The sequence below is a fragment of the Peromyscus maniculatus genome, chromosome 10, assembly GCF_049852395.1.
Source record: "Peromyscus maniculatus bairdii isolate BWxNUB_F1_BW_parent chromosome 10, HU_Pman_BW_mat_3.1, whole genome shotgun sequence".
In the NCBI taxonomy this organism is placed as follows: domain Eukaryota; kingdom Metazoa; phylum Chordata; class Mammalia; order Rodentia; family Cricetidae; genus Peromyscus; species Peromyscus maniculatus.
In genome coordinates this window covers 72,419,872-72,491,631 of record NC_134861.1, presented here as the reverse complement: position 1 = coordinate 72,491,631, position 71,760 = coordinate 72,419,872, and the positions used below count along the sequence as shown (strand labels likewise).

Sequence of the window (71,760 nt, the reverse complement as noted above, 5' to 3'; positions counted from 1 at the left end):
AGTTTGTTTTAATGATTTTTACCTTTTGAAATTATAATTACATCTTCTCCCCCTTCCCTTTCCTCCATCCAAACCCCCATGTATCCCACCTTGCTCTTTTCAAATATTAATTTTTTAACCTATTTTTATTCTTTAATTGTTGACATATATACACATATATACACACACATATGTAGCTTGATTTTTTCGCCTTGCCCACAGTCAGGACAAATCTCTGTCACCCGCCAGTCCCACAGCCGCTCAGACCCAACCAAGTAAACACAGAGACTTAATTTGCTTTCAAACTGCATGGCCGTGGCAGGCTTCCTGCTAACTGTTCTTATCTTGCTAACTGTGCTTTTATCTTAAATTGATCCGTTTCCATACATCTATACCTTGCCATGTGGCTGGTGGCTTACTGGCGTCTTCACATGCTGCTGGTCATGACGGTGGCTGCAGCCTCTCTGGTCATGGCGGCGGCTGCAGCCTCTCTGGTCATTGCGGCGGCTGCAGCATCTCCTTCTGCCTTTCTGTCCTTTTATCCTGCCTAGCCACGGCCGATCAGGTTTTATTTATTAACCAATCAGAGCAACTTGACATACAGACCATCCCCCAGCACAGCCAAGTGCAGACCATCTCAAACACCTGCACTCAGGCCCATGGTCCTAATCATCCTCTATACTGACCTGCTGGGTAACGCCACAAAGAACCTGAGAATGGGCTCCCACAGGACCTACAGAACACCCCACAGCACACATACACATTAGTAACATATACTATTATATTACTAAACAAATACAACCTGCTCAGTCTATATAATGTTACTTGTAGGCATGTTTCCAGGACTGACCATTTGGTATTGGATAGTCAATTGGTGTGCTCTTCCCTGGGGAAGACTATTTCTCCTGTTCTTGGCATTTCTTAGTTACCAATAGTTCTTTTGTTAATCCCAAAGATGTGAGGAGAAAGACCACTGTCCCACATCATCATGGTAGAACCATTAAAGCAAGCTTTTTCACTCATGTACAGGCTGTCTCCCCCTAAGGCGGGGTTTGAGAGGTCAGCACTGGATGTGAGGAAAACAAGGGTTTTATAGCTCAGGGGCAGGGCATTTCCAAATGGGAGGTTTGTTGGGCAAAATAGGCAGTAATAGAAGAAGAACATACGCATAATAAGTTAGTCATAATCACCTCCTGAAACAAAGACATGATTGCAAGATAGTCATAATAAGGTAGTCATAACAATCCTTTGAAACAAAGGTAGGGTTGCACAATGGTTATAAACAACCTTTTGAAACAAAAGATGTGGTTGCCATGTCCTGGAACAGGCAGTAAGTACAGAACCATTTCTAGTTAAGGTTACAGAGTAGGGGGGGGGGCATAGCCCAATCCTTGAGAAACAGCGATTTAATCATAAACAGAAATGAACCTAGTTTGTCTTAACTATAGAGTGGCTTTTAAAACTAATATGGAGGCATGCTGGCTCATCACTTTGTCTAGGGTTGAGGACCAATAAGGCTCCCCTCTCCCCCATTTCCATGTTAACATGTCTGTTGCTGCCCTTGTTCAGATCATGTTTGGATAATCACGTTGGTAAGGTTTCATGGGTATAGCTTCTGGAATTTCTAGGTGATATGATCTCACAGCAGACACCCTGTTCCTCTTATACTCTTTCTGGCCTCTCTTCTGAAATGATCCCCAAGCCTTAGGTTAATTCTTAAAGCCTTATGCTTAGAATTTAAGTGTGAGGATCAAGATAGTATATTGCTATGAAACCAACAGGCTTTCTTGTTCAGAAGGAGGTTGGCTTCATGTACCATTGCACAAGAGCACCCCACAATCAAAGGGACGCACACCTCTCTGGCTTGCTTCTGCAGAGTGGAAAGCCAATGGGCTTTGACTGACAGAAAAGCAGGAACAGAGTCAGCATGACCTCAGAGGAGGGGAATGTGTTTTGGAGAGTGTGCTTTTTGCTTCAGAGACCTGCCTAAGTGTAAAATGTTAGTCTGGGTAGACACTTTACCCAACATAATCTGCATGCCAGTGATTTCTCTGCACTCCAGCATAGGTAGAATGTGGCAATTAGAGCTCCTTAGAGAAAAGCAAGCTACTTTGTAAGTACTAGAGAGGGTTGTGGAGCCTTCCAGCTTCTCCAGGAGAGACAGGCACATAAATGGTCTGGAATTCTTCCCTGAAGCACCTTGCAACATTAAGAACATAATGTAGAGAACATAGCCCTATGACCGATGACAGGAAACATAGCCTTGACCAACACCATGCAACTTTCAAGCTACATAAAGAGAGAGATTATGACTATAAATCCGTAAAAGCAAAGGAGGCTAATGTCTGATAATCAATTTGATAGTATTTTTTTTTTTTTTTTTTTTTTTTTTTTTGGTGCTAGCAATTAGATCTGGTCTGGAAAATTCACTGCTAACATCTACTGAGACGAAACCAGAGACTTCCAGCTTGTTTCCACTGTACTAGAAGGAATGACTTCCACCTCACTTCCTTTGTTCCTGTGACAAGTTGCCCAGACCTCAGCACCCCACATAGACCAAAGTGCCCCCCTGCTGACTCAGAGGTTCCCCTGAAGGTCCTGGGGCTCTCCAGGGTATCAGCAGCACTGACACCCAGACTGCTCCTAAGGGGGGGTCAGCGGGAGCCATGTCCCTTCACTTCCGCTTCCTCAGGATATAAGCCAAGGAGAGCATGGACACATGGTTTCTAGAAGAAGGAGAAAATGCCACGGCCACGACAGCCCAACCCAGGATAGCTTCGGTTCCTGAAGCGCCTGTCACTTGGATCTGCCCTCGGTTTCCACCTCACACAGGGTCACCTTGACGCTTTTTGCTTTATTTTTGTTGGCTAAAAAAATGGCATGAATTCTCATATCTCACAAGATGTAACAGGAACTGGCTGTTTGATGTTGGATGATAATTTGAAAATGCCAAGCCCAAGTGCTGGGACAGGAAAACCAAAGATTTGTGGCTTCCCTAAGAAGGCAGTTGGATATGTCCGTCTTTTCTCCTTTTACTCTAAATAGCCAAAAAAAAATTCACTCTAAATATTCAATAGATTTTTCAACATCTGAGCAATTGTTTCTCTCTTTTGAGATGCTTATGCCCACACTTGGGTGTGTAGGACTGTCCCTCCCTCCCTCCCTCACTCCCTCCCTCCCTCCCTCCCTCCGTCCTTCCATCCCTCCCTTCCTTCCTTTCTTCCTGTTTTTCTAAGACAGGTTTCTATATGTAGTCCTGGCTGCCTTGGAACTATGTAGACCAGGCTGGCCTTGAACTCAGAGATCCACCTGCCTTTGCCTCCCAAGTGCTGGAATTAAAGGTGTGCATCCCCATGCCTGACCAACTGTCCCTTTCTTAAGCATCTTTCTCTCATTTCCTCCCTTAATGCCAGACTGAACTCTGTGTTAGAACCTTAACTCCAACTTTGGTTCAAAAGAAGAAAAAATAAAATGTCATCCTGGGCAGGAGGGGGGCGGAGACACCAAGTCAATAAACCGGCCCTCCAGCCTCTTTTAACAAGGGAGATTTTTGTTGACCTGCAGGTGACAGGGAACATATCCTTGAACAATGAACTCTATGCAACTTCAAGTTACATAACGAGATATTATGACAATGAGCGATTATGACTATAAAGATGTAAGAGGAAACGAGGCTAATGTCTGATAATCAACTTGATAGTATTTATTTTTGTGATGCTGGGGTTTAAACCCAGGACTTCATGAATGCTAAACAAGTGCTCTGCCGCTGGTCTGTGGCCCCAGACCCGATAGCTAATTTTATTAAAATGAATATTCAATCCCAATTTGATGGAATTAAGAGCCCATATTAATTGCTTTTCCCTGTGATAAAATAACAGACAAAATCAGCCTAAGGAATCAAGGGTTTATTTAGCTCAGGGTTCACCCAGACACAGTCTTTATGTCAGTGAAGGTGTGGGGGCATGAGAACAGGTCACTTTGCAGCCAGGCAGGAAGCAAAGATACCTGAACGTTGGTACTCCTCTCTTTTTTTAATTCAGTTCAGGACCCCGACCCACAGGATGGTTCTGCGCACACTCAGGGTGGTTCTTTCTTCTTCTGTTCAACCTCTGGTAATATGCTCAGAAGTCACCAAGGCAGTTCTAAATCTGTCAAGTTGACCAGGAGGATTAACCATCACACAGCCTTAATAGAAACCTTTGCTTAAACTTTAAGGAAGGCTTCAAGAGGTTAAAGAATAACAAAAGCTATTGGGGTCCAGCCCCAGTACCCTTCTCCCAGAGTCCCCGGAAGAATCTATAGCCCGCTAGGAATCTGTCTTAGGAATATCAAATGAATCTATTCACATCGTGCTCTTTCGGTCCATCCACTTTATTGTTCTAAGTAAGCTTCCTTATCTCTCTGCTGCTCTCTCCTTGTTCTAATGCTTCTCTAAATCTACAGCTTCTTTTCAGCTCTCATTCCGAGCTCCTCTCCTGCCTGACTCTCCATGTATTTCTAACAGGAGACTCCTCGCAATATCGAGAAAAGTTTTAAAATCCTCAAGGTCATATCACATTCCTAGAATAGATGATACGGAGCAGAGTCATTACCATGGTAATGCAAGGTTCCAAGGTCTCAGGACCAGAGGGAGGGGGCACAGTGCCCAGTGCCACAAACTCTGAAACATAGCTTTTTATTAAGAGACTTGGCAAGTGAAGAATTGGCAGGCTGTCCTTAGGGTGTTTTGTGTTAGTAGCCTTGGTGAGACACCTGCGACTCTGACCTTGTGCATAACTGTAAAGTTTTAAGCTTAGGATCGATATACAAAGGTCTTTAGTCTAGTTTGAACTTGCTCTGAGGTATAAATGAGCTAAGCGTGTGCAGTTTGTGTTAGACTGAGGAGAGATTATTATTTTCTGTGTTAGTCTGAGCAAAAGGAACAAAGCAGGCTTTAAATGTCTACAGATCATGGGACAATGGATTTGGCTATGAAGCATACCCTAGTATATTTTCTATAATCAAAATTATACAGCTAGGTGAAAAGTCATCTTTCTGACCACTCACAGATATATGTGCCCATAAGATTGAGATGTAATCATGAGATTACATATACACATCTTATGAAAATGCATGGTAATGGGGAGATTGTTAGGATTCTGCTGCAACTCCAGCTGCATGACTGCACATGCGTAGTTTAGGAGCTAAGCAAGGGGTCTTGTGTCTTATGTTTTTTTTTAAACATTTAATTCTTTTTTTTAAAGATTTATTTATTATGTATACAGTGTTCTGCCTACATGTGTCCTTGCAGGCCAGAAGATGGCACGAGATTTCATTATGGGTGGTTGGGAGCCACCATGTGGTTGCTGGGAATTGAACTCAGGACCTCTGGAAGAGCAGTCAGTGCTCTTAACCGCTGAGCCATCTCTCCAGCCCTTGTGTCTTATGGTATCTGTGTGCTGCGTGATTGAGCCAGTGTGCACAGCACAGTCACACAATCAGCGCATGTGTGGTGTAGCTCTGTAAGCCCACCTGCGCATGTACATGGGAATCCTTAAAAAGCTGGACACAGACTCCTCCTCTCTCTTCTCTGTTCTCTCTCTCTTGCTGTGGGATGGTCTGTATGTCAAATTGCTCTGATTGGTCAATAAATAAAACACTGATTGGCCAGTGGTCAGCAAGAAGTATAGGCTGGACTAACAAAGAGGAGAACTGAGAGAACAGGAAGGCAGAGGGAGACACTGCCAGCTGCTGCCATGACAAGCAGCATGTGAAGACGACACCGGTAAGCCACGAGCCACGTGGCAAGGTATAGATTTATGGAAATGGGTTAATTTAAGCTATAAGAACAGTTAGCAAGAAGCCTGCCACGGCCATACAGTTTGTAAACAATATAAGTCTCTGTGTTTACTTGGTTGGGTCTGAGCGGCTATGGGACTGGCGGGTGACAGAGATTTGTCCTGACTGTGGGCAAGGCAGGAAAACTCTAGCTTCTCTCTCTCTCTCTCTCTCTCTCTCTCTCTCTCTCTCTCTCTCTCTCTCTCTCTCTCCCCTCCCCCCCCCCTCTCTCTTTCTCTGCTCTCTGCATGTGCTTCTTCCTCAGGCCTAGTTCCTTTGTCCCTACCCCATCCCCCTCCTAATAAAGCCCTGATACTGGGTTTTGTTGTGGCTTGTGCCTCATGATCTTTCTGCACAGTAACCAGTGCCACTTATCATTTTTAAACAACAGAGATATCATAGCTATTATTGCACAAGAAGTTTACAACAAGAAACAACCAATTTAAAAAAAAGAAACAACCAATTCATTCAAAAGGCAATAACTCCAACACACCTTGACTGGTGGCTTAATCCTCTACCAGAACCCTTGGTTCTGTTATGTTGACCTTTTGAACACTAGTTGTCACCTGCTGTATACTCCCATGGCCTTTTGCTATCAGCAGTTCTCAATAAGAGAAGGTGTCAGGTAGCATGAAAGGAAAAAGCAGCTGGAAATCCTAGATTTTTCACATGAGATTGGGCCTGGCTCCTCCATTCACATTTTCAAAATCATAAGAGGCACACTTTGGGCCCAGCTTCAACCCTGCCCATTCATATGTTGAATTCCTCACACTCAGAACCTCAGGATATGACCTTGTTTGGAAACAGGATCATTGCATATGTAATTGATTAAGACATGGTCACAGTGCAGTAGGCTAGGCTCCGAACCCACTGTGGTTGCTGTGCTTACAAAAAGTAGGAAACACACACACACACACACACACACACACACACACACACACACACACACACACACGGCCCGGGATGGGACATGTGAAGAGGAAGGCCAAGGTCAGGTGATGCATCTACAATTTTGGAGCTACTATACCCACAAGCAAACCAGCCCAAGCCAGGGTGGAGGCATGGAACAAAATCAGCCTGGCAGCCTTCAGAAATAGCCAACCCTGCTGACACAGGCAGGATGCTCTGGTATGGACTGAATGGCGACCACTGCTGCTTAACAAAGTTCCCGCATCTTGACTTTGTGGATTACAATTCTCCAGCACGCCTTCACTTTCAATTTTAGTGATTCTCACTATGTGTTATGGGAGTTCCCTGATGCCTCTTCCTTTGGGAAATTCTGTGCATGCTTTGAAGGATGAAAATGTATACAATGGCAGCAAAATAATTCTTTGGAAGAAATCCCCGCCACCGTGGAACCATATAGCGTGATAACTCTGCCTACTCCCACACAAGTTAACACCAAGCTGCTAGGAAATTTAGATACGTAGCTTTTGCTTGACAAATAAGGCATATTTGATAGTGAAGATGTATAAATTCCCAAGGTCTGCTCAGGTTCACAGTAATATTTGTCGAGCTTTGTCTTTGGTCACTTTAAGCTTTAGCTATTTGAATAAACTAAGCCGTACAAGGAACAGCAATAATCTTTAATGGAGTGTAATCCCCCAAGAAAGTCTTTTTTCCCAAAGTCAGGCATTTAGACAAAAGCCCCCATTCCCTCAGGGGCTTGAAGACAGTTCCTGCTTTCTAAAATGGGAGACATTCTTATCTCTGGCAAGAGGAACTTGTGGCCCTTCCATTCACACGCGTCTGGTGCGTATTAACTTGTCAAGGTCAATGTTAGCTTCCCCAACCCCAGCTCACATGCCCCCTCTCTCCCATTTAATCCTTCGGGCAATTATAGAGTATAAAAGGTGTAGCCTTTGTCCAACCGAGTGGCAGCCATCACGATTCATTCAGATCTTGACTGTCTCCTCCCTCCCTTCGCTGATGTCACACCTCCTCTTCGGGACCGGAACCCCACTGGAGCCGGACTCCAGCACTGCTCTGTTGTCAACGACAGCTGGTGTCTTATACTTCATTACAGCAGCCTCAGGAGGCTGACACAACACCTTACACCTAGCCACTCTGCTCTAAAGAGTCAGATGTAAGCAGGAGAAGACAGGGTTGAAAGCTGTGGACACAGGTTCTTCCATACATGCCTTTTAACTTATTAGGCTGACATCATTTCCTACAATACAAACGTTTCCCTAGAAAGTCCTGTTCCTTCCCATCTATGGCATATGGTGTTTTCCAGAAAGGGCCCCAACGGTTTGCATTCTTTTTAGAACTGCCCTTCTAGAACCATCTTTCTATTGGGAGGTAATGTGGGCGTGGCTGGTAAACAACAGGGCACTGCAGAAGTGATGATGGATGGTTTCTAAGGCCAGGCCGTAAATGTTGGTGCAGCTGCTGCCTGGATGGGATTGGGAGCATTTAAGCACTGGAGCATGTAACTGCCTGAGGTCACCATGGTGTAAAGAAGCTCAAACTAAGTCCTAGAGAAAACTCATGGAAAAGACCTGGGACCAGGCACAGAGGGAGGTGCCCAGCGAGACGGCACTCTTCTGGGCTCTTCTACAGTTCTGTCTTTAGCCAGTGTCTCATTAAAACCACTTAGATCCTGTAGCTAGAGTTTTCCTGCCTTGCCCACAGTCAGGACAAATCTTTGTCACCCGCCAGTCCCACAGCTGCTCAGACCCAACCAAGTAAACACAGAGACTTACATTGCTTACAAACTGTATGGCAGTGGCAGGCTTCTTGCTAACTGTTCTGATAGTTTAAATTAATCCATTTCCATAAATCTATACCTTGCCATGTGGCTTGTGGCTAACTGGCATCTTCACATGCTGCTTGTCCTGGCAGGCAGCTGGCAGTGACTCTTTCTGCCTTCCTGTTTTTTCTTTTCTCCTCTCTGTTAGTCCTGCCTATACTTCCTGCCTAGCCACTGGCCAATCAGTGTTTTATTTATTGACCAATCAGAGCAACATGTTTGCCATATAGAACATCCCACAGCAAGATCCAAAATCTCCCTACTGAGTTCTCTCTGAGTTCTTGAACCCCAGAGACCAGGAGAGGTAACAAACAAAACAACCTTTGTTCATTAAAATCTCTACATTTAGGGTAACTTCTTTTTGCAGGAACCAGTAACAAGCAAGGCATGCCTTCATGTGTTGCACTGATAATTAAATTTCTTGACTTTTTAAAATCAGCTGTTTCAGAATTTAATTTTTCCTGGGAAAGGGTGAGAAGCCCAACAAAAAAGGTGATTTGATAACCTAGAAACATCTACTTTGTAGATTCTCCCCAGAGCTTGGTGAGTAATTTCGAGATGGCTAACACTGTCAGCCCATTGACATGCAGCCACATCGTTCATTCCAAAAGCAACCATCAACGGGGTACCTTAGGAGCGAAAACCCCTACTGCACTCATGTTTATGTAAATCAGTGAATTTCCACAGATTGGAGAGCCCCTTTCTCCTGGCTGTTTCCAAAGGTGTTCTAATTATGCAAAATTATGTCATCAGCTGTCATGGGCACGAACAAGTTCATTATCAGCCGCGGCGCCAGAGTCTTGCGTATTGAGTCTCCCAACTTTCAAAGGCCTCCAGTGTCAATGGGAATCTGGCACTAATTCTAATGATTTGTGATGGGGTGGGAGGGCCATGATGGTAAAGGTGTCTGCAATCTGAATAATTCCCCCGGCCCTTGGCATACAGCTCTGATTTAACTCCACTCAATAAGTGAGGACCAGAGACCCTCCCCCCCACACCCAGTCGTTTCCTTCCGTTTAGAGGAGGCCTGAATCCCTTTGACACACTCCCTGGCTGCCTGCGGCTTGTTTTCTATGGCATCTTTGATTAGGCCCTCCTTCTATCAGGGCATTTGAATAAATAATCCCCTTGCTTCGCTTTTGTTAACAGAGTTCTTGCCTGCTGTTTCTGGTCTCCAAGACAGCTCCCAGCTTTGGCAGCCAGGAATTAGGATGCCTGTGAAATCCACCCTTGTGTGGCAGATGCCTTGTGAGAGAGAGCCCTTAGAAAACACGTCTTTTTCTTGTTCAGTCACTAAATAGCAGTTACTGGGAAACAGTCGTTCAGATGGGCTATTAGCTAAGAATCTCTGCAGACAACGGCTGAGGGGCGGCGAGGAGGCTGGGAAGAAAGGGCGTCCTAAGCTCCTATTTGTGACTCCTTAGTTGTAGCTGTTAGGAGTGACTTCTGCATGCAGGCAGCTGTGTCTGCCATTTACACTTAATCAGATAATCACAGGGCCGGGAGAGCCCTTAATCTACTCTTCTACATTAGCCAGGGCCTTTGAAGCTTTCTGAAGAGCTTCTAGAATCCTCCATGGCTTCTCTCACACCTCCGCTTGGAAAAGTCAAAAATGCACTTGGATGGGAGATGTCAAGTCCTTCCAATAGAGACAGAAAGGCTTTTTTTTTTTTTTTTTTTTTTTTTGAGTCGATCCTCCACTCCCTTCCTGAACAACATGGTGACATATCAACCATAGTCCTTGTGATGGCTATTCTTGGTTGTCAACGTGACTACATCTTAAATTAAAAACGGAGGGCACACCTGTGAGGGTTTGCTTAATTTGAAGTAGGAAGATGCATTTCTAATCTGGATTTTTTTGAGTTGGGAAAACCCACCTCTGATCTGGGCCTCACCTACTGGAAGCCTATATAAGGACATGGAAAAGGGAAGCTTATGCTCTTTGCCTGCTTGATCTCACACTGCTAGCAAAGTCCATTCCTTCACTGGACTTTAGAGCCTACTTCTCAGAATTCCAGTGTCTATGGAAGAGCAACTGAGACATCCAGCCTCATGGACTGAGCAACTACTGGATTCTTGGGCTTTCCATTTATAGCCAGCCATTGTTGGATTAGCTGGACCACAGCATATAAGTCATTCTAATAAATCCCCTGCCTATACATATACAAAGAGATTCATTCTATAAGTTCTGTTACTCTAGAGAACCCTGCTAATACAGATTTTTTGGTACCATAAGTGGTTCTAGAGCAGCAGAAGTATAAGGATGACTCTTTTAGGTATCTGGAATAGGCTTTTCAGTTTGCCAATATCCACAGTTACTAAAGCTTCCCCCAGTTACTGAAGGCTCTCCTAAGAGCTTGGAGAGCACTAATAGCCCATGGTATGAACTATTTTACAAATTTGAGATCAATGAATTTGATTATCCTGATTCACCAAATGTGGGTTTGTTAACTCTGTATATGAAACTTTTGACAGTTTGGGGGGAAATAAAGAAAATGATGCTGGTTCATTGCTCTTAGCATCTCTGGATAAACTTACAAAGCATAAAGATGAACTTAGCGATAAATTTGATCAGCTCCAGATGTGCATAAACAGTCTAAAGATTTCTAAGTGTGAGAGAATCTTCACCAGGGAATTAGGTATTGCTGTGACAGGCCTGACCATGCTGTCTGTTGGCAGAAGGTGGACTTTGGGACTTTGGATAAGGCAAAACAGGCTCTTGAAGGGAGGTAGAAAATGTAGTCCCTGAGGACGTGTGCTACACTACTAAAGAGCTTAGTGAGTTTGCTAATTCATTCAAACAGAAGTCTGAGGGATAAGTTTGGGAATGGATTTTAAGGGCGTGGGGTAATGGTGGAAAGAACATAAAACTGGACCAGGCTGAGTTTATTGATATGGGCCCTATAAGTCAAGATTCTAGGTTTAATATGGAAGTTGACACAGTTTAAAAAGGTGTCAAAAGTTTGTTTGAATGGCTGGTTGAAGCATTTATCAAAAGTTAGCCTACTGAGAAGGAGTTGGAGATGCCTGGTGTGCCTTGGCTTAGTGTTGGTGAAGGGATTTTAAGGCTCAGGGAAATTGCAATGCTGGAGTGGGTACACGGTGTAAAACCTAATCCCCCCGCAATGGGAAGACCCAGAAGACACACCCCTCACTAATCCTATAAGATGTCAAATGGTGAGAGGGGCCCCAGCACATGCGAAGAGCTTTGTCGCTGCCTTTTTTCTTGTGCCAGATCTTAGGGTTGGAGATGCTGCTGCTCAGTTGAACTAAATGCAATGGATTTAATTGCACCCCAAGATAGCAGGGGCCGGGTGGCATCACTGACTAGCCAAAGGCAAGGTGATTATAGTTATCATAATGGGCAGCATAGACAAAGCAGTGTCCATAATGGCCTAGCCTGTAATGGTCAGCATAGGCCAAGTGAATTTTATGGTGGCATGACTCATATGGACCTTTGATACTGGCTAATCAATCGTGGTGTTTCCAGGCATGGAATAGATAATAAACCTACTGATTCTTTGTTTGATCTGTATAAGTGGAAAAGTTATCTAACAAATGAAGGGAAGGCTACATTGGATTGAGACAAAGGGGACTCTTGGCCTGTGACTCAATTTTCAGACCTGAGCCAATTTGTAGACCCAGAACCCCTTGAAATGAAAGATGATCAGGTTCCCCTGAGGAAGGACCCTGATAAGATACCTAAAGGTTTTACAGTTAGCCTCTCTCCATTTCTTCCTTAGAGGGACCTGAGGCCTTTTATAAGGGTAACTGTACGTTGGGGGAAAGGAAACAATCAGACTTTCTAGGGTCTATTGGATACTGGTTCTGAATTGATGATAATTCTGGGAGATTCTAAGAAACTTTATGGCTTCCAGTTAAAGGAGGGGCTTGTGGAAGTCAGGTGATTAATGGAGTTTTGGCTGATGTCTGACTCACAGCAGGTCCATTGGGCCCCCGAACTCATCCTGTGGCTATTTCCCCAGTCTCAGATTGTAGAAGTGGGAGAGAAATACTGAGAAGTTCTCAGAATTCTCACACTCGTCCCCTGACCTGTGGAATGAGGATTATTATGGTTGGAAAGGCTGAACGGAACCCTTTAGAGTTGCCTCTGTCAAGGAAAATTGTGAATCAAAACCAGTATTGTATCCGTGGAGGAACTGCAGAAATTAGTGCCACCATCAAGGACTTGAAAGACCTAAGAGTGGTGATTCCCACCACGTCTCCCTTTAACTCTCCCATCTGGCTGGTGCAGAAGACAGATGGATCGTGGAGAATGACAGTTGGCTATCGAAAATTCAATCAGGTAGTGACGTCAATTGCAGCTGCTGTACCAGATGTGGTGTCCTTGCCTGAGCAAATTAACACATCTCCTGGTACATGGTATGAAGCTCTTGATTTAGCAAATGTTTTCTCAGTACCTGCCCATAAGGACCACCAGAAGCGATTTACTTTCAGTGGGCAAGGCCAGCAGTACACTTTCACAATTTTTCCTCAAGGATATATTAACTCTCCTGCCCTGTGTCATAACTTAGTTAGACGGGATCTTGATCATCTGTCTCTTCCACAAAATATCACACTGGTACACTATATTGATGGCATTATGATAACTGGACCAAGTGAGCAGGAGGCAGCAACCACTTTGAACTCTTAGGTAACATATGTATGTATGCATCAGAGGATGGGAAATGAATCCAACCAAAATTCAAGAGCCTTCTGCCTTAGTGAAACCTTTAGGAGTGATGTGGGGCACACAAAGATATTCCTTCTGAGGTGAGGGATATGCTATTACACCTGGCCCCTCCCACCACCAAGAAAGAAGCACAATGGTCATTGGGCCTATTTGGGATCTGGAGACAGCACATTCCTCACTTGAGTGTGGTACCCACACACCAAGTGACTCGGAAAGCTGCTGGCTATGTGTGGGGCCTGGAACAGGAGGAGGCTCTTCCAGAGGTCCAGGATGCAGTGCAGGCTGCTCTACCACTTGGGCCATGTGATCCAGCAGACATGATGGCACTTGAGGTGTCAGTGGCAGAGAGGGATGCTGTCTGGAGCCTTCGGTGTTTGCAGGCCCCTATAGTTGAATCACAGACGTGACCCTTGGGATTTGGGAGCCAAGCTCTACTGTCATCTCCAGACAACTATTCTCCCTTTGAAAGACAGCTCTTAGCCTGCTTTTGAGCCTTAGTGGAAAAATGAGCATTTGACAATGGGCTACCAAATTACCATGCGACCTGAGCTGCCCATCATGAGCTGGACGCTGTCTGACCCACCAAGTCAGCAATCTATTATCAAATGGAAGCAGTATATACATGATCAGGCCCAAGCAGGTCCCGAAGACACAAGTTACATAAATAAGTTGCCCAAATGTCTATGGTTTCTATTCCTGTTACAATGCTGTCTGCTGCCAAAAATGTCCCTAGAGCTTCATGGGGTGTTCCCAAGACCAGATGGCTGAGGAAGAGAAGACTAGGGCCTGGTTTACTGATGGTCCTGCACATTATGCAGGCACCACCCAGCAGTGGACAGCTGCGGCATTATAACCCCTTTCTGGGACAACCCTGAAAGACACTGGTGAAGAGAAATCTTCACAGTGGGCAGAACTTCGGGCAGTACACATGGCCAGATATTTTGTTTGTAAGGAAAAATGGCCAGATGTGTAATTGTTCACAGAATCACGGATTGGCTGGATGGTCAGGGACTTGGAAAGAGGATGGCTGGAAAATTGGAGAGAAGGACATCTGGGGAAGATGTGGATGGATCTCTCCAAATGGGTGAAGGATGTGAAGATGCTTGTGCCCCATGTAAATGCTCATTGAACGGTGTCCAGCTGAGGAGGAGTTGAATAATCAAGTAGACAGGAGGCCCCTTCTGTGGACAGTCAGCCTCTTCTCTCAGCCATTCCTGTCATTTCCCAATGATCCCATAAACAAAGTGGCCATCGTGGTAGAGATGGGTATTATGTATGTGCTCAACAACTTGGACTTCAACTCATCAAAGTTAACCTGGCTACACCTGCTGCTGAGTGCCAGATTGGCCAGCAGTAGAAGTCAACACTGAGCCCAGATATGGCACCACTCCCCAGGGTGACCAGCCAGCAACCTGGTGGCAGATTGACTACATTGGACCACTTCCTCCATGGAAAGGACGATGCTTTATCCTTACTGGAGTAGGCACCTATTCTGATTATGGATTTACCTTTCCTGCATGTAATGCTTCTGCCAAAATGACCATCTGTGGAATTACACAATGCTTTATCCACTGACATGGTAGTCCACCTAACATTGCTTCTGACCAAGGAACTCGCTTCACAGCCTGACAAGTGTGGCAGTGGGCCCAAGATCATGGAATCCACTGGTCTGTCATGTTCCCCACCATCCTGAGGTAGCTGGCCCAATAGAGAGGTGGAATGGCCTCTTGAAGACACAGTTACAGTGCCAATTAGGTGGCAGCAGCCTGGAGGGTTGGGGCAGGCTTCTCCAGAGGTGGTCTATGCTTTGAATCAGCATCCAACATATGGTATGGCTTCTCCCATAGCCAGGATGCACAGGTCCAGGAATCAAGGAGTGGAAAGTGGAATAGTTCCACTCTCTATAACCCCTAGTGACCCGTCAGTAAAAATTTCGTTTCCTGTTCCCATGACCTTAAGTTTTGCTGACCTAGAAATTGTGGTTCCAGAGCAGGGAGTGCCCCTTCCAGAAGCCACAACAAATATTCTATTGAACTGGAAGCTCAGACTTCCAGCTAGATACTTTGGAATTCTGATGCCCGGAGGGGTAATAAATAGGTCCAGATTACCATGGGGAATTGGATTGCTTCTCCACAATGGAGGCAAGGAAGATTATGTTTGGAGTGAAGGCAATCCTTTAGGGAGTGTCTTAATGCTACCATGTCCTGTGATTAAAGTCAATGGGAAACTACAACAACCTAATCGAGGCAGGATGACAAAGGGCACAGACCTATCAGGAATGAAGGTGTGGGCCACTTCTCCAGGAAAAGAGCCAAGACCTGCTGAGGTTCTTACCAAGAGTGGAGAACATAACAGAATGGGTAGCAGAGGAAGGTAGTTATAAATACCAGCTGAGGCCGTGTGACCAGTTACAGAAACAAGGATTATAGTCGACATGAGTTTTTCTGTCATATTTTGTTAAGAATGCAGTTTGTACAGATATTTGTGTTTTCTTTCCTCCATTTCTTTATCATGTGATGTAAAATCAATGACTATCAATGTATATCAAGAATATCGGTGGTTATTGAGCCGGGCGGTGGTGGCGCACGCCTTTAATCCCAGCACTCGGGAGGCAGAGGCAGGCGGATCTTTGTGAGTTCGAGGCCAGCCTGGGCTACCAAGTGAGTCCCAGGAAAGGCGCAAAGCTACACAGAGAAACCCTGTCTCGAAAAAAACCAAAAAAAAAAAAAAAAAAAAAAAGAATATCGGTGGTTATTATACTTAAGTTTGAGATACTAAAGAATGTCCCTAAAGGGCTATTGTCACTTATTCTAAATTTATAATGCATTTGTGGTTGTACAAGGGATAACTATATCATGTTAGGTGTAATTATGACCTGGTCAAATGTGGGAGACTGGCTCCCACATTTTATGACCGGGTACTCTTGAGGAATGAGGGTAAGATATTAGATAGAAGGATAGAGGGGAGAGAAACAGATAGAAACACAGGATAGCCTTGGGAGGGCCTGGATCATTATCCACAGGCCCCTTCTGTCTCTTCTAAAGGGCCTTTTATAGGAATGCCAAGGGGTGGAGCAAAAGACCTCCTCCTAGCACAGCCAAGTGCAGACCCTTTCCAATCACCTGGTGACCATGCCCATGGTCAAGCCATCCTCTAATGCAGCCCTACTGGGTAAAGCAAGCTCAGATCTTACCAGGAAACCTTTGTGGGCCTCCAGAGTCAAATATATAGGTTTGCAATTGTAGGTGGGACAGTTGTATTTAGTTGTTATTATGACTGGGTTATTATTTCATTTGGAAACTAATTATGACATAAGGAGATCTGATTGTGTGTCTAGCTGACAAGGGGTGGACTTATGATAGCCACTCTTGTTTGTCAACTTGACTACATCTGGAATTAAAAAGGGAGGGTACACCGGGCGGTGGTGGCGCACGCCTTTAATCCCAGCACTTGGGAGGCAGAGCCAGGCGGATCTCTGTGAGTTCGAGGCCAGCCTGGGCTACCAAGTTAGTCCCAGGAAAGGCGCAAAGCTACACAGAGAAACCCTGTCTCGAAAAACCAAAAAAAAAAAAAAAAAAAAGGGAGGGCACACCTGCTGTGGGATGGTCTTTCTGGACTCTGCGAACATGTGTTGCTACCATTGGTTAATAAAGAAGCTGCTATGGCCTATGGCAAGGCAGAATAGAGCCAGGTGGGGAATCCAAGCAGAGAGATAAGGAGAAGAAGGTGGAGTCAGAGGAGACGCTGAACATTGCCGGGGGAGCAGGATGTAATGGAACACAGGTCATGCCATGAAGCCACATGGCAAAAGAGATTAATAGAAATGGGTTAATTTAAGATGAAAGAGCTAGCCAGCAAGAAGCCTGAGCCATAGGCCAAACAGTTTGTAATTAATATAAGCCTCTGTGTGTTTATCTAGGACTGAAAGGCTGTGGGACCGGATGGGACAGAAACTTCTGCCTACACATACCTGTGAGAGAATTTTGCTTAAATTAGAAAGAACCAGTTCTAGTCCACATATTTGGGGAAGGAAGACATGCCTTTAATCCAGATCTTTTGAGGTGGGAAGATACACCTTTAATCTGGCCCTACCTTCTGTTGGAAGCTTAGATAGGACATGGAAGAAGGAAGCTCTTGCTCTTTGCCTGCTTGCTCTCACCTTGCTAGCAAGTCCATTCCTCCACCGGCATAGAGATTACTTCTTTGGGATCCCAGTGTCTACTGAAGACCAGCTGAGACATCCAGCCTCATGGACTGAGCAACTACTGCATTCTTGGACCTTTGGTTCATAACCAGCCATTGTTGGATTAGCTAGACGACAGCCTGTAAGTCATTCTAATAAACTCTCTCTCTCTCTCTCTCTCTCTCTCTCTATATATATATATATATATATATATATATATATATATATATATATATATAATAAGTTCTGTTACTTTAGGGAATCAACCCTGACTAATACAGTCCCCAAACACTAAGACCATCACTCTAGTCATTTCATAGGTGATCAATTAATGTTCAAAGAATTGTGTTATTAGGAGAGGGTTCTCTGGACATAGGACTTAGAGTGTTAGACTCAGGGCAGTCATAGGAAAAAGCCAAAATGTGGTCACCCTAGGCTTAACTGAAGGCCAGACTATTTCCAAACCCCTTTCTCAAACTTCAACACCACCCTAAATGGCTCTTGGCTCAAGGGATAGATAGGGCATCTACTGGAGCACACTGAAGAGCACAGAGTCCATTCTCTCTGAGTCAGAGGTGTGTCGGCTTTGTGAGATCAACCCAGAGCAGCAGGCCTTCTTGCTGGTTCCTCAGAACCCACTAGAAAGGCTAGTCTAGAAGCTGACTCTTAAAAGATGTGGAAGTTGGGTGTACTAATGTGGTAGTTTGAAAGAAAATGGCCCCCAAAGGGAGTGGCACTATTAGGAAGTGAGGCATTGTTGGAAGAAGTGTGTCACGGTGGGAGTGGGCTTTGAGGTCTCCTTTGCTCAAGCTATGCTCAGTATGGTACACAATTCACTTCCTGTTGCCTGCGGGTCAAGATGTAGAGGTCTCAGCTCCTTGTCCAGCACCATGTCTGCCTGCATGCCGCCATGTCCCGCCATGATGATAATGGACTAAATCTCTGAAAGTGTAAGGTAGCCCCAATTAAATGTTTTCCTTTATACGAGTTGCCGTGGTCATGGTGTGTCTTCACAGCAGTAGAAACCCTAACTAAGACAACTGGCATCCATGCATGACCATTTATGTAACATACCACATCAGAAGCCGTCCTAAAAGAGACTATAAATCCTTACTCATAGTGATGCCAGTGCCAGAGACTCAGAGATGAGTGTGACGTCGTCAGGTCTCTGCCTGAATACACAGAACAGAACTGCATTGGATTAGTAAACAAAATCTCACCATAGTGCATTCTGACCACACATCCTGCCCAAGCCAGAGATTAGGACCTTTAGACACTTTCCAAGGATAATCGATCTTCCCTTCTTCCCTTCTTCTCTCCATTTTCCTTTCCTTTATTCCTTCCTCCCTTCCTTACCACAAGGGTCTGCTCTTCCAGCATGCCTCTGTGGACACAGTGGAAAGCCAGGCACTAACCAATTTAATGGTAGAAGGATGCAGTTGAGACAGAGTCCTGTTTGAGGGACACCCCCCTCCTGTCTCTCTCTTCCTCCCATGGTGTCCCCTATCAAAGGATGCCAGGAGGTATGGGGAGCCCCAGAGGAAGGCCAGGTTGTTGGGAGAACCAGGGGTTTGGGCATAGTTGCTCTCAGGAATCCGGAAGGAGATTACAGCCAGGTGACAAAGCCACACCTCTCCACCCATCTTCTCTCCTTCTGCCCTGAGTTGGGGAAGCATCCTCTGAGCCCCGCGCTAGCTCAGTCCTTCCCCTGTTGGAGAGTCAATGCCACTTCCACACTTGCTTGTGCCCGACAAGGTCACCTTGGAGGATGGGAGTTCAAAACAAAGGTCCCAGCGCACAAAGGGCAGAGAAGGGTCTCTGGAAGCCATACCAGAGTCTGCCTTAGTGCCTCTCGGGTAGAGACAGAGGGTGGAGTAGAAGCTCCATGGCTTTGAATCAGGACCCTCCCCCTTTCAGCTAATCTACAATTTTAGCTCAAATAATTTCCCACCTTGTCTCTATCGTGTCAAACAGTTTGATCTTCAAACTTCGTGTTTAGTTAGCCCGGTTCTCTTTCTTTTCCTTTCTGCCACCAAATAAAGACCATTCACAGACATCAAATGTCTCACACAGGCAGAACCCGGGGCCCTGCCTCTCCAGCCTGGATGCTCTAAGATGCCCAAGCGGCTTCCTGGGCTGTGCTGGCCAGCGGAGCCAGAGTGCCCCGGTTGGGTGCCCAGTTTGTCCTCTCAGCTCCCAGCCCACGGCTCTCAGAGAACACAGGGCTCACCCTTGACATTTTAGAAGTGGGTGGGGGACGCTCTCCCGCCCCTCCCTAGCATTCGGAGATTATAGTCAAGTTGGGTGGCCCCGGCCTGCTGTCGACTCCCGCCATTCACGGAGGGAGGGAGAGGTCTCCAGGTGAGGCGCCACCCCGCCCCTCTTGAGAATGTCACCATGCTGCTTCCTGAGCAGCCTCTGCCAGCAGCTGGCAAAGCTTGGCACTAGGGACAGGAGCTGGGCTTTGGATGTGCAGAATTGAGGCCTCCCTGTACTTTTCTTCATCAATGGGGTGATGCCCCCTCAGTTAGTAACCCAAGAATCCGGCCTCCAACCAACCACATGAATCGTACGGTAAAGAAAACTGAGAATTGTGACTTCCTTATTCATTCGACGCTGGGGCAGGAATTGGGAGAACTTTGGTTCTTCCGTAGGACAATGAACACACTATCACAGGCCACCTTAGGTGGAACAGCCTCACCCAGGCACCTACTGTAATGTGTGGCTGTGGGCTGCCATGTCTAACTCTCCAGCGTCGACTGACTTAGGGCTCCATAGGACAATAAGTGTGTCACAAGTAGGGATAAGTCGATGGAACCCAAGCCTTGGATAAAGCACACACCACTCACTGAAAGGATGATTTGTTGTTCTTGTATCTGCCACAAGGCACCAAGAATCAGTGTGGGCCTCTGCTAGAATTTCCCTTTCTCGAACCAGGGAGCTGGGAAACTCTTCTTCCAGGAGCCAAGGAAAATGTCTCCCCGCTTAGCCAGTCTCCACTCTCTTTGTCCAGGTACCGTGTTGATTGACAGTTCCTCTTCTGCTCCTCACACTGTTCCAGTGCCAGCCAGGTTAGACCCCCGCAAAGCCTTGACATCCGATCGACACACAGTGGCCGAGCTGCCAGCCTCTCCACGCTCAAGTTTATAGCTTGGGGGCAGAACATTGAGAGGGTGTGTTTCCATCCCCCGGACAGAGATGGTTCCTAGTGGAGGTCAATAATGGGCTTCTGGGGAGAAACATTCATCTCTGAACTGTCTGAAGTATTCCCCAAGAACACTTACCTTCTCTCTCCCTCTGCTTGGTTCTATGAGCTTTCTATTCATCAACCAGCTTCCTGGCAATCAGTGCCTTTGAGCTTCTGGCAAGATGAGAGGGGCTGTTCCCTTGTTTTGTAGGTGACTCTGCCACCATGTCTGCTGTGGCACCTGGGCAGGTGACATTTAACCACCTTTACATGAGTTCCATTGAAAGAACTATGGACAGGTTGTAAATATTTATTGTTGCTACTACGTCTTACGTTATGCTCTAGTATGATGTAAGTACTGATAAGTACTTTCCACGTATAGCCATTAGTATTTGTAATATGTCGATGTGACGAATAGCATCACTTGCGTTTCGCATAGGCGGAAATGGGCCAAGGGAAGTTTTGTAAGTTTGCCGGGATCACACAGGTGGTAGGCAGGAATGGTGGGACTTGAACCCATGTGATCTGAAAGCCCAGATTTCTCCTTTCCCAGAAACCACCTTTCCAGTAACTCAGCAAACATGGATCCAGCACCGACCATTTCCCAGGCATTCCCTCTTCTCTGGAGCCCGGGCTCTAAGCTCACCCTTCTCCCCTTTCTGTTCTCCGTGGCCGGGAAGAAAGGGGTTCCCAACAAGAAAGAGACCCACAGCCGCAAATGGAAGGGAAAGAACAGCCCATTCGCCTGTGTTCACTTGCACTTCGTTAGCTCCCGGGAGAACAGAGCCATGTACCCTGTGTGGGGGCTGGAGCTCACAGGCAGAGGCAAAGTGCTGACTATGAAATTCCCTGAAAGAGCCGATGAGGAGGAACAGGAGAAGGCACCTCACAGCACCAGAGTCTGCTTCCCCATCTTCTTATAAGCAGTTGAGTATCAGAACCGTTCTAAGACACCAGTAGCATCACCATCTGGCCCAGAACACTGGCCCATTGTGTGCTGGTCTCTGGGGAGCAATGTTGATACAAAGACTGTGGAGGCCCAAATTACTCAGGGACGGAGAATCTGAGCTTGCTTTACCCAGCAGGGCTGCCTAAGAGGATGATTTGACCACGGGCATGGTTACCAGGTGTTTGGAAGGGGCTACACTTGGCTGTGCCTGTGTGCTTTGATCTAGCAAGGGGGAGGTCTTTTGCCCCACCCCTTGGCATATTATAAAAAGCCCTTTTGAATAAACGGAAAAGGACCGTTGGATATTGACCCAGGTCCTCCTGAAGCTATCCCATGCTACTGTCTTCCTCCTCGTCATCGTCATCGTCTAGGTCTCTCTTTCTATCTGATATTTTCTTATCCCTCTCTCCTCCTCATAGGAACCCTGGTAAAGGTGGAAGCTGGCCTCCCACAGAAGACTTGGATCTAAATGTGCTTGTGAAGGACCACTGTAGCCAGCAGCTTCCCTTGTCTGGGAGCTATTGAAATAGTCTTAAGTTACTGGGAGGCAACACAAGGTTTTCTGATTAGATTAACCAATCAACCAATCCATCCATCCATCCCAGAGAGAACTGATAAAAAACTGTTCTGGTCTGGTGCCTAAGCAGGAACACAGCTTAGATTGTCACTTAAACCATCTCCTGGTTTGATAGAACTGTTGGTAGCCATGATGCCCACTAGCCAAGTCCAGATTGTGCTAAGCATTCAGCAGAGCATAGCTAGATAATATGGATCCTTTGCCTGAACCTGGGAGATGAGTCATGGTCTGCCTGCTTGCCTTCCTCTCTGCAGATGATGGAGTTAGTTACTTTGGTAGCCATGTGACCCAGATATCACAAGTGGAAGTCTGCACATGGTCTCTGGCAATCTTTCCTCTAAACCAACAAAGAAGACTCAGAAAACACCCCTGGCTTTTCCTCTCAGACACGATGCACAGAACTACTGTGGTTACCTTGCCACTGTGATAGGAGATAATGCCATTGCACAAGATGAAAGAAAAATCTAGGGTTTCTGGGCAGATCACTGCATCATTGAACACTGAAACCACATGCCTTCAGAATTCTTAAGTGATATAAAAACTGCTGTGAGAGCCAAAGTTACATTTTAAGTTTTAATGACTATGCCTAAGAGATCCATGAAACAAAAATGCCTCTGATCTGCAAGCCCCTTGCCCGAGGACAGATAATTCCTGAAATGCTGGAGGCTATTGTTTATGGGAGATAACAAGCCACATGCTTTTTATTCCCCTAAACAAGTTTGTTTGACCCATCTGCACTGATGTGTTTGATCACATACCAGCAGGAGGTTCACAGGATGGAGGTGCGTCAGGATGTGTGCTTGCCTCTGATTGGACCTGATGATGGGAAATGCAATGAATTAACGGTTTTCCTTCTTAATCTGCTACAAACTGGGATTGTTGGCCATTTCCCAGGAACCTGGGTATGGACCTAGCCAGAGCCCATCCACCTGGCCAGTATTTAAAGCTTTCTTCAAATTTGGCTTTAAACTGTGGTAGTGGTCTTATTCTCGATTGGTGGGATTAACACTGCTTCTTGCTTTCAGCCATGTCTGGGTTCACTTCCATGATGTACAGTGAGATCAAGAGAAATAGCTAGATACCAGTGTGCTACACAAGAACAAAACAAGCATGCCTGGACCAAGATAAGTCTTTGCCGTTGCCATCCCCTTATCTATCAGCTTGTGTGGCTTCCGAAAGAATTTAGAAATGGAACAAATAACACATATCCGTTGAGGACCTACTATGTGCTGGGTACAATGCTAAGTTCTAGGGTTGCACAAAGCACACCAGGTCATTGAGATCATGGAACTCACCTTTTGGAAGCCAGATGAGAAGCAGCCAAATGAGAATAGGTGAAAAGATTCTCTGGCAACTTTTCTAAATATCCGTTTCGATCATTCCTAAATGTAAACCTAGACTCTGAAATCAGATCTGGACTCCAATTTCATTCCTGCCACTTGCTGTGGCTCCCAAGAATGCTATTTAATCTTTCTGGCTATCAGTTTCCTCATCTACGGGGTAGATAATGAAAGAACTTAATTCATAGTGTTGTGGTGAGGATTTGACAGATGAGGAAACTCTGAAGGCTGGCACCCAGTCAGTCTCTCTAGATCCAGGTTGTCATCACCCCACAGGAAGGCTTGTTTGGCTTGTTTGCCCCTTGTCCTGCTGTGGATCAGACATGGAGCTTTGATACATGCTGGGCAAGAGCTCCGCTCCTGAACTACTCCCACCCCCGCCCTAGACTATGACCATGACCATCACTATCACCCTGGCTGTCAGGAGATCAACAAGACATAGATCGTGTATTGAAGAAACCTGGAAGGCAAGAGTCCAGATGTGGTCATAGAAGAGTTAGAAGAGAAGAAACCAAGAGACAGGAAGCAAAAGAATTCCCTTGGGAACCGGGATGTCTCTCTCTCTTCTTTCTCCTACACATGTATGATAGCCATTATCTCCCTTTGTCTAAGTAGTCTCTGCTGTTCTTTCAATGTGATTCCAGTTCCCAGGAGAATCAAGTGGGCTTTTCTTTCACTAGGCAGGTGAGACACACAGGGTGAGGACCTGGGGAGGCTCTAGTTTGTGCTACATACACAGATACTCCCATAAATGATCTCAGTAGCCCAGAGTCCCTTCCTTCCTCCCCTCCAAGTCACAATCTCATGTGTTCACTGCTGCAACTGCCAACGGCCTATCCAGCTAATACAACAAAAATAAACCTGGACCAGTGGGGTCCTCACCCACATCCACACTCCAGCATCTCCGCCACCAGTCACAGGAGCCTTTGAACACTCACGCCTGGTGCTACACATAGTCTCGCGTACACATTACCTTTTAACGCGAGTTTCAGCGGGGAATCTTTCAACCCTCAGATAGGAATTTCATTAACAAAGGGCAAATGCAGAAAAAAAAAAAAGAAACGAGTATTTGAAAGGAACCTAAAATTGTCTCATACCGGCCCTCTGATTTAGTTTTTCCTTGTTTGTACATTCTGTGTCCGAAAGAAAACAGCTTTTCATTAATTGGGCATCAGTCCAGGCGCTTGGGTTTGGCGCATCGCCCGCAGAGCTGTGAATGCAGCCTGGCAGACCAAAGCTTTGAGAGGCGGCAACATCTAACCCAAGCCGGCTCCAAATAAGGAAGCTGGGGAAAGAGCCAGGGGCTTGCTGCTCTCTCCCGTCTCTCAGAGGCACCGTCCAAGTGATCTTGGTGGCCAAGGGGACAGCGCTGAATGAAAAGTTCTAACGAGACTCTCAGAAGTCACCGCCTGAGTGAGCATCAAACCTGAATAACCGGGAGAGACGTAGGGCGGGCTGACTTTCAGTGGTTCCCGCCTGCCCACGCTGCAGGTTTTTCAGGTCCTTGCTGGAGCGTGCACTCCCAGGCGTAAATAAACGTGCACTCGGCGGCAGCCGGCAGCCGCGTCAGTCAGCAGGCTATTTAAGCCGGCAGGCACCAGCGCCCGCTGCTTCCAGCGCAGAGCTCGCCCAGGCTTCCACGTAAGTAGCTTTCTGACGTGAATGCGGAGAATGAACTGGTACAGAGAGGAGCCCCAGATGCTAGAGTGCTGCTGGGGCTGAGAAGCCAGGTCTTTGCAAAAAGTGTCTGTCTACCAGATTTGTGGTGAATTTGGAGCAGCGAAGCAGAGCGGCGTTTGTTGTTTTACTGTTTCTTGTTTCTATTGCCATCATCTGTGCTACTGTTATTTATCGTTTCATCATTCGAATACCAATTAACCGCTGCTCTACATCTCTAGCTTTTTATCTAAAAATCAAACATAATAGTGTTTAAAATATTTATTGTGTGTTTGGTGTAGGTGGAGTGATTGATATCTGGCTGGGTTTTGAAATTGAAGTGCTACATGCATATTACTATTTCTTGTTCTCCGTATATCTACAACCGTGAAAATATCTACCATATTTGTAATGAAAAGAAACGCTGAACTCTAAGTTTTCCAGAAAGTAGACTTTCGTGATTTTTTTTTTTTTTTTGAGCTCAAATGGTGTCCAGGTATTCAAGGTCAAATGTTGGGTGGAGGAAGAGTCACTGGATAAAAGGAATAGTAAATATTTTAGGTGAGAAGGCCTTGGAGAGAGAACCAACCATTTCCTGCAGCTTGTCTCAGGCAGGCTTTATCTATCCAGGGCAGATACCTAAGAAAACCCAGGCTGGGGAGGTGGGAGGGAAGAGAGAAGCCGAGCTCACCGAGGACTAGACACATGCTGAAGAAAATTGCCAACAGGGCAGTAAGGAGAAGAATTGACATTATTCAATAGTTCATCTGCGGAGGACTAGAGTCCAGAGAGGAAGGTGTATGGGATAGCTCATGCCTGTACTCAGCTCTTGGTAGGTTGAGGCAGGAGAATTGTCCTGAGTTTGAGGCTAGCAGAGTTTCAGAGCAAGACTACTTCAAATCAACAACAACAAAACTAAATATTTGGTGAAGAAGCTTTGGAATGTGATGGAATCCCAAGACCTTTCCCAGGTATTTACCAACAAGGAGCCCCGCCCCAACAATTTTTTTTTTTTGAGACCATGTTTCATACTATGTAGCTTTGATTTGCCTGGAACTCTCCATGTAGATCAGGCTGGCCTCGAACTCACAGAGGTCTACTTGAGTGCTAGACTTATGTTCAATTCCAACACACATTTTTTTAAGATCTTATTTCTTTTATTTTTTTGAAAACACGTTTTTACTTGAAATAGAATCGTATCACATTTCGCCTCCCTTTCCTCCTCTAGTCCCGCCTAGCTACCCTGCCTTGAGCCTGTCCCATATCCCCCCTTACTCTCAAGTGGATAGCCTCTTTTTCTTTGATTATTATTGTCGTGTGTGTGTGTGTGTGTGTGTGTGTGTGTGTGTGTGTGTGTGTGCGCGCAAACACACACAAAAATGTGTAAATGCAAGCCGAGTCCATTTTTGTGGAAGGTATGTATGTGGTTTCAAGGCTGACCGCTCTGCATGGGACAGCCAACAAGGGGGTCATCCTCCAATACATATCTTGAAGCCCATTTTCTAGACCCCTGGGATGTCCGTGGATGCTAAATCAAGGTTGCGCTTTTATTTTTGTTTATTTGTCTGTTTTGTTTGCATAGAATTCTTTCTTCTTCCATTTTTTTTGCTTATTTATTTTTGTCTTTATATCCTAATCAAAGTTTCCCCTCCTCCCTCCTTTCTTCCCAGTTCCTCCTTCCTCCTCCCCACCCATCCACTCCTCCTTCACTGTTGAGCCTTGTTTTTTTTTTTTCTTTAGGAGCTTAAAGCTATGAATCACGAAGCTAACAGATTTGTGGGGCAGGGGTGATGGGCTTAAACCTTTAACACAGCAGGCTCTCCATAACCACCAAACTGAAGCTGAGTTACGTGTCTGTAAAGGTCTTCTGGTCAAGCTAGTGATGATTAAGGGGTTTCTCTGAGCAAAGATCACTTGGGGCCTGGGAGCAAGAGAAGAGATATTAAAAGGGAGTGATAACAGGAATGGAGGAGAGAGGCAACATACGTTGTCTGTGACGCATGGGAAAATGCACGGCAGTGGTGGCCTGGAGAAGGGGACCAAGAAGAAGAGGCTTGGGGGATGGGTGGGTGCACATGAGATCTGGGGGAGTGATGGGTTTATTCACTTCCCTTTCCTTTGGTGTTTTTGAAACCCAGACTGGCTTCAAACTCACAGTAATCCTCCTGCATCATCCTCTAGAGGTTCCCCCGGGAAACATTAGGATGGGTCTATCTATCGATACAAAGTCCGGGCAGCCCCAGGCAAAAGCATGAATGGGTGACATTTGTCTTCCTGACTTCTGCCATTCCTACCACCCCTCACCTCCTCCTCACACCTGTGTGGATGCAGGTGCTCGTGTGGGAGTGGGGGTGGCACCACAGGGCCCCGCTGAACCTGCCCTGGCTAAAAAAGCGTTTGATAGCATCCATCTGTGCTATTCCCAAGGCCTCGTTCTCTCAGGGATTTGTTTACCCATCTTTGGCAAACCAATTAAGGTTATGATGTTAATAGACAGTAATTACTTAATGAACTCAGGGTTATTAAATAGGTTCTAACAAGATAACCTATCTGGGAGTTCTTTCAAATGCTTTCTTTCCTTCTTTCTTTCTTTCCTTCCTTCCTTCCTTCTTTCTTTCTTTCTTTCTTTCTTTCTTTCTTTCTTTCTTTCTTTCTTTCTTTCTTTCTTTCTTTCTTTCTTTCTTTCTTCCTTCCTTCCTCTCTCTCTCTCTCTCTCTCTCTCTCTCTCTCTCTCTTTCTCTCTTTCTCTCTTTCTGCTGCTTTTGTTGTTTGTTTGTTTGCTTGCTTGTTTGTCTGAGGCAGGGTCTTGTGTAGCCCAGCCGGCCTCAAGTTGGATATGTAGCTGTCTGTCGCTGCCCTTGAACCTCCTACCCCTAACTCCCGAGTCCTGAGATTATAGGCTTGTGCTATCATGCCAGCTTTGAAATGTTATATAAATATAATTATCATTTGGATTTCAAAGTAAGCAATTAGGAAAAGCACTTTCAGGTAAAAATAAATAATTCCCTATTCGTCAGAATTAATTCCAAACCACTGAGAGAAAGAATAACCAGACTGTAGGTTTTCAGTCTCGGGCTATAGGCACCACCGTCTAAGACTGGGTCATGCTAAATTGTCTTTTCTGAATTAGACAGGTCTTTGTTAAATACATTTGTTTTAGTGTGTGTTTGTGTGTGTGTGTGTGTGTGTGTGTGTGTGTGTGAGAGAGAGAGAGAGAGAGACAGAGAGAGACAGAGAGAGACACAGAGAGAGACAGAGAGAGAGCAGTAGTGGGAGCAGCAGACTGTTGAAGGAGGACCAGGGAAGCTGAACTCTATCTTGAACCCCAGAAACCAGCCTGCCAGAAAGGACTAGGCTGTAAGCATCAGGGCAGTAGGCCAACACTGGGTACCACGGCTATTCTGAAGCCAAAACTACTTCCTACCATGAAAAAAGTTTTTAGACAAACAATGGGTTCACAGAGCTGGTAAAACATAAGTGTAGAAGTGACAGGATTTCTTCCTTAGATGACGCTTTCTTTGAACACATTTCCTGCACTGTTATTTCTGGGTAGAACGACTTATTTCAAAGGCCGCATGGATTTTTATTTTTAATGGCTATGCTGTGTAACCTGGATTAAGTTTTGAACACTGACGAATTCCTCGGACTTCCAAAATGCTGAGTGAATGGGAAAGGAGGCAGTGGAAATGTGGCCTGTGGTCTGGAGGGATGCACAGAGCCAACCCATCCAGTTAAAAACCAGCATGGGAGGAATACTTTCCTGCCTGCTTGCCCAGGGCATGCTGGTGGGTAGAGCCCAGATGGGGACACAGATTATCTCCACTGTGCAGATCACAGATGTGTGTCCTGGTGCCGGTGGCACGTTCTCCCGGCTCACAGCCTCTGCACGTCAGCTGGTCCCAATGGAGATCTGCCGTCCTAATGCTGCTGACCCCAGGCATGTGTGAAATTTGGAGTGAGTGACATACACCAAGCAGGTGCAGGTTTTGCCCATCCCTATCAGCTGCCAGGAAAGTCCCTGCATCTCTCCTCAGCGAGATGTTGAATAGTCTCCCACAGGCACCAGCACAGACTAGTCCTGGCATAAGACAGCCCAGCCTGCAGAGCAGAGAGCTCTTTCTCAGCTGCAATGCAATTTCAAGGCAAAAGTGAGACTCGAAGATTAGAAGTCTTAGTTGGTTTTTAAAAATGCATATCTTTTTAACACATATTATGGTGTGTGTGTGTGTGTGTGTGTGAGAGAGAGAGAGAGAGAGAGAGAGAGAGAGAGAGAGAGAGAGAGAGAGAGAGAGAGAGAGAGAGAGAGAGAGAGAGAGAAGACACCTTATAAGAAGTTCTGGGGACCCAGCTCAGGTGGTCAGACTTGGCAGCTAGTGCCTTTGATGGCTGATCCATCTCAAAGGCCTCCTTCCCTGTCAAAAATACCGGTCTGGAGCAATAAATTATCTGATCATCTTTGAATACAACTCAAAAAAGTTCAAGAGAGCAGACTAATTTCCCTGGGATTTTAGCATTCAGCCTAGCAGGCTCAGGGACCCCCCTGGCCTCCCGACCCCGCAGAGGCCCTATACCCCGAGACGAGACGCGCAAGTTCTCTCAAGAAGCCTTGTGCTTACGCTGAGAGAACGAGGATCACTATTCACATCACTCAAACAAAAAGAAGTGCAGAATAAATGTAGGGGGCTGAAGGGGCCATTCCTCACTGTTTGGCCGGAAACTCCACCTTAGCCCCACCTCTCCCTCCCCAAGCCCCACCCCCCTCAGAAAGACCTCCCCCGAAGCGCAGGGCCACGTCTACAGGGTATTTAAGGCCCTGCCTCTAGACCTGCCAGCATCTAGGGGGTATATGATTTCTTCTGCCCCCCTTTGCCCGCCTCACCTCTGAGGGCTGGAAGGTCACCTGAGAGTGCTTTTTCCAAATAAACCAGTTCTTTCTAATTCGGCTTGATCTGGCTTACTGTGTCGGCAGAGAAACCTACCATAGGGATACAGAAAACCTATTACTCACAAGGTCAGGTGACTCTGTTTCAGACGATTTCTAGTCCATTGCCATGTAGGCAACTGGAGCGCTATCCAACACAGGGAAGTTAGGTTGACCCATCTCCACGTTTCTTATAATTTGCTCTTGTGGTTTTCATAAAATGTGACAAGACATGAAAACCCAGCCAGTTTGTTTGCAAGTAAACAGTTCTATCCTCATAGGATGGAAACAAACAAACAAAAACTCCAAGGTAGACACTGAGGCGGTTCTAATCTTAGAGACCACTAATCAGGAAACTAATGACAGTCATTCTGGCCACTGGATCTAGACAGATCTAGATGGGTCTCGATGGAAATTTCCTGGAATTCTTAAGGTCATCGCAGATCTGCTTACACAGCGTAGCCTTTGTTGATGTAATTCCATTTCCTGCCCGTGTGGCTTCTCCCTGAGGAAATTTATATAAGCAGGGCCTCCTTAGAGCTTGTGTTCCCTCTCTGTCCAACTTCCTAGTCTACTGGTGGCCGGGGGTGAAATGTCGTGTCATAAATAAGTGATGCTGGAAGCATCTATCGCCACATTAAGCGTCCTCTCGCTCTTCATCCTTTGGGGTTACCTGGGAACTCTGGGAGCCGGGAAGTAGGACTGAAGGGGTGAGCGACCCCCTTTCATTTGCTCCCTCAATCTGGTCCAGAGTTCAGACTCCGAAGAGCTTCTAGATGACTAGACCGCCTCAGGGGCAGATCTGTAAGAAGCTGCAGGAGGCCCTGATGCTATTTAAGTTGACTTGGAGAAGACTCAGATTCATTTAACTATGCTGCTGAAAGGCGTTGCGCCAGTGGCCAGTTACTCACTTTGACTTTCAAGAAAAAAAAAATCCAAGGTCAGGAATGGGTGTGGGCCACAGCACAATGGACATTGCTTGCCCTTAAGTGTCCCCCCTGGATGCAAAGGTACAGGGAGATACACAGGCAAGTTCTGGACAATAGACTGACCACCAGTCTGTCAATTATGTGTTTGTCCATTTATTTGTTTAACTTGGTCTCACATTAAGACATTTGTTAACTAGGGACTGGAGAGATGGCTCAGAGGTTAAGAGCACTGGCTGCTCTTCCAAAGGACCCGGGTTCAATTCCCAGCACCCACATGGAAGCTCACAGCTCTCTGTAATTCCAGTTTCCTGGGATCCAACTCTTTCTTGGGGCCTCTTTGTGGACCAGGTCCACACACAGTGCATGGAGAGATAATGAGGCAAAACACACAAATTAAAATAATAGTAATAAAAAAGACATTCACTGCTCGGGCACACAAAATCCTTCCTTAGGCTTTATATCTTGTTTCTCAAGATATCTCGTTTCCTGTTTTTCTTGTTCTTAACTCAAGACTGTGTTTTTGAAATCCTTATTGATGATAATTATCTTTTGTTCCTTCCTCTCTCTCCCTCCCCATTTCTCTTTCTTTTTCTTTTTTCGTGAGACAAGGTCTCATTATGTAGCAGAGACTGACCTTGGTTTCAAGATCCCCCTGTCTCAGCCTGCCAAATGGACATGCACCACCATGTTTGCTGATTCTATTTTTAATGTAGATTTGTAACTGCTCATTCCTAGTTGTGTTTACAGCTTTTATGGCCATCTCTCCTGCCTCCAGTTCTCACAAATGATTCTGTAATGATCCTCCAATGTATGTTCAACCACTTTTCAGTTTCTGGCCGTTGGGAGCCTGGGGTGGGGTGGGGTTGGATTCCCGCTTTTCCTTAAAGCAGTGTGGAATCTGGAACTCACCATAAGAAATGGAATCATGATATAATAAGTTTTGGTCTAGTATTTCAAACATTTGGGGGCCTCTTCTTGGTTTCCTAGTATTTTATTTTATTTTATTTTTTGGGGGGTTTTTCGAGACAGGGTTTCTCTGTATCTTTGGTGCCTGTCCTGGATCTCGCTCTGTAGACCAGGCTGGCTTTGAACTCACAGAAATCCACGTGACTCTACCTCTCAAGTGCTGGGATTACAGGTGTGCACCACCGCTGCCCGGCAACTAGTATTTTAATAAGAAGCTGGGTCACAGTCATCTGAATGGATTCTAGAAGCATTTCGTATTTCCATATGTGGCAGCAGTTTTCTGGACAAAGCAAATGAAGTATTCTAAGAAATCATGTTGTTCTTTAGTTTTGAGTAAAAAAAAATAATTCAATCATTTTGCCATTTAATGATTTAAAATCTGATGCCATTCAGTTGCCCAACATTGCATCTTGAGCCATTGGGAAAGCTGGATCAGTACCTTGAATTTATACAGTGTATTTAGTCTGTGGTTCATGGGCATCTCATTGACTCCTACAAAAATGACGTGGGAGCACTGGGGTAGGACTGCAGTGATGGAAGATGCAGACCTGGAGGTCCACACCAAGTGTGGGCTGTCCAAAGTCACAGGGAGACTGAGTCAGGTCCACCCCAAGTGTGGGCTGTCCAAAGTCACAGGGAGACTGAGTCACACTTTGAAAGTTCAGATTTCCCGAAGCTCCATCTTCTGTAACACGTCTGAAGGTTAAAGAAATACTACTCTAGGTCCAGCAGAACTTTCTAGTGTATCTGTCCTCCTCGGTCTTCTTGTGGTGTTAATGACCAGGCTGAAGCTGTTTGTCCCACTAGCTAAGCACCTGCTCATAAAAGAAAGTGTAACTGAGTATCCTGGCAACAGGCAGCTGGGGAGCTGGACTTTGGCACGATTTGGCGCTGTACAGGTGCAGTGGTGTGCCGCTTTATTGTTACCCAATCGTGGTCATAAAATGGTAGTTGGCTCATAAAAAGTAATAATTTATTAAAGTGTGTTTGGGCAAAGTGATAACCCCATTTTGTCAGAGTCTTCCCTGGACTTCTCAGAATGCACAGATCATCTGGGGCAGCATCCTTGCTTGCTCTAGGCAGAGTACAAGGACCTAAGAAAGTACGGACGGAGCCCTCAGCACCTGATCGACATCCGTGTGCAATATTACAGGTCCCTAACTGCTGTACAGTTACATTTCTTACCATGTAATTGGGTAATTGGAGTAAAAATACTCCAGAACCCAGTGTAGATTCTCAAAATAAATCAATAAATCATGGTGCCACATCTCCAGAATTACAAATTCACAACCATTTCCAGGGTCAAGCAATGAGGCTGAGAACATTTTCAGAAAGAAACTCTAATTTTTAATATTTGAAAGAGACCAAATGGCTACAGAACACAAGTTTATTGATTTTATTCTCCACAGTCCATGTATAACTTACCATTATATATATATATATATATATATATATATATATATATATATATTAAATTACCAAGCTGACTTCTGTCCTCCACTTTTACATTTGATCATTCTTACACTTCCGTGTGATAAACATATCACCATTCTTGCAAGCTATAGATCTAATAAAGCTAATTAATACTTTTTCTTTTGGTTTTTCGAGACAGGGTTTCTCTGTCACAGTGTAGCTTTGTGACTTTCCTGGAACTCACTTGGTAGCCCAGGCTCGCCTCGAACTCACAGAGATCTACCTGGCTCTGCCTCCCGAGTGCTGGGATTAAAGGCGTGCGCCACCACTGCCCAGCTAATTAATATTTTTCTAAACAAATTTAATTCAAGAATTAAATGAGCAACTACATTTAATAACATACTCTAAAACATATAAAGAAATTCATTAGTTGCAATTTTGGCATATTTGGGACAATTTTTTTTTCATAACAAGCTACAAAAAATTGATCTGTTTCTTATTTGTTTCCAAGCTCAGTCATACAGATATTTTTAGCTTTAATGATTCTCTTTAGGGAATATGAGAATTTTTGTCTCATGAAAATCTCTAAATGAACTTTAAATGTTTTTTCAAAGATGAATTTGATCATTCTGTGCATTTCACAGATAACATCAGTCTTTTATTCTCTGGTCTGAAGGTCCCTAAGCACATGGATGCCCATAGAATTCTCTGGAAAGAAATGTTTTGAGCCCTTTGTTTATGCTTGGTGTCAGGACTCACTTTCTTTGAGCAGTAGTGGATATTTGCAATTGCTAAGCTTTAGCACACATGCTCTTAGTCCCACAGCGAGCAGAGACCCTGAGCTGGCCTTACTCCTCCTCCCAGACAAATGTCTATAAACTGCAAAAGAAACCAGCGTTCAGGAGATGTGAAGCCATAGAACGTCATCTCACCTTTAACTGCAGATTCTGTGTTACTCTTCCTTAAGAGTCAAAGCAAGCCTCATCCTCCTTAATGTGGCCTGTGTCTTGCTTCTCCAAAAAGCTGCAGAGATGATGAAGTCCCATAGGAGCTCCTGTCTCATACCTAAGTGACACATCTGACAGATAATAAGGGGACCAGATGCTCCAGTTTGCTTGGGATGTGTCTGCTGTAGCCTATTATAGAGGCGTACGTATTAAGAGCATCCCTTTTATACATAAGTGTTCTAGCTTAGATGACAAATTATATGGCTGCCTTAATTTAACAGGCTGAATATGAAAAAGCACCTAATATTACAATGTTTCACAGGCCACTCAGCAGTCCTTTGGAGTAGGAATTTGGTACATCATATTCATCAAATCAAGGCCTCTGTAGGACTCAGACTAGGTAGGTCTCTTTCTCCCATTAGTGGCAACAGTAAACTCTTAAGGAAGGCCATGCTCATTTAATATCTGCACTACTCAGATAACCAGGACTCTAGAACAGAGACCATCTCCAGATCCTCTGCTCCAAACCTTGCTTTTGTGGATGAAGACATAATGAAGACACAATTATGATCCCATGGAAATGTGTGTCATCTTACACTGTTCTGAATTGTTTCATGAGCATCATCACCACTGGTCATTGCTCCTTGCCTATCTACACCAGCTGGGTTTTAGACATACTTTGCTGTGAAGAGAACCAAGTTTCAACTAAGTTAAAGGACATAGCCAAGGTCCTGTGAGAACTGGGTGGAGAGTTTAAAATGGAATTGACCCTCTGACCCCCTGCCAGTGTCCTGCCCATCACTCCACACTAGTTAATCTTTTCATCCAGGAAGGAGGATTTAAAATGTATCTTGAACAATTTACTCGACCCAGATGTATGAGCATCCTCTCTGTAATGAATGCTACATACTCAAAGCCCCTAGTTTCTGCTTTTCTCCAGCCGCCAAGAACCCTGACAGCAACTAAACTGTCCTTATCTGATAGTGCCACTTGGTGGCTTGCTAAGAGAATGTGACACAAAGTCGCAACCTGTGCCCTTCTCTTGGATGTCTTGGTTGGATGAAAAGGAAAGGAAAATGCAGAGATACCAGGCCTTCTCATTATCACTGCTGTTAACAGCATAATTAATGGTGTCTCAGACAACCTGTGTCCACTCCCTTCCTCCCCTGTCCCTCTTTTCATAGCCCAGTACAGCTTTAATGGTTATGAATTCACAAAACACCTGATAATGCTTTAGGGACTTTTCTAGGTATGAGTATAATAAGAATTGTGCTATAAACCCCCAAATCTTCAGAAGTTTCTTGCAAGTCCCATCAATAGTTCCACCAAAATCTCATTTCCCGATCCAGTTTTTAATTAAAATGGCCTTTTAGAAAAGCATTTTCGTTCCAAATAAGCAAATGGCTTCATTGGACTGTTTCAACAGGATAATTTCCTTGGGTAGTTGCAATCACGCAGCGTTTTAGCTATGCCCCCTGTTGTGAGTTGGCCTGGGAGTCTACAGTTTATAATCTTCCTGGAGAAAACTTTTGAGTTCGTGAACATCATTATAAAAGGCAGATTGCTTACTCATGCGGATCTCCCTCTCCCTCTTGACCATTTATTTCCAAAAAGATTGGCTGAACTCGTCGCTGGTTTCACAGCATGCTCAGAGAAGCCTGAAGCTTTATTATGATCTTTTCCTGTTCCTGGTGCTTCACATACAAGGTTGAAACAGCTAGGCATGCTTTCAGTGAAAAGAACTGGGTGTCTGTGAGAAGAATTGTATGTTAAGGGTCAACTAATGGTTGACTCACGGCTGGAAGTCATTCCCAGACACCCGCCCCTCTGGTAGTTTTTGTTTATTTTTTTAAATAACATCTTACTGTTTTCTGAAGATGATATAGAAAAAAAACTAAACCTTTGCAACATAAGTTTCAGGAACTTCCTTGATTGGTTCAATACAAATGCACAATCTAGGGACGGAATTGTAGCCACAGATAAGCCCTGTTGCTCTCACCAAAGGTAAGCATTCCACTCCATTCTGTTGAACGCTGCAACTCGTTCCCATTTGTATGACATATGCGTCACCAATGTCATCTCTCAGCCATATCTGCACCAATGAAAGAAGAGCATGTGAGGTAGGGGAGCCAACCTAGCTGGTGGTGTGAGCTGATTTCCCAGAGTCATCCAGTGGGCTGGGTCATGCCACGGGCACACAGGGCATCACCTCACTTGTCATCTTGCGGCATCACTTAGTCGTATTTCCTCTTTTACACAACTGCCCGGCAAGGGTCGTCTGTTCACTCGGCTACTCAGTACAGAACAAACATGGGGTGGTAGTTAGGAGTGTGGATGGAGAAGCCAGGCTTTCCGGGTCTGAAGCTCCACTGTGCCCTTAAAAACCTTGAGATTTGAAGCATCTGCCTCCATTTCCCATCTTGCCATAGAATTGTTGGAGTTAAGATGCATGTCACCACATGGGCCTTTGGTGTAAAACATGGGTTCTGGGGATAGGACTGAAGTCCTCAGGCTTGTGCAGATAGCCCTTTTGTCCATCTCCCTGGCCTCCTCCTCCATCCTATGAATGTGGTCTCATAAATAAAAGGGAAGGAAGAGAGAGCAAGGAAACAGTGGTGAGCAATAAGCAGAAATTCAGTTTTCACACTATCCACAATGAAGCACAATGCGATGTGTAGTGTCCAGAGGCTCACTGAAGATGAGAGCGTCGCCCTACCCATCAGCTCCCACCACCATCTACTCACAATGAAGCTACAGCCACATCACTTGACTTTTAAAGAAAGGTTCTAAGTTCCACCATTGGGCTTAACCATTCCATAAAGACTACAAAGGAGAGGCTGGAACCCAGAAAAAGTGAGACATAAATGGCCCTCTCTAGTTGTCCGACCAGGAGGGACTTTGCTGAACCCTTAGCTCCCATCCATTTAAAGAGCAGTAGCATACCACACAAGAAACACTTTATAGTTGTGAGTAAGTGCCTCTGAACACAGCATGGGAGGTTACCTCAACACTGAGATGGGTAAGGTGTGCACCACTTTACTGTGGTGTGTCTCCTCTTTATAGGAGTGAGCAAAGTGAGCTTTCCAGTGCTTGGCGTTGGAGATTTCAGAGTATTTGATTTTTTTTCTTTTTTTTTACCATATGAACTCACATTTCATTTTGAAATTGGTGTGTGTGTGTGTGTGTGTGTGTGTGTGTGTGTGTGTGTGTGTGTGCATACACACACGTGGAGGTCAGAGGACACTCTTGGGTTTCATTCTTCAGGTATCTCCCATCTTCTGTTACGACAGTGTTCGTCACGGGCCTGGAACGTCACCAGGTAGATTGGGCTAGCTGGCCAGTAAGCTTACAGGGGTCTGCGTGTCTCCACCTCCCTCCTATCTTGCCATTGCTAGGATCACAAGTGTATGTCACAACATCTGGCTTTTTACGTGGGTTCTGGGGATTTGAACTCAGGTCCTCAGACTTGGCAGCAGGCGCTTTTCCAACAGAATCATCTCCCCATGTTGTTCTTAATTCTACTATTTGTCTTAGAGCAGCAGGATTTCTAAGGCAAAAAGAAAGCAAACGTAAAGGAAGAAATATTGGGAAACAGCAAACTGAATAGGACCTTTAGGAAGGCTCAGAAAATGCAGAACTAAAAGGAAAGGGCAGCACTTCATATTTTTAAGACCTGGATTACCCACTGACCCATTCTCAATTCTGTGGCAGGGCCAAAGGATCAGAACTCCAGCCCGATGCCACCTCTGCCTGGCAAACCTTGTAGGAATGAGGCTCTTGCCTGGCCACTGGCAGCCAGTTGGGATAGCATAGGCCCAAGTGAAGTAGGCATTTTGATCTTTTAGTCTTGAGTCATACGAAGCATGTTCTGGAACAGTGTGCGTGCATGGCTGTCATTGTGAATTAGTGGTTCTGCCTGTGTTGTTAGCGGTCACAGTGGTCAAAGGTGAAGGTCTCTGGTCTTACAGAATATACTTCAACTTCATCTGTCAAATGGCATCAGAACAAAGCTTTAAAGGAGTATATTCAATTACCTCTGTTGAGTAATGCCAAGTAAAACACAAGGTTGTTTTTTTTTTTGTTTTGTTTTTGTTTTTGTTGTTGTTGTTGTTGTTGTTTTTTGAGACAAGGTTTCTCTGTGTAGCTTTGGTACCTATCCTGAATCTCGCTCTGTAGACCGGGCTGACCTGGAACAGAGATCTGCCGGGCTCTGCCTCCCAAGTGCTGGGATTAAAGGCGTGCCCCACCACCGCCCAGCTGACACAAGGGTTTTTAAAAGAGAGGCATGTCATACCAGAAGCCAAGGGAACGAGGCTGGAGCAACCACAGCAGGTCAGCAATGGCTCAGGTCACTTTGGCAAGGATCTTCAGTCTTCATCACACTAATTCTTCACCAAGGGTGAAGATGGATGCTAAGTCAAAGACTCAGATGGGTGGGTCAGTGAAAGCCTGGGATTTGTGACATCAGCACAGCATACGAAGAATATATTTGGAGGCATAAGTAAACCTCGATGCTCATGAAATCACAAGCCACCTTTTCTCCTTCCTGTAGCTAAGATAAAAGACAGAGTTTTCAGCCCTCCCCTGACCCTGTAGACAAGTTAGTTAATGTTTCTTGATTGCAAAATAAGAAACCAATTCCACTATGGTTTCAAAGAAAGGGTTTTGAGAGAGACTAAAACGACAAAGGAAAAACAGATCTTGGCACACCATGATCAATATACAGTGTTCACAGTCTAATAATCTCTCTCCACTTTGTGGTCTGTCCATCATCCTTCCTCTTTCCATCCATCACTTAGTGTCCATCTGGAGACTGAGTGTTTCTTGGGGCGGGTGGGGTGGTTAATTGACTAACCCATGTTAATTGCAAAATTTTAAGAGCTCTGGAGAAGCAAAATAACCATGCTTTTCGCATGCCATAGACAGAAGTTCCTCATAATTAGCTTTCCTTCCATCTTCCATCATTGTTCCAGTGACCAACGGGAGCAACTAAGCTAGCTTAGAGGCCAAGCGCAAACTCTCCAAAAGAAAATACTTCAAATCCCATCGCGGGCTGGAACAGGAAATACTTTTCCACAGTAAATAGTGATCAGATGCGGCCTTTAACCCTGAGAGGACGCACAAGCTGTGGATGGAAATGGCAGCCGCGGGTGACCAGAGCCCACAGCTCTGGCAAAGGTCAAGGTTGATAATACAAGTGGTGATGAGGCAGAGAACCGGGATGTTGTTGCTGTTCGAAAGGGAGCCTTACTGGAGACCCCTGGGAGAAAATGTTGATGTTAACCTGCAAAGAGAAACAGCCACACTTCCTGTAAGCCACCAGGTCCAGACCTCATACTCACTCTAGAGAACTCCCCTAGCCGGGCTTCAGAAGGCATGGGCAAGAATGATCAACCCCCCGGCACCGCCGAAGAAATAAAATTATTTTTAGAAATTAAAACTTATCTTTCAAACATTTCTCTAAAACTATCTCAGCTTACCATCTACTCAAATATTGAGATGACGCACAGCCAAGAAGAGGGAGGTCAGCCGTAAGAATTTCTGAATGCTTATAGTTAATTTCAGTAGTTAAATTGGGAGATATGAGAGTAGTTGAAATACTCCCCATGTCTCTCCCACACTAGGTTCCTAAAGAGAGGTTCTCATTCAGGAGGCGTGGAGTGGGCCAGGACATAGCCCTGGATGATGCTGAAACTCAGCGAGGCTGGACAGCCATTGCTCCTAGCTCAAGGACAGTAATAATGAGGCTTCTGTTTAAAAGGACAGCTCTTCAGGCATGCCTATCATGGGTGCTGGAGGGTAGGGGCAGATCCGTTCAGGGCTAGAGACAGAACCTAGGACCTTGCACATGCCAGGTTCTACCCACTGAGCTTTACTCCAAATATTTAAGCCACTGGTCTATTGCTGTGAGGAGACACCATCACCAAGGCAACGTACAGAAGAACTCGTTTAATTGAGGGCTTGCGTACAGTTTCTGAGGGTGAGTCCAGGAACATCAAGGCCAGGATTGTGGCAGCAGGTATGACCTTGGAGCAGTAGCTGGGAGCTTACTTACATCCTAATGGCAGGTGGAAGGTTGTGTGTGTGTGTGTGTGTGTGTGTGTGTGTGTGTGTGTGTGTGGAGGGGTGAGCACAAGACTGGGCCCGGTGTGGACTTTTGAAATCTCAAAGCCCACACCCCAGTGACCCAGTGACCCATCTCCTCCAACAAGGGCATACTTCCTAATCCTTCCAAAATTGTCCTCCAAGTGGGAACCAAAGATTCATATATGTGAGACTATGGGGGCCATTCTCATTCAAACCACCACACAGAGTCTTCCTTCTCATCAATTTCTAAGAGACACTGAAAGTTTTTTCCTTTTGTAGAGTGGTAGTTGTTAAGTAACCGATGAGTAGGAAGATCTCCAGTCTTTAAAAGCAGAGACCCATCACTTCTCTTGGAGAAGTAGCCACACACCATAATTTTTTTCACTTGAAAAAATAAAATATTTCCAGAGCCAATGACTTGCAGGAAGTTCACAGGGAACACAAGAAAAATACAGGCAAGGAAAATTGGGAAATAACCCTAAAGAATGATCCACCTGGATTATCAATGTGGGTCACAGTTGCTAGGTAGCATGCTCATGCAACATGCATAAAACCTTGGATGCACTCCCCAGTACACACACACACACACACACACACACACACACACACACTCAGGAGGTGGAGTCAGGAGGCTCAGAAGTTCAAAATCATAAACAGTTATACAGCAAGTTTGAGACCGTGTCTTAAAAAAAAAAAGAATTCACCTGCTTTTCCCCCTGTGGTCAGCTCACCACTGGAGTGGGTTCCTAAGGAATTTCTTTCTCTCTTGATTGGGTGTTGGTGGCATTACAGAGAGGTAGGTCATAATTCTGGGAGAGGGAGATGGTATTTTAAAAGGTAGCCAAAGTTTACCAGTTCACTGAACTTTGCGTGAGCTAGTTAATGTAGACGGATATGTGCAAGACAAAGGACCATGGGCTCATGGGACACAACGCTGTTGGACCCACACCACTGTCAGCCCCGGCTTTGGAACTGATTTTTTAAAAAAGCCAGCTGGTTTCACTTAACCTCTCGAAAAGGCTTGTGCAATGACTTCCCCCAACCACAAAAGAAAAATACAATGACAGGACAAATTACTCTTCAAAGTGTTTCATAAGATGTGAACAATTGCAACCGTAAAACGGGTGTTAGGATGAAATGTTAAATCGCTTCAGAATAGTTCTTAGTTCCTTGTGTCTGAAATTGTTTAGGCTATCTTCAGAGCAACTTCTCGAGAGTTTCCTCATTTCCTTACTGGAAACAGTTGAGAGCCAAGGTTACCAGGGCCGTGTCGTTTATACAGTAAGAGAGAGAGAGAGAGAGAGAGAGAGAGAGAGAGAGAGAGAGAGAGAGAGAAACACAGCAAAAGCAAACATTTGCTGACGAGAGAGGCCTGACATAAGATCGCCTAAGCTCTGCAGAGCAATAACAAATACGTGTGACGGTTAAGCTCTCTCATCCCATAGCCAGAAGCTAAGTACACTTCTCTTCGCTGGACCTGGGACAGCTAGGTGCTGTTGTGGTGCAGAGGACCCTCCCACAAGTCTCCTTAGCAGTCGGCCATGGTCCTCTGCCGACTAACCTTAGCAATCCTTTCAAGTCAACCAGGACCTCACCCTTATAACCCCACACAGCGTGGTAAGCGAAAGCCACAGATGTCTAATAAAATAGAATACGCTGATTCCATGGAGGAACGTTAGCTGCAGTTACAAAAAAGACGGGAAAACACGTGTGTGAGTCTGAATCGGGTTCCGCAGTGTGATATTTCCGGAGGCCCGAGGATCCCACAAGACGGCAACAGACGTTCTGGGGGAAGAGCCAGCAGGACCGGAACAAATGGAAGGGATGGAAACCTTTCCAGGGCAGGAAGTCAAACCAGAGGCAGCCGGTGTCCTTGGTGTGTTCTTTGAGTTGACAGCGTGAACAGTGGTGGGTGGCTTCAGTGGACAGCTTTGGCTGGGATCAGTGTCTAACTAGATAGAAACACACCCACTGGAAAAGGCAACGAGCGCCCCGCGGGTCGTGTCCCCCCCCCCCCCCCCCGCACTCATGCTGCTACCCTCCCAACTTTCTCCCACTAAACTGAAGACAGACCGGCTTACTGAAGGGAGGCCAGCAAAGCACTGGCCTTGAACCAACGCTCAGTGTTTCCACTCTAGAGTGCTGGTCATCGCTGGGTATCGGCTGAGCTCTGGGTTCTCTGCCTCAGTGTCCCTGGCTGTGAGGAGATGACTTTCCAGAGAGTTGTGTCATAGAAAGGGAGGATTCGTGCTAATGGGAGAGGCATCACTGACCTGATGGACCCCGACGGCCTCGGTGCAGAGACTTGGTATAAATTTTGACTTGAACATCTACTAACCTTGAAAATGATTTGATGGTGACTTGGCAAACAGTTTGAACCCCAGTCCCACACAGTCAAAAAGCTTCTTGTCCTGCCTGAAAATCTCCTCAAGGGAACTAGAGGAGAGGTAAAGACAATTATTTAGGAAGTAGGAGGTATAGGTCACAGGTAAAAAATGTCCAAGGCCTGGGGACATTATCCAAGTAGCTCACCTCCCACTCCTACCCTGAGGCACAAACCACATCAAAACCTGCTCAACACTCTGCTGAGGATTTTTGCAATTTTTGTTAATGCAAACAAACCAGGGTGATTCCCACACTTCTGCTTGGCCAAACCTGTAACGAAATCTACAGCCAAGAATATCTTGAAGACCAGCTTTCCCTAACTCACAGTCTTCAAACAGGGTTGTGTAGGAGGGGAATGCAACTGTTGACTTTCTTAGTCCCGAGTCTGAGTGAGCTCCATAAGATGGGGAGGGAACACAGCAGAAAGGTCGTTGCCCCAGTCTGCGGGCAATATTTGTCTTTAAAGTGAAGGCGTGCAAGAGACCTTGAAGCCCGAGGTGGACCTATTTTCCCTAGAGGAAGTCCGAGGTTTTAAATGACAGTTGATTTTGATACTGTTTAATTGTGTTGGTTTTGAAAGGGCTCGCCCCACACACAGGGGAGTACAATGGAGTGGGCTCTTGGGATGGGGGCCAGGCAATAGCAAGCCTGGGGTTCACAGCTTAAGTTAAAAAGTTGCCAGGAAAGTGGGTCGCAGTGGCCCTCCACAAGGCGCCCAGGCGGCTCAGCCTCCTCCACTCCATCACCCCTCTGTACGTCATTGTCTCAGTGGTTCCATTTCCCTATCTGTAAATTGGAAAGATCTTTGAAGCGTCGTTTGAAATTTTATAGCTGTTATTTGTGACTAAGTTAGGGCAATTTAACTTTCCCTCTGTGATTTTAATGTACGTCCGATTTTCTACAGTATGTGTTATTTTGTAATCTGGGGGAAAAAAGAAAATATCTGTTGGTGTTATTCTTTTTTAAAAAGTACGGTCTCCATTTCCCCAACTTGTGCTGTGGGCATCTCTTCCCCCAAAGTGTTCCGGTGCCCAGCGCTCCCTGGCGAGGCCCCCACGTGCTCGCCCGCGGCGGAGGCGGGGTGCGGCGGCCGGGGAGGCGTGCCCTGGCGGCCCGGAGCCCTGCCCCGTGTGTGTCCTGGGTCCCCAGGGCGGCTCTGGATCTCCGGAGGCAGCTCTGAAGGCGCTTCCACTGCTGTGCCCTCGGAGTGACAGCCGGGAGGCATCTTCGTTCTCCTCTCCATCCTTGGCCAGGTTGGGGACCGTGCCGGGAGGCTGGGGACACGCTCTGTAGTCCCTCCTCCCGGGCCCGGGGAGGGCGCCCTGGAGCTCGCAGCCCGCAGCGCGCGGCCAGGGGAGCAGGGGAGCGGGCAGGGGACAGGAGGGAGCTCGGTGACACGGCGGGAGAGGACAGGCCAGTCTTGCTCACCCAGCGCCTCTTCTTTCCCCCACCGCAGCCGCGCCAGAACCATGTCGGCGGAGACCGCGAGCGGCCCCACGGAGGACCAGGTGGAGATCCTGGAATACAACTTCAACAAGGTCAACAAGCACCCCGACGCCACCACGCTGTGCCTCATCGCCGCCGAGGCGGGCCTCACGGAGGAGGAGACGCAGGTGAGTCCCCCACCCTAGCGCATCCCCGCGGGGTCTCCGCGGCGTGGATCCCAGTCCATGCATCATCCCTCAGCAGCTGGGCGCCCAGTTCACCTCCACCCCAGCCCCAGCCCATCGCCACTCTCCTTCTGGCTTTCCATTGCCTCCCAGAGTCGGGTCCCTGCTTTCTCCTTCTGTGTGCGAGCATCTTGCTTGCTCTCCTTTCAGTTTCCCAGCTCAGTAACTCTCCCTGCTGAGCTGGGGCGTACAGGGGTGTCACACTTGGAAGGGACTTCCGCGATCAGCTATAAATTCAGCCCTTGGGTTTGTCAAACGAGGAAACTAAGGCGGGGGCGGCGGGACACCTGCCAGGGTTGTTCAGTTGCTCTTCCCGCCACATTGCCACTTCGCGGTGCTGCACCTCAGCTACACAGCTTGACTGGCACGTTGCCATGGTCTGGTTCGGGTTTTGTTGTCGTTTTTATTAATCCCCTGGTTCTGAGGCTTAGAGTCTTTCTCTGGAGTTTTCCAAGAAGGTAGCCCTCTGACGCTTTGGCGCACAACCCCCCAGCGCGATGATAATGTGTCTATTTGTAAAAGGTCCCCGTGTTAGCCCATTATCCTGAAAATTGTTTAGGGTAGAGACTGTAGCGCCGCCTGGCGCAAAGTTGGAGCCTTTAGCCGACTTTCCGTCCCCAGCCCTCTCTTAAATCTGACTTTGCTTTTCCCATCTCAGCGTGCTACTCTGAAACTAGAATATTCTTATCCCTCCCAGTTGGGCTGGAGAAGGAGGGGCTTTGTCCTCTCTTCACCCTGATTAAAACCTTGTAATGAGTGCTCTCTGGGATCCTGGGACCCAAACCCTGAGCCCCAAGCCCTGGATGATCTTTACTGAGCCCGGGCGACTTGGAGAACTTACCCATAGGTAATCCTCTCAATCCCAGATCAAATGGAAAGGCTATCTAACCAGAATCAGAGCCTAAGAGAAGATGATTTATTGTAACCCAAGTCTAAAAGCTCATGTTTCCTGGAACCCATGAAAACACAAGCTGTTTGAGTATTAGCCTTTTAAAACCCACGCTTTATTTAATGGTCATAGAGATGTCTCGTGTTTTAAGAACTAGGCTATTGGGTATTATGGACACAGTACCAACGAGGGATCTAATCCTGACTCTGTCTCCAAGTCTCTTCACCCTGAAAAACAGTCATGTGCGTCCGTCATTTACCATCATGTGTGCATGTGCGGTGCTGGAGATCAAAGCAGGGTCCTTGAGCATGCTAAGCGTGTACTGTACCACTGAGCCACCAGCCCCACGCTGACCTTTGGAGTGATGGATACTTGCCATGTATTGTTTTAGATACTGAGTATCACTATCTTAAGAGAGACAGCACTGTCAGCTCAATGGAAGAACCTTGGTTACTAACCCTGCAACCAGCGAACAGTCTGTTTCCGTGTTGAGTCTCTGTGCTATACTGCCTCCCCCGGCGAAGGTCTGAAACAACTGTATGAGGTAGGATGGGGAGGAAAGAGAGAAAGATCAGTTTCCCCGTGCATCAAGCCATGGTCATTCCAGGCTCTTGCTAACTTTTCCTCCCGATGTACCTGCTAGTAGAGACTTGAAGTCTAGCAGGGGCTGAAGGAACGGGCATCTGCCTTTTCGTGCTTGAGATCAACAGATACAGAAATCTACACGATGGATCTCTCTCTGCCACGGCAGCGCTTCAGTCTGGCCTCTTCTGACATCCTCAATTGAACAAATGGTGCAGCCAGCATGGCCAGGGTGGGTGTGGGTGAGTCAGCCTCATGGGAGGGCCTGGCTTCCTTTTCCTGCCATGGGCCAACACCTTCTTCCTCCAGAGGAGGCCGGCTGCAGCTCAGCTTACCCTCATCTTCCTGTCTAGACCTGCGGAGAAGTACCTGGAACCCAGAGCTCAGTGTAGCAAGTTCCAGGAGCGAGGCTTCTGCTTGCCCTGCCATTTCTTGTTGGACTGGGTCCCATCTCCCCATCCTTTCTTAACTCCACACACCGCCTTCATGTGCGCGGGCGTATGGAAGTGGTTTGTAATCTTCTCTAACGTTTGCATTTTAAAAGATGTCTTCTTCAAAGGAAAGTATCTTCTGCAGATACAGAGTCCAGTGATGAGATGGCAAGCATAAGATGATTGCTTTTGTCTGTAGCAGGTCTTTAGGGATGCTGAATAGAACTCTGTGGAGGCCCGCGCCTGCTGATTCTTACCTAGGCCTGCTGCCAGCACAGCCCCTGCCTCTCTTCTTTACTAGTGTGGTCCTCTCCCAGCCAAAATGATACTCATCACACTTCCTGTCCTAACACCGGTCATCTCCAGAGATAGATCAGCCTCCCCCCCCCCTTTTTTTTTTTAGAGAGTGAGACAGACAGGGTCTTCCTCTGTGGTCCAAACCAGCCATGATCTCACAACCCTCCTGCCTCAACTGCTGACTATTGGGATTACAGACAGGTATCACAATACCCAGCATCATATTCTTTCCTAAAACAAGGATTGTGTTGGTAACAGAGGAATGCACACGATCCACTCTTGAGAGGTAGTTACTGGTTCACACTGTTGGCACTTTGGCAAAGGCGAGAAAGACTAGAAGCAAAACATTCTGGCTGGGGACTTTTGCGGACCTCTTTTTCTTTTTGGCCCACCCTACGTGAAATGGGTCATTTACCAACATCCTAATAAGGTTTGAGGGAGGCACATCTCACAAGATGGTGTGAAAAGCCAGTCCTCGGGTTTATGAGTCACCAATGCATCTGCAGATCTCCTTGTAACGGTCCCACTATCAAACCAAATTCTCCACTATGGGAAGGCACCTGCAGGAACTCAGTGTGCCGTGAGGGCCTCATTGTCAGAGGACTTCTTAAAGTGTGTTGTTGGGATTCTCGGAGGAACTTTTCTCTCTACTAGTACACTGTCTATCTCCTACATTTAAGTTAAACGAAATTCTACAGAATCCCACTCCCTGTGGCTTTTGCTGTATGGAAGTCAGTGTAAAGGGGGCTGGGATCACTACTTCATTTCCACCCTGAGAGGCTGGGATGACATAATCTTCTTCACACACACTTGCGCGCGCGTGTGTGCACACACACACACACACACACTGAAGTTGGCATTGCTTCTTGAAGAAGTTCCCAGTATTTTTATCTCTTTCTGTTGTTCTGGACCTGTTCCCAGGATCCAGTGTTTTCAGTTGTTGCAGGTTTTATCAGTGGGATAAGACCTCTAAAGGTCTCGCTCTGAAAAGAATGAAATGCTAGTTGTTAGAGAAAAGGACAAGAACAATGTTGTTTTGACCCAACCCCTCCCAACCCCAATGTCCAATTATCATCTATTCACGCAGAGTAAATAAATTTCCATCAATGAGCAGGAGTAATGAGAGCACCCATTCACGAGCAAGCAAGGGATGGATGTCTTTCCCAGGGGATGGCTGAAACAAAGAAGAGAGAGACAAAGCCAGGTGGAAAATTAGGATTTCTGTGAGTCAGAAACTACAAGATCCAGAACTAGACAGGAGAGGAGCTAGCAAGAGATGGGGTACATTTTGTTACCAGCAACTATGATGTACAACCTTCATTGACAATATATATATATATCCAGAAAACAGCTGAGATTTTCTCACACCTCTTCCCATCTCTCAGTACCAGGGCTCAACTTGTTAAGCATTTAGATTGTACCTTGCAAATTCCCAAACGTGGTCCAGGTCGAAGCTATTTTGGGTAATGACCCATCAGTCTCCGGCATGTGAAGATGCGGGTGGCTCTTTTGAATGAGGCCAGCTTAACCACTTTGTCTTAAATGAGTCCTGATAGAAAGTGCGTCATCCCCCCCCCTTCTCCCATCTAGGTTTTAATTAGTCTTTAAAATGCTGCCATTTATTCAGCTCTAGTCCCTGGAAATCCTATTTAATCAGCACTTGCAGCCTTGAAACCCCCACAGTTACCTCATTAATGAAGTTGGCACCATGCTGCTCTCAAACCAGACCCAGGCTTGACTGAGCACACACACACACACACACACACACACACACAGAGAGAGAGAGAGTAAAAGAAGAAAATGTGCCCCCTCTTCACAGTCAAAGTTGGGTTGAAGCCACTGCCCCATGAGCCCCCTCTTCTCCTTAAGATTGGCGGTGCCCGTGGGGATGTGGCTCATTTGGTAGGGCACTTGCCTAGCATGCACAAGCCACGGGGTCCATCTTCAGCACGGAATAAACCAGGCACCGTGAACACCTGTAACCCCGGGGTTTGGGAAGTGGAAGCAGGAGGATCAGAGGTTCAAGGTCTCCGGATTCGTAATGAGCCCGGTTCAAAAGCAGTAACAGGAAAAGAAAGGAAAAATTAAAATAAATAAATAAATAAATAAATAAATAAATAAATAAATAAATAAATAAATAAATAAATAAATAAATAAATAAGCTAGACAGAGAAAAACAAATTAGTGAGTCTTCAGAGTGAAATGAAGTCCCATTGAGAAGGCTTCCCTCTGGTGGTCCGTTCCCCCCCCCTCCCCCTCGCCGGCTTTCTATGGCTTTTCTCTGCTGCTACTCCTGCAACTCCCAGAATAAGAGTGGAGAGACAGCTGGTTCTGGCACCAGGGTGAGGCGGAGGGGCTCAGCAGGCGAGCTCTGCAGGTGGGTGAAGTGAGTCCTGACAGGACACACGCTCAGCCCACTAAGCAGGGATGGGAGCCTTTCTCAATCCTGAAGCCTCAGACCCTCTCCTGAGTGACAGCCTGTCCCCAGCACTTGCTTGTTCGCAGCTCTTCCGTCCTGGGGTTCACATCCTTTCTTCTGATCTTGGGCTCCCTAGAGCTCAGGAGAGACCAGCTTTTCTCCTGTAGGGCCCAGCTGACTTGTGAGGCTGAACATGAACAGATGTTTCCCGCTGGGGCCACCTCTGTCCGCGCACCCCAGGGCGGCTGTATTACAGCTCTACTTCTTCCTTTCGGCCCTGCCACCTCCTTACCCCTAGACTAGGTAAACCTGAGGAAACCCGAAAAGGACAATAGAGGCCTCCGAAGCTTACCTCTTGGTTTGCGGATGAGCCGACTGACTGACACTGCTCTTGGGGACTTCTTCCAGCCAGTCAGTGACAGTGGAGTTGACGGTGGGCTGCACAGTCATTATTGCATTTTAGCCCTTACACCAAGTCTTTGTACATCTGTACAGTGTCAGACAGGAAATAAGGAGAACCTACTTTTAATAGAGTGGTCTTGTTTAAGCTGAGACCTAAAGGAGAGAGAGAAAGAGAATTAGAGGAAGAATATGGGGCATGTGCAGAGTTCCTGAGGCAAGGAAGGTTGGTGTCGTGCTGAGAGAACCATCCTGCATCCCTGGCTTCTCTCCTCCCCAGTTGGGCCACACCGACTGCCCTTAGAAATGAGTAGACGTTTCAATGTTTCACTCTGTGACAGATAATTCTCCTCATTTCTCTCCTTCAGAAATGGTTTAAGCAGCGCCTGGCCCAGTGGCGGCGATCAGAAGGCTTGCCCTCCGAATGCAGGTCTGTTACGGATTAGGGAGCCGGGCACCCACAGCCCCGCTGGATCGCTCGGTGAACGCCATCTGCTCCTCCTCGCCGCGGCTCACCCAGGCTGTTTTGATGTTTCAGAGCAGTGTTGAATGTCCCATTGTTTGCTGTCCTGCTATTTAATACAATGTATTTTTTAAATGTATATAACTAATAAAGAAAATAATAGGAAGCTAAATGCAGTTCTGTGTAAAGCAATGGTTTGGCTGGGAAAGGGGCGTGGCTTGCATTCCCCCTTTGGAATTTAATGCAAGATGACAGTGGAAAAAAAATTTGTTTGCCTTTCGTCATTACCTTCCAGTAACAATTCACATGTCCCATCCTCTTCAGAGCTGCCAGGCTTCTATTGAGAAGATATCAGAACAAGTCGGTCGGGAAAACATCTCCTGAGTCCACTTCCCTGTGTCTTTTCCCCTCTGCTTCATTTAATTCACTGGCAGTTGAATGAGAACACGGGTGTATTTGAGTCATTCAAATTTTATATATAACAGTTCCTTCACTTACGGCTGTGTGACCTCGGAGAGAACCCTAGGCTAGCAACTTTGGACTCCAAGCGGTAGGAGAGCAAGTAGCTAAGGAAAAAATTTACAGAGTCTGCAATTTATTTAAATGAATTTGTTAGGCTTATTTTGCCGAATAAAATGAACTGCTTCTTGTTTCAGAAATGATGTTCTAAATAAAAGACTTTTGTTGAAAATTCATGGAGTTTTTTGTTTGTTTGTTTGTTTGTTTGTTTGTTTGTTTTAAGCTGAATAGGAAGCCTATGAAGAGACAATCTCCAAAAGGGCATCTGTTTTCCAAATTTTTGCTACTCCAAATGTGGTCCAGGATCTACCCATCAGTATTAGCTAAAAGCTTGTGAGACATGCAGAATCTCAGGCCACAGGCCTGCCCTACAGACTCAGCATCTGCATTTCCCACAAGGTCCCCCAAATGAGCCACATTGTTTCAAGGGGCTCTAGCCCTTTGTATCCACTCACTGTCTCAGCATACAAATGCCTCAAGAGCATCTCTGTTGATGGTGTACCCCATCACACAGAAGAGTAACTTGGTTACAGTGGATTAAACTCATCCGGGATGTTTGTTTGCTGGCTTGATTTTTAAAGAGGCATCAGCTGAACCCAGAGTGGTGGCGCATGCCTTTAGGTGGATCTCTGAGTTCAAGGCCAGCCTGGTCTACAGATCGAGTTCCAAGACAGTGAGGGCTACACAGAGAAACCCTGTCTCTGAAAAAACAAAACAAATAAACAAAAGCATCCACTCATCAACTTGTAGGTAATTTGGGGCTGTCAGAGTAACTCCCGAATGTCACTGGGGACTTAGGGTCATCCTGTCTTCACACTTTGCTACTATTGATTGGTTGGTTGGTTGATTGATTTTTGAGACAGAGTCTCACTATGTGGCCCAGGTTGGCCTTGAACCAAGATCCCCCTGCCTTCTCCTCCCAAGGGCTGGGATTTCAGGTGTGCAGCATTTCCACTTCAAAATCTTTAGTGCCAGGCTGGCTATTAAGTTGATGGATGCTGAGATACTGAGTACACATTTCCCAGGGAGGTGAGAGGGAGCTAGTGCCCCAAACAAAGGCCAAACAGTGACTACTTCCCATTTAAAAAGGTTTCCTTCCTACCTTGCAAAAAATGGGGTGAGCGTTCCTGGAAGCCCCCACCTAGCAACTTCCAACTATATCTCATTGGCCAGAGAGGGTCATATGACCAGCAAGACCAAGGTTGTGAAGGTAAGAAAGCAGGAAAGGATGGAGATTGGAAAGGGCATTTGAAACTCATGCTAGGCCACCCAAGAGTGGTACTGGGCTCACTTCTGAGTTTTTAACCTACCATTCTGGCTCAGTCTTTGAATTTCTTTAAAATAGATCCCACAAACACTAAGAATCATTACTGACACAAATGTTTACAAGATCCTATTAAACATCCTTGGTCAGCTTCCCCTCTCCCTACCTTAGAAGAGTTCTTCTGTAAACAAATACACTATGAACCAGAGCCCAAACAGAATGGCCTGGCGTCTGGCGCACTGCCCTGTAACCTAATTCATGTTCTAAGCAGCTGTCAGCACCCAGGCTAAATTCTGACTTCCTTCTGGACACGGAGGCCAAAAGATGGGGGCCAAGCAGGAATGGGGACAAACAGTGACGGAGAGCATAGAGAGAGCAATTTTCCATTTTCTAAGCATTCCCCTAGATACCATCTACACATGGAGGGAGAAAAGTGCTGCCCAGATGGCCGTGGGGAAGGCAGACACTGAACAGATCTGCCCACGGGCAGTGAGGGATGCCAAGCCAGCTCTAAGACTGGGTCAGAAATCGTTTTACACTTGCGTATTGGGGGGCGGTTGGTCACTCCGCCAACAGACATGCTGACATACACTGGGGGGGGGAAGCACAGGAGGAAATATTTCACAAGGCTTCACCCCTACACAAGGAACTACAGGCAACTAAGGGAAGCTGACAGCCAGAGAAACCGTCTTCCCCGGGGAAGAGCATGCCAGCTGGTTATTCAACGTCGTGGTCAACTCTGAAACCAAACAATTCAAGTAACATTATATGGACTGAGCAGGTTGTATTTATATATTTGAGGGTGTACACACACACACACACACACACACACACACTTATATATGTCCTCCTCCAGAGGACCAGGGTTCAATTCCCAACACTGTATAAAGTAGCTCACACCTACCTGTAACTCCGGTTTCTGGTGATCCAATGCCCCCTGGCCTCCAAGCCCACCTGCATGCATGTGGCGCACACAAACTCAGGCAGGCACACATATACACATGAATAAAAAAATAAATCTTTAAAAAATAAAAAGGAAAACCTCACAGGCTTCATACGTACCCCTGCCTAAACTCAATACCAAAATGACTAGCAACCACGAGAGTAATAAAAATACACGGGAACTTTGCGTTTTCTTCCTGGGATGGGAGTGCTAAGAGGAATGACCTGGGCACATGTCAGACCAGGATTTAGGAGAGCAGCCACTGCTTATATTGGCCAAGCAGGTGTTATGATGCCTGGAGCTGTGGTGTGTTGTTCTCTATAAACTAGCATGGGAAGAAGGAAGCCACATTCCTAAGACTCACTTCCTCCTTCTCACCATCTGGGTTGCACCAAATGCAGAGGGTACTGCCTGGAGAGTTACTCTTCTAGACCCACAGCACCCATGGCTTCTTGTAAGAGTTTGCTGGCTAAGCTTGGGAAAACGTAAGGAGATCTGAATCTCAACTTAGCTAACACATCTGAATATGTCAAACAGTGATGAGCTGACTCATAGTTCATGTGAATCATCCTTACAGTTCAGCAATGAAGAAAGATGCTCTTTCTTCTTCTTCTTGCAAATGAAAGTTCCTTTTCTACTCCTGATTTTTTTTTTGATTGTTTGTTTGTTTTGTTTTTAGAGACAGGGTTTCTCTGTGTAACCCTCCTGGCTTTCCTGGAACTCCCTCTGTAGACCAGGCTGGCCTCGAACTCACAGAGATCCACCTGCCTCTGCCTCCCGAGTCGGGGATTAAAGGCATGTGCCACCACTGCCTGACTTCCACTGCTGGTTTTTAAAAAAGCTTTCTGCGTGGGAATTTGACATTGCCCATAAGAGGAAGAATTCTTGAGTGTGTGTGATCTAGAATCCTTGCGCCACGATCCAGAAGTCAGAATATATAATATGTGAGAAGTATTTATGTACTCAGCAGAGAGAGTTGAGGCAGAGAATTCTGGCTGCTCCCTTGGCCCTTCCCACATCTTGAGTTTTGCTTAGGAGTTGGCTGCCCAGCAGGAGATTGTGTGTTTATATTCTATTCCATTAGGGGTTTTAGCAGCCCCAAGATGCCACAAACGTCATCTGCCTCCTGGTAGTCACACTTTTACTGAGTGGCCTCTCAAGTTGTACTGAGCTGCATTGGTTAGTTTTGTTTGTTTGTTTGGTTGGTTTTTGGTTTGTTTGTTTGTTTGTTTCATCAACTTGACACAAACTAGAATCATCTGGGAAGAGGAAACCTCCATTGAGGAATTGCCACCATCAGACTGTCCTGTGGGCATGTCTGTGAGGCCTTGTCTTGATCAATGATTGATGTGGGAAGGCCCCACATCACTGTGGGAGGTGCCTCTCGTGGGCAGGTGGTCCTGGGTTGTATAAGAAAGCAGGCTGAGCAAGCCGGTAAACAGCATCCCTCCGTGGTCTCTGCTTCAGTGCCAGCTCCAGGTTCCTGACTTGAGCTCCCTTGATGATGGACTGTAATTGTGAGATGAAATGCGCCTTTTACTCCCCACATTGGTCTGTATTTTATCCCAAAAACAGAGAAGCAAGATAGGACACATCTTCCTCCGTGTCTCGGTCTGATTACCATTTCTGTGGAGAAGAGTTGGGCCTGAGGAACTTCTAAAGGAAGGGAGCTTTCTTAGCCGTATGGTTCTGGAAGGTGGGAAGTCCAAGTTGAACAGCCACATCTGTAAGGGTCTTGTGTCCCTTCAAAACAGGGAGAAAGTCAGAAAGGGGCAGAGGTCATTATAGAAAGGTAATGCAGGAGCTGCCCCGCTCACACAGCCCACTCTTACAGCCCCAAGTCCTGTCCCACGCTCCTAAGGAAGGTATTATTCTCTTTTGTTAACACAGTCACCTCTTAAAGACCCCAACTCCCAACCCCGCCACAGCAGCAATCCAACTTCTTGTAGGTTCCAGAGACGATATACCATAGCAGTTTCCGTGATGAATAAAACACAGCCAAAATTATGGAAAGAGTCACTCCTGATTAGGTTCTAAAAGGCACTGGCTGCCATCTCCTCCTCCCTCCTCTATGACTACTCACTCTAGAGAAAATGGCGGTCCTGTTGAACAGCTCTCAGGATGGCCCAGCCAGCAAAGAATGGAGGCCTCCAGATAACAGGCAGCAACCATGTGAGGTGTTTCCAACAGCCATGTGTCAGCTTGTGAGACATCCTGCTGCCCTTGGAGGGCATCCTCCTGCCGGAGTCAGATCATGGCAGCTTTTTAATGGCTACTTCTCACCTAGTCCACTCTTGCAATTGTTCGATCTACTTAAAGTTGGTTGCTTTAATGTGCTAAGCTTTGGAATAATGCTCTGTGAGGTAATAGATAACCAAAACACCCAGCATGCCAAGGATATAGTCCGTGCCACTTTGGGATCTTAGAAAGGTTCCTCTCAAATAGCCCAGGCTAGCCTCTAGTAAGGGAGCCTCAGCCTCTCAAGCACTGGGATTACAGGGTCGCTGCTCCCCCTGCTCTCATACTTGGTCAAGAATGCAGTCTTGTTTTTCCTTCCTATGTCCTAAGCTGGAATTCAGTCATTCTAAATTATAATGGGTCATCTTAGACCACGTGGATGACAGCAACACCTTAGGCTTGGAAGATAACCATCCAGGAAGAGCTCAGGTTCTGTATTCGTCAGGAGACACCAGGCTTGGGTGCGCTAACACTCAACCTCGATTCCTAGTGGCTCAAACACAGTGGTATATCCCCTGTTCCCCCAAATCTTTTGCCCTCAGGGTAATTTTTAGTACAGCTTCCCTCCCCACTGCAGTACTTTCACAAAGTTCCCTGGAAGGGGAAAAGTGAGAGGCCTGCCCGGGCAACTCGTTACTTTCCTGACACACGTGCTGGACTCAACATCTCACTGGCCAAAGTGAGGTGCACGGCCATATCTAACCCCAAGAGGGCAGAGATGTACAGCACTCTCATTTCAAGAGGGAAAAATATGGGAATATTTCTTCAGCAGCAAGACTAGGTTCAAGGGAACTCAACAGAATCACCAAGCCAATCCTCCAGTCCTAGACTTATGCAGTAAAGTACCTAGACAAGAAATAAATGTCCATCTTATTATTGACTCAAGCCTGTGTCCTAAACAATAAAAGCATATAGTGATCAACGAATGGATCAAAATGCTGCCTACCTACTAACTGGTTCTAGAGTCATCAACAAGGAAAGACAGGGCAGCCAATTGGAGAGTGTCTACTTGCCCTTCCGGATTGATTAGTCATTCTTCTCCCTACTCTGTGGACAAAGAAGGTGACGTGATTGCCCCAACCAGGATCCCTTGCCTTCTGTCATCAGGTTAGGTCAGTGAGAGGTCACAGGAGGCCAGAGGCCACAGGAGAAGTGCAGAGAACCCCAGGGGATTTTACCTGCCTCTGTATATCCGGAATTAAGTTCTTCTGCTCAAGAGCGACCCCTGTCACAGCCCCATCTCTCTGTCTTCCAGTGACGTCTTTCTTACACAATCCAGGATCCCATGCCTAGAGATTGGTGCCACCCAGGGTGAGGAGGGTCTTCTCCCCTCAATTAATGTAACCAAGACATTCCCTCACAGATGTGCCCACGGACCAACATAATCCAGATAATTCCTCATTGAGATTCTCTTCCCAGGCAATTCTACATTGTATCGAATGAACAGTCAAAACTAGCCATCATAGCCACAGAGAATACAGTTCAGACTGCATGATTTTGTCCACAAATCTATCTTGGAACAGAAATATTTCTATGATCAAACAGCCAAGTTAGGAAGGAAAACAATGTCAACTTCGCTATCCTCTTATGGTCATACTTGTTCATTCTTACCCAAAAGAGATAACAGGAGGAAATGGCGTGTGTCTGCTTTTGGCTACAAGGGACTGAGTATTGAGCTACTGAGTACTGAGTACTGAGTACTGAGTATTGAGAATGATGTCTAATTCCTACTTCCTGCACAGCAGAAGCACACGACTCCAGGTTTGGTTAGGCAACTAGGCCAGGCCTCTCCCTCATCCACTCACCATTCCTGGGACTGTCTTCTTTTCTCCTCGTGGTCACAAAATAATAGCTTCAGTTCCAGGCACCACGTCCCATAGCCAGTATCCAAATGCTGAAGGAAAAAGCCCAGGTTCCCCTTTGGGCATCTCTTCCCTTATTTTATCAGAGAAGGAAAGCTTCTTCCCAGCATCTCCCCATCACTCTTGGCCACATACCCCTCCCTCTTCAGGCTACACTGTAACTGGTACATCAGAACACACTGATGTCAGCAGCAGGAGCTTAGTAAATGTTTGATAAACGGACAGAGGGTGAGTAGGATTGCCATGGTTGGCTTGGGTCAGCCACAGCACATTCCTGGGGCCCATCTTCCCCGGACAGGCTGCTGCTTGATACCTGAAGAAAACTGGGTTTTTCTTACTAAGAATCAAAAAATTCTGCGAGCAGTCATTGGCAACAGTGTTTGCCACATTGTTGCTTCTTAAAGCTGGGAATGGCTCAGGGGAAAAGGCTGCTGCTTCCTAGTGGTTAAGAAAAGGTTTTAAGGTTCCCATCTCCTGCAGAGATGGCTCAGTGGTTAAGATCACTGGCTGTTCTTGCAGGGGACACTGGTTCAGTTCCCATCCTACAAGGTGGTGGATAGCCCTAAAACACCAACACACATAAAACAATACAATAAACCCAAAATAATCAAAGGTTGAACAAACCGTTCATGCAAGAGCATCCCATCAGCAAACAAGTTTCCATATCCTGGAGAGATACAAAATTCTTCATCACCGGGTGGTGGGGGCCCACGCCTTTAAACCTAGCACTGTATTATCAGTGAGCCCTTCCTCTGAGTATGACCATATTTATCACTCTGGCTCATACATCCTTGTTCCTTTACCCCAGTGACTGAGCCATTAAGGTGCTTACCCAACCCGACTCCCTACTCCTCCATATAGCGACCACCCATGCAATCTCCTGGCTGTCTCCAGTCTGCCAGCTAAATGGAGATGCCGTGGATCTAGAAGACAGCCAAAGGAGCCTGGCACCCAGGATGATCACATGAACAGAGCATCTTGTCCTCGCACCAGCCCAAAGCCAGCTGAGATGAAATGTGTGAAGAACGCTTTTCTTGGTGTAAGCCACCGAGAGTCACGTGCTTTGTTACATCAGTCCTCCAACATCGGTAAGCACAGTTTCCTGTTAAAGTGAACACCTCCTCGGAGTAGACGCCACCCCTACCTGTTCTGTTCCCCATGCTATTCCTTGCTCTTCAGATTCCTGTTTTTTTACTCAGTCAAATCTTCTCCAGCAGTTGGCTCCAGCTTCTGGGGAAGACTGAATAGGAAAAGTTCCTTCTTGAATGGGTGGGTTTGATTAGGGCCCCTGTGGTTTGGAGCACCATCCCAGACACATTTGCCAAACTATGGGTGGACATGGCAGCCAAGAGGCTTGGTGAGAAGCTTGCAAGGGAAGACATAGCATCCCGGAGGCCAAGCCCACAGAGGCCAAGGTTAGGTCTTATTAAACACACCAGGGTGTCTGAGTCAGACCATTACAGAGGGCGCCCAGGCATGTGTTAGCACTTGCATTCCCTGGCTCTTTAGATCTTGAGTTTCTGCCTAGAACTTCACAAACTATAAAATCTAGGGTTTTCCGAGCACAGGTGCCAGCACACTTGGATGGACTCCAACTTTTGCTCTAACGTGAAACAAATGCATGCTGGTCCCACAGTTGAATCACAGTGACCGAAGACAAGGAGGAAAAGGAAAGCCTAGAATATCAGTTCCTCCAAAATATTGAATATCCCAAGTCCCCATGAAAGTTAAAAAAAAGTGAATTAGCAGGAGTTCAGGGACCATTCTGACTTCCAGCTGTGAATGTTGTACTGCTGTGAGTGGACAGGAAGATGTAGACAGGAAGCAAGAACGGTCACTTCACCAGGCATAGTAGCACATACCTCTAATTGCAGCATTCAGTGGGTTGTTCAGGAGGCTCACATATTTGAGGGCAGCCTAGGCTATGTAGGAAACTTTAGACCAGCTCTGGCTGCATAGTGAGACCCTGTCTAAAATAATAATAACAATAAAACAAACAAAAATGAGAAGCCATTTCCATAAAGGATGTAACGTGCAGGCTGTGATGCTTTAGGTCTGTGACTCTCTTAGGGAGGGTTTCTGTTGCTATGAAGAAACACCGTGACCATGGCAGTTCTTTTAAAGGAAAACATTTAATTGGGGCTGGCTTACGGTTCAGAGGTTTAGTCCATTATCATCATGGCAGGAAGCATGGAGGCAGACATGGTGCTGGAGAGGAGCTGAGAGTTCTATATCCAGGTCAGCAGGCAGCAGGAAGAGAACAAATTACACTTCCTCCAGAAAGGCCACACCTACTTCCACAAAGCCACACCTCCTAATAGTGCCACTCCCTGTGGACCTATGGGGGCCATTTTTTATTCAAACCACCACAGAGACTCTCAACTTGGCTGCAGAACAGATTCACATAGGATGCTTTCAAAGCCACTTTTGGTCTGGACCCTACAGTAGAGATTCTGGTTTCACTGTTCTGGGATGTGGTCCGAGCATCAGGATTTTTGTTTTGTTTTGTTTTTTGTTTTTTTGTTTTGTTTTTCGAGACAGAGTTTCTCTGTGTAGTTTTGGTCATCATGATATTTTTAAGCTCACTTGTGATTTTTTTTTTGTTGTTGTTGTTGTTTTTTTATTATTATTATTATTATTTTACAACACCATTCAGTTCAACATAATAGCCACAGTAATTTTTATTTTATTTTTGTGTTGGGTTCCCTGGAACTGGAGTTGTAAATGGCTGTGCACCACCATGCGGTTGCTGGGAACTGAACCCGGGTCTTCTGCAAGAACAGCAAATGCTCTTAAACCCTTGAGCCATCTCTCCAGCTCTCACTTGTGATTTTTAACATGTAAATGAAGTTAAGAACTATAGTTCTCGATTCTAGAAGCTAGATTCAGGAATGTATTCAGCAAACTACTGAGCATACACGTATCTGTTGCATGTACAATAATAGTAATTTCCAATTTTAACTGAGATGTAATTCACATAAAACTCATCTCTTAAAAGCATAATTTAGTGACTTCTCTTCTACTATGCATGAATGTCAATCACCATTATCTACTTCCAGGGCATTTTATCACCCCAGTGTTGGACTGAATATTTGTGTCCTCCTGATCCTTATGTGTTGGAATCCCAGCCTCCTATGTGAGGGGATGGAGGTGGTGTCTTTAGAAGGTCAAGAGAGTAGAGCCCTTGTGAATAGAACAGAATAGAATTGGTAACACAAAAGCTCCCTGCTCTGTGCCAAGCTAAAATGAAGACAGCTACCTGTCACTCAAGAAGAGAGCTCTCTGCACACATGGGACCTGTTAGCACCTTGACTACTGGCTTCCTCACCTCCAGAGCTGAGAAACAATCACTCCCATAAGCCATCTAGTTTGTGGTAATCCATCACTCACCTCAACTAAATAATGCTTCCAAAGGAACTGAGGGCTGTGGCAGTCAGGCCTTCATCCCTCAGCTCCCGGCAACTGCCAGTGTAGTCTCTACTTGTGTTCATTTGCCCCTCGGAAACATTTCCCTTTTTTTCCCCTCTTCCTCCTCTGCTTCTGTTTTCTTCTTTTTCTTTTTTCTCTTCTGTTCTTGAGCCAGGATTTAATCTGCAGCCCAGTTGGCCTTGAACTCTTCAGCATTTTCTGCTTTGGCCTCTGGGTACTAGGCAGAAGTGTGAGCCACTGTGCACAGCTTATTCTGGACATTTCAATACGAGGAATACTGTGGTATGAGGTCTTTCCCTCTCCTGGTGTAATGTTTTCAATGTTCCTCTGTGTTGTAGCATAGATCCATTCTGTATTCCAGGGCTGGGCAGGACAGTATACACCTGTAATCCCAGCACTTGGGAGGCTGAGGCAAAAGGGGTGTGAGTCCTGGGCCAGCTGGCTTTGCATAGCAAAACCTTGTGTCAAAAACAAAAACACTAATGAAAAAAAATCAAGGACAAAATCCTAAATGAATCAATAAAATAGCAAACCAACAAAAATGAAAAACTCTTTCTTTGTTCAGTGAAATAATGTCCTATCACGTGGCTCAGTAATGTTTCACCTGCTCATCAACTGAAAGCCCTTCATGATGCTTCCTCCTCTGCTCCTCTGAATGGCTCTGTGGTGAACTTCTGCGTCCAAGCGTCTATTTTTTCAATGTGTATTTCCCACTCTTCAATATGTAAGTAATAGTGGCCTGGTTGGAGCCCATGGTAATTTCCTGTTACTTTCTGAAGAGCTGGCCAGCTGCGTTCAGCTGCATCATTCTGTATCTGTACCGGGAGAATGCCAACATCCTCCATTTGGAAAACAAACAAACAAGACAAGCCACTCGGGGAGGTGTGATGTGGCATTCACGGATTGGCGTTTCTCTGAGGACCAACGCTGTGGGCCATTCACATATGTTCCTCGGAGAAAAGGTGAGGGAAGACTTTGTCTTTACAGCTCCCTTCCGTGTTTGAGACAAAGTAGCCCAGGTTGGCCTTGAACTCTCTGTCCTCCTACATATATCAAGTTCTGGAATCCAAAATGTGCTTCCCCGTGCCAGGAGTTTTCTTTGCTCATTTTAAAATTGGGTTATTTACCTGTTTTACTGAATTGCAAGAATTATTTATCTATTTTGAATAGTAGATCCTCACCACATGTATCATTTGCAAATATTTTCCTCTGTTTTGAGCAGAATCACCTTTTTAAAAATTATCATTTTATTTTATATGTATGAATATTTTACCTATTATACCTATTTTACCTATTATACCTATAATAATATTTTACCTATCTGTACAGCTGTACATCGTGTGCATGCCTGATGCTTGTGCAGGCCAGAATCGGGCATTGGATCTCCTGGAACTGAAGTTATGGGTAGTTAGTTGTGAATCACCCTGTGAGTGCTGGGGATTGAACCCAGGTCCTCTGGAAGAGCAGCCAGTGGTATTAATCACTGAGGCACTGGCTCAGCCCCAGGACCACTTTTTTTGTTTGTTACTGCCTTTAGAAGCACAAAAGTCGGAGACACTGCGAGCTGCCGCCATGACCAGCAGCATGTGAAGACGCCAGTAAGCCACCAGCCATGTGGCAAGGTATAGATTTATGGAAATGGATTAATTTAAGCTATAAGAACAGTTAGCAAGAAGCCTGCCACGGCCATACAGTTTGTAAGCAATATAAGTCTCTGTGTTTACTTGGTCGGGTCTGAGCGGCTGTGGGACTGGCGGGTGACAAAGATTTGTCCTGACTGTGGGCAAGGCAGGAAAATCTAGCTACAAATGGTACCCAACGTGTTGGCAAGAGTTTCCACCTAAAACCTGAGAAAAAAAGATTCTAAAACGGAGCTAAAAACAGTTCCTAGTTGTTTCTCTTAAGTTAGCGGCAGCGTGCGTGTTTGAGCTACTATAGCGGGTTTCTGGCGTGTGCGCTCCACCTGCACAATGGCGGGAATGAGGTCTCTGAAAGTGGCACATTAAGCTGCCTGGTGGATTTAGTCTTTGCTAGTACAAAACAAAAAAAAAGAGGTTTCTAGGCTACACACTGCTTTGATAGAAGCATAGACCCACTATTTCTGAGAATTAATGGCCCCCAGAGCTGGTGGAAAAGTACCACCGCCATGTTGGGAAGCTGAAGTGGGCGGAGTCAGCAGGCTTAAAAGGCTGCAGTTTAAGCCCAGGTGGTGGTGGCTCACACCTTTAATCCCAGCACTCCGGAGGCAGAGCCAGGAGGATCTCTGTGAGTTCGAGGCCAGCCTGTTCTACAGAGAGAGATCCAGGACAGGCACCAAAACTACACAGAGAAACCCTGTCTCGGAAAACCAAAAAAAAAAAAAAAAAAAGGAAGCACAAAAGTCTTAGGTGTTGAGAAAATCTACCCATTTGCCCAAACAGCTTTACTTGCAAATGTTCGTGGCAATGAGTCATTGGTCTGGTTCAAGGCCCCTGGGTTCTGCTACACTATCAAAACTGGACCCTCGCTGAGACTCCGCTTGGATTTCTTGCTGTTGTCCTGAGTCTTGGAGATCCTGCAACCCTGGTTCCACAGGACCAGCCCCTTCACACACTCCAGTAGCTCATAGATGGGATAGATGTTGGAGTGGGCCAAGTCCAATCCCTGGATCTGGGCTTGGGTGGTAGCTGAGTTGGTCAGTCCACGAGCTCGTCTGTGCCCACACCACAGGGCCAGTCACCCCACTCCCGCCCCCCCACCCCCACTGCCCAGGAGAGGGGAGGGGCCAGCTCTCCTGTGCTGTTTACTTGTTACACACCACACACACACACACACACACACATACACACACACACACTGCATTGATGTTTTGTCTGTGTGTATGTCTGTGTGAGAGTTTTGGATCTCCTGGATTTGGAGTTACAGACAGTTATGAGTGTGGGTGCTGGGAATCAAACCCCTGTCCTCTGGAAGATCTATCAGTTTTCTTAATCACTGAGCCATCTCTGAATCCCAGCCAGGGCTTTCTTGCTCATTGTATTCTTCTGTTTCTTTGTCCTTGTTTTATATAACCAGCTGTAGTTTTAGAAAAAGAGAATGAGGTACTACACAAAGCTGGAGCAGCACACAAAAGCCAATGCTTCCTTTAAACTAGAGCTGGGTGTAGCAGCAGATGCCTTTAATCCCAGCACTCAGGAGGTAGAGGCAGGAGGACCTCTGTGAGTTCAAGGCTAGCCTGGTCTGCACAGTGAGTTCCAAGACAGCCCTGGCCACACAGAAAAAACAATAACAATAAAAGAAGAAGAAGAAGAGAAAGAAGAAGAAGAAGAAGAAGAAGAAGAAGAAGAAGAAGAAGAAGAAGAAGAAGAAGAAGAAGAAGAAGAAGAAGAAATCTTTAAATTAAACTTGCCATCATTCTGTCTTTTTTTTTAATGGGTCAACAATTGGGAGCATGGGCATTAATGAGTGAAAACTCCATTCATAGTTTGAGTCTCTGCCATTGGTTAAAGAAATCATAGATCATCTCCAAAGCCTAAAGAGTTCAAAACACCAGCAGCACCCTAAGCCTAAAACTCTTGCGGTTGGGTTTAGCGGACTCTTAACAAGGACACTGATTCAGGGCAGTTGCCTTACACCACTAGAGAAAAGACCACAGCGAGGATGACTCTAAGACAGCCCCAGACAGAGCTGCCTTGCTGCAAGGACCTGGGCAGCTGGCTGAGGGAAGGAAGAATCTTAACTGTTCCTGCTCAGGCACACACTGTCCTGCCCTCCATCTTCTCTCCCAGGAAACCCATGTGCCGTCTAGTCCTTGGGTGAAACAGTTAATCCTGTAAAAGGCACGAGAGCATCTGACATTAGGGACCTTTTCCTCTAATGTCTATTCTTCCGTTCTCTGTACTCTTACATGCCCTTGGAGGAGAGAGAACAAGAGGGATCCAACTGCGGAACACACCAGAGACTTAATAGCACTAATTTATCTCTCATGGAGCCCAAGTCTTATTTGGGGTTATTGTAAGGTAGACCTGAAAGCCGCACACAGGTTGAATGCAGTTTCTTTTTATTACAATGAACACTGACAGAATGGCTTCAAGGTGGAGGACTCACAGATGGGCACTGGGATGTAGGGCTGAGGGGGGCTTTCATTTTTGCATTGAGAACACAAGGTCCTGAGTGGTACAATTGTTCCCCGGCTCTGCATGCACCTTCAGAACGGAACAAAGATTCAAGACCAAGCAGCAGTGTAAAGCGCTTGAGTCAGGGCCTCGACCTTTCTCACTGAAAGGTAGAAGGACAGAAGAGCATCACCTCGTTTACACTGAGATGTCCCTGCAAAGTCTGCTGGGCAGTCCTCACCACACTTCCCAGAGCCTCTTAAATAGGTGTAGGGGTCATGACTGTGACATGGTTGTTCTGTTTTTCATTTCCAGCAGGCAACAGACATTTGTCTAGGTAAAGTTAAGACAATATATATATATATATATATATATATATATATATATATATATATATATATATATATATATATATATATATTTGTATGTGTGATCATTATATTTATATATATATATCATATCATATCATATCATATCATATCATATCATATCATATCATATCATATCGTATGTATCATGCTTTCCTTGGAGGGGGCTATAAGATTTAGAAGGAAAGCATTAATGACCTTCAAAGGCTTACTGCTGAAGTTCTGGAGAACACCAGCAGCCCTGGGTGGGGAGTGGTGGAGACCTTGGGCAAAGAGCAGATGGTCTTTCCTCCCAGTCATGAGCCACAGCCTAGACCCTGGGATTCTATCTCACGGAGAGAGCAGAATCCCCAGGGAACTGCATGCCAGGATAAATACGCAGCCTTGGGCTCTATGCCCAGCTGAGGAGAGAGTGACTAATGCTCCCGTGGGACAGCTCTCAAAAAGGAATGCAGTGGCTTCCAGAGCATTGCCTTTCTGCAGAAGCAGGGCTAAGTCTGGACAAAGTTAAACTTCAGGATGAGCGTCTGAGAATCACGTCCCATTCCCACCCATCGGGAGTCTATGGCCTTTTCATCCCTTAGTCCCACCTCCTTCCATCAAAACTTACCTGCTCCATGCATCATCCTTTCAGGGGTTCTCACTTGTTTAGTAATGCCCACGTTCAGGTAAGGACCTCAGCAAGTGCACACTTAGACTCTAAGGTGAGCCTTTGGTGCCTGCACTGAACAGGCTATGCTCTGTGGATTCTGGAATTCCCTCCTTGCAGTGCTGTAATTTTTAATATCTGCCATCCTCTTTAGTGGACTGGAATCTTTCCGTTTCATGAAAAACAATTTTAAAATTCCATCCAGTCTGGTGAACTTTTGTTCGGAGGTATTCGGCGTCTCCAAAGGTGACCAAAAATGCAACAGTTGGCGAAGACTGGATCGGAAAGTCTTATGACTTAGCAGCAGGTGTGTGGTTATTAGGACCCACAAGATAATCCCAAACTTTCAAGGCTTCCGGGGCGGGGGGCCACACCAGACTCTCAGATGGCATACCTCAGACTGTACCCTCCTGAGGAAAACAAAAAACCAAAATCCCTGCTATGAGGCAGCTTAAAATATACTAGGGGTGAAAAGACCTACAGATTGATAAAGCTGCCCTCAGTGTCCATGGGGGCTTCAAAGTCCCATGTGGAAATTCCGAGCCAATAGGTGCTTGAGATATTTGCATATAACCTGTGCACATCCTCCCGTATTATTGAAACACCTCTAGATTACTTACAAGACTTAATACAATGCAAATGCCCTATAAATAGTTGTTTAGGGAATAATAACCAAAAGGGGTCTGTACATGTCCAATACAGACACAGATATTGGATATGCATGTAGGTTACAGACTTCACTATGTGTTTTTATCTGTTTTGGTTGAATTTGTAGTTACATTCCATAACTGCAAATTCAATATAAAAAAGACCTACAAAAAATATAGAGGGGCCAACTGTAAACTATATAGTGATACCTAGGTTTCTTCTTTTTTCTCCCTGGAGGAATCTTCTCCACTTCTTCTATTCCCATCAGGCTCTGCCCTCATTGCCTCAGGGAAAGAACATAGCAAGAGAGAAAATGGGTATAGCTTGAGAGTAATTTGTTCCTGATTTGTTCAAAAGCTGAGATGTTTGGAGTGTTCTAGGATTGAGTTGTTGTGAAGGAGACAAAAGGAAGAGAATTTGTGTCGTCTCTGGACTGGGAAGAGAGGTCCATGGGGGAGAATGAAAAGGGGACCTGAGATTTCGTGAGTTCTAAGAGAAGTGATGGTGTCTGGCGACACAGTCACCAGGAAGGAGAGAAAACCCTAGAGAGAGACAGCTGTGTGTAAGCTGATTGGCGGCAGCCTGGCACACGTTCCACATTTTAGGCAGGGCAGAAAACTCTAAAAAGCTGGAGAACATAACAAGGACACAGGGAGGGGACAGCACGTCTCAGCAGTAACCAGTGTGGACCAGGACCCCAAGGTCTTCCTGATTCCGTATGCCTGTCTCCATTCCCCTCATATCTTGGCATTGAGGATTCTGGGAACCCCATAAAGAGATGAAACTGTTTTCCCACTAGCTAGGTGGGAAAAGGCTCAAAGTCAGAAAGTCTTGTTTTTCACAGATTTAAATTTGTGCCCAGGTTTTACCACCCAAAAGTTGGCTGGTGGCATGGGAGAAAAGGATGCAGGTAGTCTCAGGACTGGAAGAGGTTGGCATCTGGTTGTGGAGAGTCAGTCTGAAGTCTCTAGGGTTGTCCAAACTACCATAACAGAGAAGAATTCAACGACTTGTTCATTTCTCTGTCTAAGCAAAAGCTGTGTGCTCTGGGAAAGTAACGTGTTGCTTCGGATCAAAACGATCTTGCTGCTAATCTTGACATCGCTTTTAAAAAGCATGAGTCACCTTAGAGTTGCCATGACTTAAAGCAGCTTGTTAAGCACCTTAATATATGTTTGTTGGTGGGGTGAACCCTATGGTGAGAATTACTAAGACACAGTGTTTACTTAAAAAACAAGCTGAGGGAGATTTGGAACTTTTCCTAAAGATAAAAATGGATTCATCTGAGCATGTGGATGACACTCATGGGAGTCACTTGAAGGAGAACGCTAATTTTGGCAATGGATGCAAGGTCTTTCTTGTTCCTCATTTGGTTCTTAATCTGCACACCCTGCAAATGAGCATGTTTCAGCCCGATTGGATGATTCAGGATTTCCCCAGGAATGTAATACGCAGTCACTGTTCTCTGCCACCCATTTGCTTAAAAAACGAAACAAAACAAAACAAAACTAGATTCATTTTTTTGAGAAGTTTTAAGTTTACAGACAGAAAATAAGCAAAACTTAACGGCATCTTACATTAGTGGGGTACAGTTGATAAGCAATTGATGAGCCAAAATGGGAAGGCTATTCTTAACTGAAGTTCATAGTTGATGCTGGGCTTAGTCTTGGTGCGGTCCATTCTTTGAGCTTGCATACATACTCAGTGGCAAGTGTCCATCAGAATCATGGAGAGTGGTCATTGTCCTAGAAGTCCTCTGTGCTCCCCCTTCTGAAATCTCTGCTCCCCTCATCCCTCCAGCCCAGGAAACACCCAATTTGCTTTTATTAATCACACCGCTCCAGAGAGCATGGAAATCCAGTGAATTCAAGCACTGTTTCTAGTTCTCATCAGTTTAGTGTTACTGGGGGCCAGGCTCTCCATTGTATCACTTTCAATCCTGTCCTAGTCTTCATCAGCAGCCAAGGGTGTGCATCTCCATGGCTGTACTTGTACTTCTGCCTTTGATGACTCCCGGTCAGCGGAGTCCACACAGACACTGTCCCACGATGTGCAAGGATGAATCCTGACAGCATGAAATGACCTAGCTCTTTAACACCAGCAACCAACACTAGAGCACAACTTGATTTTTGTTTTCACTTGTGAACTAAATGTCTGGATTTGGTCCACCTTCTCAAAGAGGCATATTCTACTAAGTCAACAAGGTTTTGGCCATTTCTCTTGATTAACTTCTGGTTTCCCCATAGGAAACAGAGAATAAGGAAACCATTTCTGGAGTGTAAAGGAACATGTCTTTGGTTTAGTGTTGCTTTGGGTGTTTAAAGCATATTTTTAGACCTTTCTCACAGGGCTGTCTCCTGAGTTGGGGCACAGTATTAGTGTGCCCGTGAGGAGCATTTTATTACATCCAACTTTTACTCTGGAATTTTCTTTTATTCACAGTTCCATTGTTCATCAAAAGTTTCCACAGCATCATCTCTTGAATGTTATTTTTATAGGATTTATATAGTCTTTCCCACCAAGCAATCGTCAGCAATAGAATGGCAATGTAGTGAACACCAAACTAAGAAAATCTCAGGCATTTTCAAATATCAGAGTCCTGACCTGGAGCATGCAGAATGTCACAGTTCGCAAGCTAAAGGGGCCTCTCGGGAGCCAGCACGAATGGGTCCTTGCACCGCAAGACCATGATTCTATACCACACTACTTTAAACGAGAGAGTCATATTTGCTTAGAATGTGTCTGCACAGCAGATGGAAGCCCTCAGCCAGACCCCCGAACTGCACTTAAAAACACTGCAAGGATATTTTGTACCTTCAAGCTACAATTCACTTTACCTTATGATTTTTTTTTAAATCTCCTTTGGAATGTAAGCTTAAATTTTCTCTGCCCCACCCTGTATGGAAAGGGTCAGAGGAGTTGGGCAACAGCAATTAATTAAAAGGGATTTCCTCAAAATACATTAATTAATAAATTAAAAAAAAGGGGGTTTCCTCTGAGCTATACAAGAGTTGGCCTGGTTCTTGGGTCCCTAGTTCCTTGATTGGGGGAATTTTCCTTTGCATTGATGGTTGGCAATGCCGAGGCCCTGGCCAGCCACTTTCCATGTAGGATTCACAGCCTCTGGGCTGAAGGGAAGCTAAGTAGAAACCTCTAGCTACTGCAGAATCCCAGCCATCCTGTCCTCGTGTGACTCTGCAGGGCCCATTAGGAGTGTGAACAATTTTCTTCATGAGACTCCTGCCTGCAGCCACCTCCTAGATACCAAGGCTGTGAGACTGGCCGTTTGGGTTTCACAAGTGAGTTAATGGAGTTCCTTGCATAGTTTAGAGGTCATCACCTTGTCACTTACATGGTTTGCTAATACAGTCAGTCCCCAGTATCCTGGATCCCATATCCATATATTCAACCAACCACAGACTGAAAACATTTTCAAGGGAAAAAAAAGTAACTTTCCTGAAGATGTGCAGGTTTCATGATTCCCTAAATAACATACATGCCATAAAACTGTTCATACAGCACTCACACTGTGTTTCGTATTATTGTATGTAATCCAGTAACTGTTGGAAGTCTTTGAGAGTTGCATAGGCTACATGCAGACACCGCATGTAGGGAACCTCATGAGTTTTGATATCCATGGGTAGGGGTGGGATGGGGTGGGGTGGGGATGGGGTGGGGTGGAGGTGGGGTGGGAGTGGGGTGGGGATGGGGTGGGGGTTGGGTGGGGTCCTAGAACCAATCCTTAAGGACATTGTCTCCCATCCACAGGTTTCTTTTTAACCTTGCTGATTGCCTCCTTTGCTGTGCACAAATTTTAAACTGGATATAGCTTTCCTTGCTTGTTCTTTGGTTTTATTGCCTGTGTTTGAATTACCAGATAGCCGAGATATGGAAACAACCTCAATGTACATCAAAGAGGTAATTAAGTTAAAATGAGGTCATAAATGTGGATCCTAATCCAACCGGACTGGTATCCCAAAGGAAAAGGAAATAAAGACTCAGGAGGGCTCAAAGGGCAGGCCACACGAGCACACAGATTTTCAAGACAAGAGCTCAGAAGAAAACATCTGTGCCAGCGTCTCAACCTCAGAACCCGCAGCATGGAGAACTGGGAGCCAGCCTTACAGGGCTGCGGTAAACACCTCCCTGTTGTCCGTGGTGCTGTGACAGCCTGGCACACTAACCCATCACATCTGCATCCCTGGGGACTGCCTTTGACATGCTCACTCTCAAGCCTCAGCCAAGGCCTGTGTGACCAGCACCTCTGGGAGCAGAAAGCCTTGAATCTGTGTTAGCAGTTCCTCCCAGGAGTTTGGGCAAAGCTGATCCAGAGCACCGCTTCTCAGCTGGCCACGTGTTAGGATCACCCAGGCAACTTCTAAAAAAAAAGTGTCCCCTGGGTCCACCATGACATTCGGATTCAGTCGTCCAAGAGTTGTATGCTGGAAGGTAGCAAGAGTGTATCCAGCTTCAGTATTATTTGTGAGGTCTCTTCTGGCTCCAAGGTGCAGCCAGGGTTGAGAATCCATACCTAATCTAAAGCCTGCTTGGTGTTAGGCAGAAACTTCAGGGAAAGCCTACTCATCACAGTAAGTATGGGGGAAACTGAGGCAGTGTATTACCTCCCTAACCAAATGAACTTTTTTGGTAGTATGTGACTTGAAGAACGTGGTCATTTGAATGGAACTGGCCCCCATAGTCCCAAAGGGAGTGGCACTATTAGGAGGTGTGACCTTGTGGAAGTAGGTGTGGCCTCGGTAGAGGAAGTGTGTCACTGTGGGGGTGGACTTTGAGTTTTCCTGTGCTCAAGCTACTCCCAGTGTCCCAGCTGACTTTCTGTTGCCTTCTGGTCAAGATGTAGACAGCACCATGACACCGCCATGCTTCCTCCACGATGATAATGGACTGAACCTCTGAACTGTGAGCGAGCCACCCCAAACTGAATGTTTCCCTTTGTAAGAGTTGCCGTGGTCATGGTGTCTCTTCACAGCAATAGAAACCCTAACTAAGACAGAGAGCAACCCTGATTTATCCTCCAGAGATAACAGGACATTCTTTCTGCCACCTTCATATCTAGCTCCCTTCTGTGTCAGGGGACACCCTAATACCAAGGGCTCAGACACATCTGAGTGCAACAGAAAGCCGGACCAGCCACACTAAGAGTCAGAGCCTCAGAGACAGAGAACGATCTCTGTGGCCAAGATCACTTGCTGCTCTTGCTGGGACTGAGATTCTGTTCCCACACTCATACCGGGTGGCTCACAACCCCCTAGAGCCCCAGCTTCAGGGATTCTGATGCCCACTTCTAGTCTCTGTGGGTAACTGCCTACATGAGTCCTATCTTAGTCAGTGTTCTATGCTGTGAAGAGACACCATGACCAGGGCAACTCTTAGAAAGGAAAGCATTTAACTGGGGTCTTGCTTCCCATTTCCAAGGTTTAATCCATTATTGTCCTGGCAGGGAGCGCATGGCAAACAGGCAGCATGGTGCTGGGGAAATAGCTGAGAGCTACAGCCTGATCCACAGGCAGAGAGAAAGAGACTGGGCCTGGCATGGGCTTTTGGATGGTGGAAGCCCACCCCTAGTGACACACTTCCTCCAACAAGGACACACCCCCTCATCTATAGGTTCATCACATCTATGGGGGCCATTCTTATTCAAACCGCCACAGGTCCATACACATACAGAACACATCACACCATTAAAAGAAATAAAAATAAATCTTAAATGATTTTTTAGATTTGTTTATTTTCATTTTACACATGAGTATTTTATCTGCATGTGTGCAGTACCTGTGGAAGCCAGAAGAGGATG

At 45.9% G+C, this 71,760-nt stretch overlaps 1 protein-coding gene and 1 non-coding gene across 3 annotated transcripts; one reads left to right on the top strand and one right to left on the bottom strand.

Moving 5' to 3' along the window:
* The first annotated feature begins 24,697 nt into the window (after positions 1 to 24,697).
* On the top strand, positions 24,698 to 50,626 carry Hopx (HOP homeobox). Of its 2 annotated transcripts, none has more exons than XM_006997347.3 (3): positions 24,698 to 25,118; positions 44,238 to 44,394; positions 49,837 to 50,626. In XM_006997347.3, exons 2-3 carry the CDS (start codon positions 44,251 to 44,253, stop codon positions 49,912 to 49,914), a joined length of 222 nt encoding a protein of 73 aa, XP_006997409.1. In that variant the 5' UTR covers positions 24,698 to 25,118; positions 44,238 to 44,250; the 3' UTR covers positions 49,915 to 50,626. The 2 variants fall into 2 exon arrangements, with proteins under 2 accessions (XP_006997409.1, XP_006997408.1); XM_006997346.4 differs by lacking the exon at positions 24,698 to 25,118 and adding an exon at positions 43,880 to 44,034.
* On the bottom strand, positions 47,047 to 47,150 carry LOC121821047 (small nucleolar RNA U13). The gene has a single exon (XR_006061748.1). It is a non-coding gene; the product is annotated as a small nucleolar RNA U13 (small nucleolar RNA).
* Positions 50,627 to 71,760: the final 21,134 nt, after the last annotated feature.

What these genes read in the sequence shown, in the direction of transcription:
- Hopx (XM_006997347.3), top strand. Translation starts at nt 44,251, where the DNA reads ATGTCGGCGGAGACCGCGAGCGGCCCCACGGAGGACCAGGTGGAGATC. An exon ending in TCACGGAGGAGGAGACGCAG is followed by an intron (nt 44,395 to 49,836) that starts GTGAGTCCCCCA and finishes TCTCTCCTTCAG; the next exon opens with AAATGGTTTAAGCAGCGCCT.